The sequence below is a fragment of the Dermochelys coriacea genome, chromosome 1 (assembly GCF_009764565.3).
Source record: "Dermochelys coriacea isolate rDerCor1 chromosome 1, rDerCor1.pri.v4, whole genome shotgun sequence".
Classification (NCBI taxonomy): Eukaryota; Metazoa; Chordata; order Testudines; family Dermochelyidae; genus Dermochelys; species Dermochelys coriacea.
Genome location: NC_050068.2, coordinates 249,885,761 through 249,948,150, shown reverse-complemented (window position 1 = coordinate 249,948,150; position 62,390 = coordinate 249,885,761). Strand labels below are relative to the sequence as shown.

At 48.6% G+C, this 62,390-nt stretch overlaps 1 long non-coding RNA gene across 1 annotated transcript; it reads right to left on the bottom strand.

Moving 5' to 3' along the window:
• Positions 1-5,102: 5,102 nt before the first annotated feature.
• Positions 5,103-33,580, bottom strand: LOC122457797. Its single transcript, XR_006277471.1, has 3 exons — positions 33,131-33,580; positions 5,588-5,598; positions 5,103-5,113 (listed from the first exon to the last, which is right to left on the bottom strand). It is a non-coding gene; the product is annotated as an uncharacterized LOC122457797 (long non-coding RNA).
• Positions 33,581-62,390: the final 28,810 nt, after the last annotated feature.

Below are 62,390 nucleotides of genomic sequence, written 5' to 3'. Positions count from 1 at the left end.
ACATCCCGGCGGGCCTTGGACAAGGTGGAATATAGGCTGGCCCACCGGGGCTCCTCCCCTCCAAAGGTGGCAGGAGGTCCCGACATTTTTATCGGGGCGGGGATACTAGGGTTCGGTGCGGCGAAGGGTTGGTGCACGAGCGTGTAGAGATGTTTTCTTGGCGCGGTTTGAAAGCAGACCGCCTGCATCTCGTGCAGCCGGTTCTAATGAAGGGGTGAAGGGGTTTGGTTGGGTCCATGGGCAGGGGTCAAATTAAAAAGTCCGGCGGGCCTGGGGTAACGGGTGGGCGGGAGCGTGCCCGTGCAGGACCTGGTTGAGATGAACCCGAGCAGCGGGCAGCAAAACGGCCTTCACCTCCTGAAGTATGCTCCGGGAGTACAAGGTCTGGAAAGCCCCATGCGCTGAGCGAGCGTCAGGGGATCCAGCCAGTCTCCCCGTCATATCTAGGAGGTCTCCGACTCTTGTGACCTCTGCCAGGACCAACCTCTGGCGCACCGAGCGGGACTCCGCACCTGCACACGCTGGGGGTTGTGTAGCAGGGGCTCCGCGAGGAGATCTGCCCCCTCGGTGGCCGCCACGGACCTGGTCGTTGTAAAGAGTTTCCAGGTCCGGAGGAGATCCTGGTAGAAGACCGGCAGCCCGGAGAGGTCGCGGAAGACCTCTCATGGAGATAAAGGAGCTGCCGGTTGTATCGTAGCCCTCGAAGCAGTGCAGGAAGGCGTGTGCCAGTATGCTCCACGCCGGCTACCTGCACCATGAAGGAGCCTCTGCAGGGTCTGAGGCGGAAGACATGGACCTGAGTGAGCAGACATTTTAGGCCTCCCTCTCCCTCCTCCAGAGGTAGATGAAGAACCCCTGCAGGGACCCAGGTGCAGTCCTGACGAAAAGAACTCCAGAATCGATGTGCGGAGGTTGGCCAGGAAACCCAGGGCCGGGACCAGGATGTTGAGCCGGTACCAGAGCATGGACAGGACTAGTTGATTAAGCACTAGCGCTCTCCCTCGAAGGAGAGGCACGGAGTAGTCCTGTACATTTCCGGAGCCGCTCTATCACCCCGCCCTCTAAATTCTGCCAGTTCTCCGGCGGAGAGGGATGCGTGGTAGAAAGGTAAAGGCCCAGATAGAGCAGCGGACCCGTGCTCCACCAGATTGCCTGAAGCACGGGTGGGAGGGAGCTCGCCTGCCGCCAGTCCCCTACCACCAAGCCAGAGCTCTTGACCCAGTTGACCCGCACGGAGGAGGCTGCTGAATAGATGGCCTGGCAAGCCTCCACCCGCGCCAAGTCGCCCGGGTCCTGGATCACGAGGAGTACGTCATCAGCGTACGCCGACAGGACCAGCCGCAGCTCCGGCTCCCGCAGCACCAACCCTGTTAACCTCCTTAGGAGAAGACAGAGGTTGACTACCAGCCCCTCCATGTGGACCCGGATGTGCAGTGTGGGAAATGCTGAGTATCAGATGTTTTAGAAATGTGTACCAAGTAATGGAAAAGAACAGAACAAGAGGCGGGGCTGTGGGTAACAAGTTGAAGGACAAGGCCAGAAAACTTTGGCTGAACTGAGGACTAAATTTGGCTGAACTAAGGACTAATGACATAAGCAGCACCTGAGAGTCTTTACCACCACAAGATAATGGAACCCAAAGATAAGAATGATGAGAACATTGGGTGATAAACAACAGAAAAGGAATAAACGAGTGCTGTATATATATGGCTGTGGTAAGGGAAATAAAGTGCTTTTTACCAGCAACTGTTTCAGTTGTTCTGTGAGCCAGCCTGCTAGCAGCAACAAATGGTGACCCCGACGTGATAGAATTCTGTGAATTTGGTACCATGGACAGAGGAAGAAATAGCAGGGACCGCTGCTGCCGGTGTCCTCCGTTCGGGTGAGGAACCGGGACGCCCAACTGAGGCGGGGGAGCTCCCACTGAAAGGTGAGCGGTGGGGAATATCTCTCATAATGGGAGCGGCAGCATCGGCAGATGAGCAGGCTGTGTTTAAGGTCTTAAGCAATCTGCTTAATAACCAGGGAGAAAAATTTTCCCCAGAAGCTCTGCAAAAATTGCTTCGGTGGGGAAAGCGACAGGGTTTCCTGGTTAATGCAAAGAATGTGTTTGACTTTTCGGTATGGAAAGCATTGGGGAAAGATCTGTGGGACTCTGTGGGGGTCGGAAATAAAGAAGCTACTACCTTGAGCCCTATCTGGCGGACTGTTCATCGAGTCGTTACCACCGCAGCGGCGCGTATTGCATTATGCGAAGCATTAGAATCATCAGCGAAAGGGGCCTTCACGGTCGGAGCGAAAGACTGTTTTGGTAAAACAACGCCTATGATTCCTTTGGCGCCGTTGGACCCCAGTGAGGTACCGTTGCCCTTGGAGGATGACGACTCAGATCGGGGCGAACCGATGGCCGTGGATCAGCCAGTGTCGGGGGAATCGTCATCGGGCAATCCAAGGAACCCGTTACAAGGGGAGTCAGGATTGCCGCCCGCAGTTGTGCCATCAGCCCCTCCCCGACAAGTTCGGATTACTGACTTACCTAAAACTGGAGAGATTGATAACTTGACGCAGGACCAGATAATTCGGTGGTTATATAAGGAAGGTATTGCAGCTCAACAGATGATGGATGAGCTGGATAGAAAGGAAAACAGACCGCAAGGATCGTCATGATCGCATTTGCTGCAACAGCTTCAAGAGCACGGCATACCTAACCTCTCACGTTTGCCCATATTTGTAGGTTGTGTGGGTATTATGATTGTACGGAGCACCTCACTCCCGAGGGAGAGTTGCGACCGACAGCAGAGGAAGAATATCGTAAAATTCGTGCCCCCGCTACGCAACCGGTTCGACCAAAAGTGAAACCTCCGCCACCTATGTGATCTTCAATTGGACGAGGGTAAGAAGAACGGGGGACGGGGGTGATTTGGAGGGATGGGGGGGAGGAGCGGGATCTCCTGACCCAATTAAGCGCTGGCATGGATTGATAAAGGATGCTATAATTGAAGGGGAACTTTTGGATGCCATGCCGGCTACTTTCCCGGTATCGGTATCAAGGGAGGGGGTTAAATCTTGGGTGCCGTTAGACTGGAAATTGATGAGGGAGGCTCAGAAAGCTATTGTGGTGTACGGCTTGAAAAATCCGTATGTACAAGGGTTATTAGAACAAATATTCTCGGGGCAAGCGATGTGTCCCTTTGATGCCCAGAAATTAGCAGATATGTTGTTAACACCCACACAGAGATTATTATAGAAGGATTCATGGAGAAAAAAGGCTGAGCACGCGGCAGTGCTTAATTTAGATAGACCCCGGGATGACCCTCTCCAGGTAGCAACAATAGACATGTTGTTGGGACAGGGGCGATTTGAAGAGCCTCAGCTACAGGCGCGATTGGTACCCCAAATATTACAACAGTCTCAGCTTCTAGCATTGGAGGCATTCAAAGAGCTCCCTGATTTGGGCGCCCCGTGACCTCCCTATTTAAAAGTCACGCAGGGAGTGGGCGAATCTTTTGCCCTCTTTTTGGACCGCCTAAGGACGGCATTGGATAGGGCCCCTAATTTAACACCAGACGCCAGATCAGCATTGGGGGTAGATTTAGCCCTTCAAAATGCTAACCCCACGTGTAAGAAGATTTTGGTGACTTTACCAAAATCGGCCTCTCTAGTCGATATGATTGAAGCCTGCACTCGTGCTCCCTTGGTGGAGGAGGAGGATAAGGCAAAGATTCATGCACGCGCCTTGGCGGTAGCCTTGAATACCTCCAAGTCAAATTGGCGTAGAGGAAGGGAGGGGGCGTGTTATCAGTGTGGAAAGATGGGTCATTTAAAACGGGATTGCCCCAAGAAAAGAGGTCAGCCACAAAACAATGCACTTCCTTCCCCATTTCCTGGGACATGTAATCGATGTGAAAAATTCGGTCATAAAGCTACTGAGTGTCACTCCCAGTTTAAAAAAGATGGGACCCCTTTGTCGGGGCCGAGAAACGCCCCGCGGAGCGCCAGCCGGCAGGGCGTGAGGACAAACAATACACCGGCTGCTTGGACAGCCTCCGCGGGGCAACTTCCGGCAGTGCCGGAGTTGATTTGGCCACCGCCGCCGCCGTCTCCCTAGAGAATGATAGGGTGACGCTCGTTCCATCGGTAGCATCTGGACCGTTGGGGTATGGGTTAAGCGCATTGTTAATAGGTAGATCATCCGCCTCCTTACAGGGGCTTTTTTAGCTTCCAGGGCTAATTGATGCTGATTATAGAGGGAACATTGGGATTATGGTTCGAGCTATATGCCCGCCTATTACAATAATGGCCGGAACCAAAATTGCACAATTAATACCCTTTCGTGCGAATGTTCCTGTGAAGTCATCCCAGATAAGAGGAACTGGGGGCTTCGGGTCATCCAGTCAGGTAGACCCAACACCACTAACAACGGCATTTGTTTTGTCAGTGGGACAAGATCGTCCCACTAGATTAGTTCAATTTAAGGGCCCAGATGGTGATTCTTTCGAGCATCAGGTCCTTATCGATACTGGGGAAGATGTGACGGTGTTGCCCCTGCAGGGTTGGCCAGTGACATGGCCACTTCGACCGGTAACCACACCACTTCAGGGCATTGGCGGACAGCGTGAGCCCATGCTAAGTGAATTTTTATTGACATTATTGATGCTGCCGATAATGCATTGAAGGGGTCAGTCCGCCCTTACCTTGTCGATACAACTATTTGGCTGTTGGGGAGGGATTGCTTGAGTCAATGGGGGGTGGTGATCAGCTCCCCCCTTTCTAGTAGCCGCCACTGAGGAGGGGCCAACCCTGGCATTGGAATGGAAATCCGATGAGCCGATTTGGGTTGCTCAGTGGCCACTGCCAACAGAAAAACTTGCCGCATTAACAAACTAGTAGAGGAGAAGGTACGTCTTGACCATCTAGAACCCTCAGTTAGTCCATGGAATACACCTGTATTTACTATCCTAAAGAAATCAGGAAAATGGCGTTTGCTCCAAGATCTGCGTGCCATTAATGCTATTATGGTCGACATGGGTGCTTTACAGCTCGGTTTACCTGCCCCATCCATGCTCCCATTGGGTGGCCATTACTAATCATTGACCTGAAGGATTGTTATTTACTATTCCATTACACCCGAGAGACAGAGAGCGCTTTGCTTTCTCTATTCCGATGGTAAATCGTGAGGCACCCTCCGTACGGTATCAGTGGAAGGTTTTGCCCCAAGGAATGAAAATTCCCCTACCATCTGCCAGCTCTTCGTTGCATGGGCAATACGCCCAATCCGAGTGAAATATCCCCAATGGAAATATATCATTACATGGATGATCTTTATTTGCGGCACCCGTAGCTTTTGAACCCATGGTTATAACACAGATCACCTCCACGTTAGCAGAAGCTGGTCTGTTTGTGGCCCCAGAAAAGGTTTAGACTAAGCCCCTTTTTTGTATTTGGGACTTCGGGTCACTGACTGCACCGTACGCCCCCAGCAGTTGAAAATTTCTCCTCATGTTCGCACACTGTATGATGCACAGAAACTGCTAGGTGAACTGCAATGGCTTCGCCCCCTTTGTGGCATCACAAATCAGGATATAACTCCTCTTCTTCCTTTATTAGAAGGGGGGAGAGCCCTGGAGATAAACGACAACTGTCAGTACTACACAGAAGCAGCATTACAACGAATAGGACAGAAGGTGGGGGAGGGTTATTCCGGGAGATATCGGGAAAACTTACCCTTCGTGGTAGCAGTCTTTAGCCTAGATGCAGTATTGGAAGCACTATTATTTCAGTGGGATACAAGGGATAAAGACTCCCTCGTCGGTTTGGAATGGATATTTCCACCGTGTAAAAATGTGTGTACGGTAACTTCCAGAATTGAAGCAATAGCCATGCTAATAGTGCAAGCTCGGAAAAGAGTAACCATAATGACAGGAATTGATCCGCATCAGATTTTGTTGCCATTTTCAAAAACAATGATTACACATCTGTTGATGTATAACACTGTGTTTGCTGTTGCCCTAACAAATTATCAGGGACAATTGAGTTGTCATTACCCTCCCCACCGCCTGTTTTCTTCCCCGTTGCAGTTGGAAAAACACCTTATGAGACAGGAGAATCCAGTGACAGGAATAACAGTATTTACCGATGCGGCGGGGCGAACAGGGAAAGCAGGGGTAGTCTGGTGGGATGGACATACTTGGGCCCATAAGAAGGTTATTAGTGAGGGGTCAGTACAGATATTAGAACTCCTAGCTATACTTTTGGCATTTGATCACTGGAACCAAGAATTGCTCAACGTGATGAGCGATTCTAAGTATGCCGTGGGGTTAGTAAACAGGTTGGAGAGAGCTATGCTGGGAAAGGTTCATAATCCAGCATTGCAACAGATACTCTTGCGCCTTTGGCATCGGCTCAATGAAAGAAGGTATCCATATTTTGTAGGCCATACAAGGAGCTATACTGGCCTGCCTGGATACTTAAGCACGGGCAACGATCAGGCAGATGCACTGGTGGGATCCGTGGTAGTACCCAATCAGTTTGAGCAAGCTCGCCTGTCTCATGGATTTTTCCATCAATCTGCGAAAGCCCTAACACGACAATTCTCTCTACCTATATCCCAGACCCGAAGTATTGTAGCCTCTTGCTCAGAATGTAATAGGTTGACACCCACCTTTCCCGCCGGGTTAATCCCCGAGGTCTAGAGGCTTTAACATTATGGCAGTCAGATGTCACCCAATATAACCAATTCGGAAAGCAAAAATACATCCATGTGTCAGTAGACACCTTCTCTGGAGTTATCTGGGCTACACCCCACGTGTCCACGGGCAGTAAGGAAGTGATAAAACATTGGCAGGCATGTTTTGCTGCGTTAGGGGTGCCCCGATCGATAAAAACAGACAATGGAGCTGGGTATGTGGCCAGGCGCACCGCAACCTTTTTGCAAATGTGGGGGATAACACACAAAACAGGAGTGCCAGGCAATTCGACAGGCCAGGCCATTATTGAGCGATCTCATGGTACTTTGAAAGGAATGTTGGATAAGCAGGCACAAACTGGACAGGATGCAGTAGTTCAGACACCAGCTGGGCGTTTAGCTAAGGCAGTATATGTCCTTAATTGGTTACAACCTAGTAGTGCGGATAATAATCATGTTCCAATGCAAAGACATCTAGGAAGTATTGGGATAGAACATGAGCAGAAGAAGCCTAAGGTGAAATGGTTTGACTATGCCTCTCAACAATGGAAGGGGTCAGCACAATTGCTAACCTGGGGACGGGGTTATGCTTGTGTCTCCCTTGATGTAGGTCCTCGGTGGATACCTGCGAAGTGGGTGCGGCCCTGGATAGAGATCCTGGGAAAAGATGAAACTGCTGTTCCTGTTGATAGCCCTATGGCTGCTTTGGCCGCCCTCTTCTCTCCCTACTCAAATTGATCCACGCCAGAATGTGTGGGTAACATGGGCAAATCAGACGGGGCAGTCGTCATTTTGTTTGTCAATGGCAACACCAACAGACCCCTTTAGCACATGCTTTATTGGTTACCCTAGTATAAATCTGGAAAGGTTCTGAGGTTATGTAAATAATAATACTCTTTTACAATCAAGTAATTATAATCATACTAACATTAACGATACGTGTTATAAAATGTATAATGGAGCACCAGGAGCACTATGCCCGGGAGTAGCTTGGGAACTCCTACAGGGAACTATTATAAACTCATTAAACCGATCTTTGTACAATCCCCCGCAAGAGTTAACCTTATTGGGGTCCCTACCAGCTACGATTAATAATACTAATAATTATTCGATGGGTTGCATTGAGTTTGGAGGGCAATTTCCTGTATTATATTACAAGTATGGATGGAAGATGGATATGTCAATGTATCATAATATGCAAAATCTCACTCCTGTGGCTTCGTTTGTGGCAGGCAATTATTGTCACGCTGGTGGGGCTAATATAGGTCTTCAACTACCCCCAAGGGAATTTGGAATAATGGGTCTGCAAAGGCCTTACCGCCGGGTACCTTCCTTATTTGCGGGAATCGTTCCTGGCAAGGTGTTCCTAGATACCCTTTTGGCGGACCATGTTATTTGGGCAGGCTTACACTTTATGCCCCTAGTCGTAGAATACTTAGTCAACAATCAAATCGTACAAAGAGGGCACTGGAAGATTTTACCCCAGATTGTAAGGATATGGTGACTTTTTGGGACACTCCTTCAAAGGTATTTGAAGCGTTTCTTGCCCCTGGTGTTGCTACTATGGAAAATGCTTTTAATTTAGAAAAATTAGCGTGTTGGAGTATTAAACAGTTTAATTTAACTTCTGAAATATTAACTGCATTATACCGATGTAGATAGGCATTCGCCACGCAGTGTTTACAAAATCGTGCTGCAATTGATTTTTGTTATTAGCACATGGACACGGATGTGAAGATTTTGAGGGTATGTGTTGTTTTAATTTGTCAGATCACTCTCACTCTGTTCATGAATTACTTGCAAAATTAGAACAAAATATTCATAAGCTGACAAAGGAGACCAACCCTATTTGGGATTGGTTGTCGGGATTTGGATGGCCTGTTGGATACATCGTGTTGCACACCCTTTTATAATTGGTATGTGTATTTGTATAATTTGTTTGTGTGGTCCATGTATAATTCAATGTATGCGTTGGGGAATGTCACGGATGATTCAGCTGCTTTTAAACAAAAAGGGGGAGATGTGGGAAATGCTGAGTATCAGATGTTTTAGAAATGTGTACCAAGTAATGGAAAAGAACAGAACAAGAGGCGGGGCTTGCGGGTAACAAGTTGAAGGACAAGGCCAGAAAACTTTGGCTGAACTGAGGACTAAACTTTGGCTGAACTAAGGACTAATGATATAAGAAGAACCTGAGAGTCTTTACCACCACAAGATAATGGAACCCAAAGATAAGAATGATGAGAACATTGGGTGATAAACAACAGAAAAGGAATAAACAAGTGCTGTATATATATGGCTGTGGTAAGGGAAATAAAGTGCTTTTTACCAGCAACTGTTTCAGTTGTTCTGTGAGCCAGCCTGCTAGCAGCAACAGTGCAGCAGGCGGCCCGGCACAGCCTCGGCGACTCCCAGCACCTCGGGCTGTAGGTCGGGGGAGAACAGGGTCGCCACTCCAGCCGTACGAACTGTGAGGTGGGCTAAAGTAGACCCTGTCCCCCCCAATCCAGCCACCAGCTGTCTTCGCGGTCGGATCCGTATGGGTCTCCTGCAGGAAAACCACAGAGTACCTCCCCTCCCGAAGGAAGGAGAGCACCTGGGACCTGCAGAGACCCATCCTACAGCCACGGGTGTTCAATGTTGCGATGGTAAAGGGTGCCATGAGGAGGGCTGGGGGGGATCCTCGCTGGCAGGGATGCTCGTGGCTCCCGGTGGGCCGCGCAGCAGTCCGTGACCCACCCCATAGGTGAGTAAGGAGTCACGGAAGAGGCGGACCCGCTGGTAGGCCGCGGCGCCCTACCTCCCGGTCCTTTTACCCTCCCCCATGAGGGCCCTTGCGGCCCGGAGGATTTGATTAAAGTCCCCTCATCGCTGGGCGGGCAAGCTGGACTTTGTTGCGGGAGCCACAGACGTCTTCTAGGAACTCCCGCAACTCCTCTCACAGCGCATGGGGGGGCTGGGGTTACGGTCTCCTGATTACTCCCTGACAGGGCCCTTGGTACAGCCCCGTGGACCACCGACAGGGTGCGGACCCCCGACAGGGCTCCTGATAAGTTGGCTTAAATGCTGGGGTGATAGGTGGCAGTGGAGGGAAGATAGCAGCCCTTGGTAGGTCGGGACAGGGAAACACAAAGGCCGCTCCCTGGGGGTCATCTGTTGGCAAGGGGAAGGAGACAGCCCCAGGGGCGGCAATAACATCTCAGGATGTGGATGGGATAGGGACAGGTGCAGGGGCAAGGTTAGAGATGAGATTCTGGGCGGGTACAGGGCTCTCAGTGATACCGGGCGCAGGCTCTATGGTGGATTTGGCAGCCATGGCATCAGGGGGTGGACTCTTTCCTGTAGGGCCCTCTCCCGGGAAGGAGGTCGAATGCTCCTCACCAACGACGGGTGCCTCTGGTAGCTCAGGTCCCGGCCGCGTGGCACTGCCCATCACCTCAACAGGTTCGGCGGCCCTCAGTAGGGTGCCATCTGCAGCCGGGTTGATGGAGGAGTCCAGGGGCCCCTCGGAGGTGGGAGCGGAAGCAACGGTTAGGGGGAGGGAGCATGGGGAAAGGGGGGCAGGAGTGAAGTCGCCTATATCGAGGCCTGCTGGCATAGGGTCGTCCTCCCCCTGGGTGACCGGGGTCAGACCCAGGGCCTCGATCTCCTCGTATATTGATGGGAGATCAGTTTTCGCCACCCCGGGATTCTCCCCACTGCCACCTGACGCGACTGTTGCCTCGGGGCACACTGAGGTTTCAGATGGCGCCTCGGGAGTCTTGGAGGGGAGGGACTCCCGTGGAGGGGAGATACCACCTTCCAGTGCTGCCACGTCTTCCCCAGCCGGCTCTGGTGGATGGAACACACCCGTGGGTAGAGCGGAAGGCTCGGTATCGGTGCCCCCCTTCCTGGTCTTCCGGGGGGCCTCTGCATCAGATGGGAGAAGCGAGCTCGAGCCTTCTGCTTGCCCCCGCTTCCCCTGGACTAGGGGCCCAGCCCTCCATGGCATCATCTGGGGGCTGGCTAACAGGGGTTGTGTCAGGGGGCAGAAGTGATGGCTCAGGGACTCGAGAGAGTAACGTTGGGGAAGCACAAGAGAGGGAAGATTCCCCTTCGGGTGGGCCCTCTCCCATGCCCGGCAGTGTCCCTGCCGCACCCTCCTCCACAGGCCCCGCCAGATTGCAAGCAGCGTCTGGGCATAGTTGGGGAGGTGACTCTTGGGCCCGAGCAGGAGCAATGGTGGACTGGGAAGGAGGAGGGGTTGTTTCCTGTGCCGGGCAGCCAGGGGTGCCGGCGATGATGGGGCCGGTGCCCTGCCGGGGCTCGGGGTCCCGGATGCCCTTCCTTGCCAGGCCAGGGGGCAGTCCCTCCGGACGTGGAAGGAAGGACCCCTCCAGCGCCTCTCTGTCACGTGCCGTCGGCGGCAGTTGAAGCTGCACTTGCCGGCGGAACGAGAGGACGTGACGGATGGCGGGGTCTTTGCAGCCCAATGGGAGAGGGCTGATGACAGAGATGGGCTTCCCCAGGGTATAGAGGGCAGGTAACAGGGCGGCATTGGGGAGAAAGGGAGGGACGGAGGTCAGGACCAGACGGACGCCCAGGTCCTCTAGCGGCTCTAAGGGGACAAACACGCCCCCCCACCGCTAGGCCCTTCTCCACCGCCTCCTGGGCGGCGGCCTCCGATGTTAAGAAGAAGACGACCTTGCCATACATTTTGGAGGCCGCCACAATGGCCGTGGGCCCCACCACCCTCGCCAACGCCCGCACATAGGACTCCACATGGGGTGAGGCGGGCACCAGGAGGCAACGAACGCCATGCTTCCTGGTCATGGTGGGAAAGGGGCCCCGGCCGCTATAGATGGGAGCGGAGGCGGTGGGCTGGAGAAACGACGTAGCGGTAGGCGGGGGGGCTGCCACCACCTGGGCGTATGCTCTGGTGGCTGGAGGAGGGACACCTGCAGAGCTGGTGGAGAGAACAGCGGGGAGGGGCGCCCCAGCTGGAGATGGGGCCGGGGCATTGGGGGCAGCCCCTGCCATTGAGGGCCTGGTCTTTTTAGTGGGGCCCTTCCCCTTCTTCTTCCCCTGGCCCTTCCTGCCAGCTGGGGGGTGTCCCCCCGAATCTGAGGGGGTGAGAGACGTGGCAGCAGTGGAGGTCACCCCGGTGCCCGTCGCTGCTGGTGCCCCAGCGGGGACGGTGGTAGATGGTTCGGCAGCGGAGGTAGAGGCTTGGGGGGGTGGCAGAGGGGCAGGTGGGGGAGGGGTAGCTGGGGCTGCTGGAGGAGCCCCACCCATCTCATCCCCCTCCATCATGAGCAGGGAGGGAAGGAGAGACACCAGAAGAAGGAGGGGAGAGGGGAAGCTGGTCGACCACTCCTCCCCGCTAGGCTGCAGGCAGGGGAGGAGGGCGCCAAAAGGGGTGGGCTGGATGGGGGGCAATCAGGGGTTAGGGGTCAGTCACCGACACAAGGTGGAATTCCGGCTCCTCTTGGTGCACTAGGGGAGGGAGGGATACAACAACATTTGGGGTGCAGTGAAAAGGGTTGAAACTAAAATGGGGAGTTGCACAAGCGCATGGGAAGGGGGCATGGGCACACGGAGCAAGGGGCTAAGCGGTCTGGAGTTAGGGCAGGGAAACCAAGGGGCTAGCTTCAGAGGCTGGGGCGGGGCAAACAAACAAAGGCTGCAGAAGGAAATGGGCGGGGCAGGCAAACAAACTGAAGCTAGTAAGGGGGGCTGGGGCAAAAGAGGGGGCAAAGCTACAAGTGGCAAATGGGGCAGGTAGTAAAGGGCAAAGCTGGGGTGTAGGCAGTCCGGGGGAGGGGGGCATGTGCACCCACGTGCTCTTGCACCAGTCTTTTTAGGCTGGCTGCTGCTTCTGGCCCAAAGGGTGGAAATAGGGCATGGCAAGCCAAGCAAGCAGCTGAGTCCAGAGGCAGGAGCTGAGGCAGATGGTATACAGCCATTGGGGGTGGTGGAGGGGGCAGCAGTGGTGGTAGTAGTGGTGGGCGTTGGGGGGGACACACAGATGGATCGGGGGCAGCTCCACGCCACACCCCCTGTGTCCCTACAAACACAGTCAAACCCCCCACCACAAGAGCACAGTTTGAAAATTACTCAGTCTTAGGCCCCCTCCACGGTGGTCTGCAAAGTCTCTAGGTGCTGCCCCACTGGCAGATGGTCTTCTTCTCCTCCTCAGGGCTTCAGCAGCTCCAGGCAACAGACTCCACAGAGGACAGCAGCTCCAGGAACTCCAGGTGGTGGTCCAGGCAGGCAGAAAGGACCCCTCTCAGGTGGTGGTGGTGGTGGTATCCACAACAGCAGGGGCTGGGCTCCCTCACTCTTCCTCTCTGGGGAGTGGGCTAGCAGCACCCCTTCCCCCCGGGGCTGCAGTTGGAGCAATAGCAGCACCCGAGAGTGAGGGGTCCAGCAACCAGGTAGCAGAGAACAGGGGCGGGGTGTCTGGCCCAGCCAGGGGAGCAGCTGGAGCAGCAGGGAGAGTTTAGGGCCCAGCAGCAGGAGTAGCAGTTTCCCACCTCCCTCCAAGCTAGAAGGCTATGGAAGAGTAGTCTTATTGGGATCCGGGAAGTGGGCGGGCAAAGCCCGTCCACTGCTAAAGGATCCCCCCCAGCCTAAAAGGGGGATCCACCGGACCTAGATGCCCAAAAAATTCCAGGGGACAACTAATAAAATAACAGGGACAGGAGTGCGGTCAAAGGGTCAAATGAAGGGAACCGGACGGGGACACTGAGCAGAGAACCCCGGACAGCGCCCACTGCTCCTCAAAGGCGTCAAGGGAGTCAGAGGACGCTGCCCAGAGGAACTCTGCCCGGATACGTGAACGGACCGAGGATCGGAAATAGGCCCCACACTCACAGGAGACTCCATCGGCCAACCTTCTCACTCTGGTTTTGTAGATGGCCATTTTAGCTAGGGCCAGGAGGTGGTTGACCAGGAGATCCCGTGACTTTGTGGGGCCACGGATAGGGAGTGCATAAATGAGAAGGTGAGGGGAGAAGTGCAACCAAAAACGTAATCAAATATTGGTGAGGATCCGGAATAAGAGCTGCAGCCTGGCACACTCCAGGTCTACATGTGCCAGGGTATCCCTCACGCCGCAAAAGGGGCAGGTGTCTGGGATTGAAGTGAACCACGCCAAGTACACGCCCGTGCTCACAGCTCCGTGAAGAAGCCGCCGACTGACATCCCCGGCGGGCCTTGGGACTAAGGTGGAATATAGGCTAGCCCACCGGGGCTCCTCACCCTCCAAAGGTGGCAGGAGGTCCCGACATTTTGTATTGGGGCAGGACACGAGGGTGTGGGCGTGAAGGGTGTGGAGCACGAGCGTGTAGAGATGTTTTCTTGGCGCGGTTTGAAAGCAGACAGCCTGCATCTCGTGCAGCCGGCTTCCGGTGAAGGGGTCGGTTGGGTCCACGGGGCAGGGGTCCAATTCAAAGGTCCGGCGGGCCTGGGGTAGCGGGTGGGCGGGGCGTGCCCTCGTGCAGGACCCGGTCGAGCTAAACCCGAGCAGCGGGCGGCATAGCGGCCTTCACCTCCTCAAGTATGCACCGGGGAGTACAAGGTCTGGAAAGCCCCATGCGCTGAGCGAAGGTGAGGGGATCCAGCCAGTCTCCCCGGTCATAGTCCAGGAGATCTCCGACTCTTGTGACCTCTGCCAGGACCAACCTCTGGCGCACCGAGCGGGACTCCGCCACCTGCACACGGAGCTGGGGGTTGTGTAGCAGGGGCTCCGCGAGGAGATCTGCCCCCTCGGTGGCCGCCACGGACCTACTCGTTGTAAAGAGTTTCCAGGTCCGGAGGAGATCCTGGTAGAAGACCGGCAGCCCGGAGAGGTCTCGCGGAAGACCTCTCGGATGCAGATAAAGGAGCTGCCTGTCGTATCGGAGCCCTCGGAAGCGGCGCAGGAAGGCGTGCGCCAGTATGCTCCACGCCGGACTACCTGCACCATAAAGGAGCCTCTGCAGGGTCTGGAGGCGGAAGATATGGACCTGAGTAAGCAGACATTTTAGGCCCTGCCGTCCCTCCTCCAGAGGTAGATGGAGAACCCCTGCAGGGACCCAGTGCAGTCCTGACCAAAAGAACTCCAGAATCGATGTGCGGAGGTTGGCCAGGAAACCCGGGGCTGGGACCAGGATGTTGAGCCGGTACCACAGCATGGACAGGACTAGTTGATTAAGCATTAGCGCTCTCCCTCGAGGGAGAGGCACCGGAGTAGTCCTGTCCATTTCCGGAGCCGCTCTATCACCCCACCCTCTAAATTCTGCCAATTCTCTGGCGGAGAGGGATGTATGGCAGAAAGGTAAACGCCCAGATAGAGCAGCAGACCCGTGCTCTACCGGATGGCCTGAAGTGCGGGTGGGAGGGAGCTCGCCTGCCGCCAGTCCCCTACCATTAAGCCAGAGCTCTTGACCCAGTTGACCCGCGCAGAGGAGGCTGCTGAATAGATGGCCTGGCAAGTCTCCACCCACACCAAGTCGTCCGAGTCCTGGACCACGAGGAGCACGTCATCAGCGTACGCCGACAGGACCAGCCGCAGCTCCGGCTCCCGCAGCACCAACCCTGTCAGCCTCCTTCGGAGGAGACAGAGGAAGGGCTCGATCGCCAGAGCGTACAGCTGGCCTGAGAGGGGGCACCCCTGCCGTACTCCTTGCCCGAAGCTGACCGGGTCGGTCAGGGTCCAGTTGAGCCTGACCAGACACTCTGCGGAGGCGTACAGCACCTGGAGAAAATTCACAAACCTGGGTCCGAAGCCAAACGCCTGCAGAGTGCTCAGGAGATACCTGTGATCCACCCTGTTAAACGCCTTCTCCTGATCTAAGGACAGGAGGGCGAACGACAGACCATCCCTACACCCAAGTTCCAATAGGTCCCGGACCAGATATGGGTTGTCGAAGATGCTGTGGCCCGGGACGGTGTAGGTCTGGTCTGGGTGGAGCATGTCCACCAGCACGGACCCTAGCCGCAGCGAGATGGCTTTTGCCACGACTTTATAGTCCGTGTTGAGGAGCGAGACGGGACGCCAATTTCGTAAATCGCGGAGGTCCCCCTTCTTCGGCAATAAGGCCAGCACGGCTCACCTGCACGAAAAAGGGAGGACCCCGCTCTGCAAAGACTCGGCCCATACGGTGACTAGGTCTGGGCCCAGGACATCCCAGAACACGCGGTAGAACTCCAGCCCGTCTATGCCCGGAGATTTATTGGTGGGCATGCGACGGAGGGCTTCTGAGAACTCGGCCAGAGTGAGAGGCAGCTCTAGTTGGTCTCGGTCGACCACGCTGACCGTCGGGAGCTCCTCCCAAAGCACTCTGCAAGCGTTAGGATCGGTCGGATCCGGGGAGAAAAGGCTTGCGTAGAAGACTCTCGCCCTCCCGCACATCTCCACCGGATCCATGAGGGGGGTGCCATCTTCTGCCAGTAGGCAGATGATATGTTTCTTAGCCCCCCTCTTTTTCTCCATGGCGTAGAAGAAGCGGGAGCCGCAATCCATCTCCCGAAGGAGACGGATGCGGGATCAAACAAAGGCACCCTGGGCCCGATGGTCCTCGAGGGTCCGGAGCTCCTCCCGCTTCTCCTGGCACGTTCCGCAGAGGGGTGGATCCTCGGGGCTGGCGGCCAGACGCCTCTCCAGCTCTAAGACCTCCTGTTCCAACTGCTCTATCGCCGCATCCCTCCATCGGCTGGCGCCCCGGGTGTAGTCATGGCAGAAGAGCCGGGCGCACACCTTCCCTAGGTCCCACCACCGCCGCGCCAAGGGAAAGGCACACCGCTGCCCTCGCCAGGCCAGCCAGAACTCCCGGAAGGACGCCACGGAGCCTTCATCCTCCAGCAAGCTGTTGTTAAAATGCCAAAAGACGGGCCCGGCCTCTCCGCGCATAGGGAGGCTCTCATGGTGGCTATATGATGGTCAGAAAATGGGGCCGGCCAGATGCTGGAGGAGTGGGCTCGTGAAAGATGAAAGCGTGATAAATAAATGCGTCCAACCGGGAGTGGCGCGACCGATGGGCCTCCACCCAGACAAAGGTGAACGTGGAAGTGTCATCCAGGTGGTGGTTGCGCCAGACGTCCACCAGGGAGTGGTGTTCAACTAGCTCCTGGAGGACGGCGACAGCGGCCGGGGTCTGCTCAGTCCCCGAGCGGTCCCGCTCCTCAAGGGTGATGTTAAAGTCCCCTCCCAGGACCAGTCACTCATGAGGATCCAAGGTGCCGAGGAAGGCGGACGCCTGCTGATAGAATTGCAGCTGCTCCGGGCTCGCTGCTGGGGCATAGATGTTGACAAGGTTGACTACGAGATCCTCCATGCGGACCCGGAGGTGCAGCAGGTGACCCGGCACAGCCTCGGCGACCCCCAGCACCTCGGGCCATAGGTCGGGGGAGAACAGGGTCGCCACTCCAGCCGTATGAACTTTGAGGTGGCTAAAGTAGACCCTGTCCCCCCAATCCAGCCACCAGCTGTCTTCGGCGGTCGGATCCGTATGGGTCTCCTGCAGGAAAACCACAGAGTACCTCCTCTCCCGAAGGAAGGAGAGCACCTGGGACCTGCAGAGACCCATCCTACAGCCACGGGTGTTCAATGTTGCGATGGTAAAGGGTGCCATGAGGAGGGCTGGGGGGATCCTCGCCGGCAGGGATGCTCGTGGCTCCCGGCGGGCCGCGCAGCAGTCCGTGACCCACCCCATAGGTGAGTAAGGAGTCACGGAAGAGGTGGACCCGCTGGTAGGCCGCGGCGCCCTGCCTCCCGGTCCTTTTACCCTCCCCCATGAGGGCCCTTGCGGCCCGGAGGATTTGATTAAAGTCCCCTCATCGCTGGAGGGCAAGCTGGACTTTGTTGCGGGAGCCACGGACGTCTTCTAGGAACTCCCACAACTCCTCTCGCAGCGCATGGGGGTCTGGGGTTACAGTTTCTTGATTACTCCCCGACGAGGCGCTTGCTACAGCCCCGTGGCCCACCAAGATGGGCAGACAGGGTGCGGACCCCCGACGGGGCTCCTGATGGGTTGACCTGAACGCTGGGGCGATAGGGGGCGACGGAGGGAGGATAGCAGCCCCTGGTGGGTCGGGACGGGTAAACACAAAGGCCGCTCCCTGGGAGTCATCTGTTGGAAAAGGGAAGGAGACAGCCCCAGGGCCGGCAATAACATCTCGGGAGGTGGACGGGATAGGGGCAGGGGCAGGGTTAGAGGTGAGATTTTGGGCGGGGAGAGGGCTCTCAGTGATGCCGGGCGCAAGCTCTATGCTGGATTTGGCAGCCACGGCATCAGTAGGTGGACTCTCTTCTGTAGGGCCCTCTCCCGGGAAGGAGGTTGAATGCTCCTCGCCAAAGAGGGGTGCCCCTGGTGGCTCAGGTCCCGGCTGCGTGGCACTGACCGTCGCCTCATCAGGCTCGGCGGCTCTCAGTGGGGTGCGCTCTGCAGCCGGGTTGATGGAGGAGTCCAGGGGCTCATCGGAGGTGGGAGCGGAAGCAACGGTTAGCGGGAGGGAACATGGGGAAAGGGGGGCTGGAGTGAAGTCGCTCTGATTGAGGCCCACTGGCATAGGATCGTCCTCCCCCTGGGTGACCGGGGTCAGACCCAGGGCCTCGATCTCCTCGTATATGGACGGGAAATCCTTTTCCGCCACCCCGGGATGCTCCCCACTGGCACCTGATGCGACGATTGTTTTGGGGCACACTGGGGTTTCAGATGGTGCCTCGGGAGTCTTGGAGGGGAGGGACTCCCGTGGAGGGGAGATACTGCCTTCCAGTGCTGCCATGTCATCCCCAGCCGGCTCTGGTGGGTGGAACACACCCGTGGGTAGAGCGGAAGGCTCGGCATCGGTGCCCCCCTTCCAGGTCTTCCAGGGGGCCTCCGCGTCAGATGAAAGGAGCGGAGCTCGAGCCTTCTGCTTGCCCCGCTTCCCCTGGACTAGGGCCCAGCCCTCCATGGCATCATTCGGGGGCTGGCTAGCAGGGATTGAGTCAGGGGGCAGAGGCGATGGGTCAGGGATTCGAGGGGGTAATGGTGGGGCAGCACAAGGGAGGGAAGATTCCCCTTGGGGCGGGCCCTCTCCCATGCCCGGCAGTGTCCCTGTCACACCCTCCTCCACAGGCCCCGCCAGATTGCAAGCAGCGGGGGCGGGGCTCTCCCGCTCGTCTGGGCATAGTTGGGGAGGTGCCCCTTGGGCCCGAGCAGGAGCAATGGTGGACTGGGAAGGAGGAGGGGTGGTTTCGTGCGCCGGGCAGCCAGGGGTGCCGGCGATGATGGGGTCAGTGCCCTGCCAGGGCTCGGGGGTCCCGGATGCCCCTCCTTGCCGGGCCAAAGGGCAGTCCCTCCGGACGTGCCCCATCGCCTGGCAGAGGTAGCACCGGACCTCCCCCGTGGAATAATGCACCCGGTAACGGGCCCCCTGGTGGGGGACTAAGAAGGACCCCTCCAGCGCCTCTCCGTCACACGCTGCCGGCGGCAATTGAAGCTGCACTTGCCGGCGGAACGAGAGGACGTGACAGAGGGCAGGGTCTTTGCAGCCCAACGAGAGAGGGCTGATGACAGAGATGGGCTTCCTCAAGGTAGAGAGGGCGGGTAACAGGGCGGCATTGGGGAGAAAGGGAGGGACGGAGGTCAGGACCAGGCGGACGCCCAGGTCCTCTAGCGGCTCCAAGGGGACAAACACGCCCCCCACCACCAGGCCCTTCTCCACCGCCTCCTGGGCGGCGGCCTCCGATGTTAAGAAGAAGACGACCTTGCCATACATTTTGGAGGCCGCCACAATGGCCGTGGGCCCCACCACCCTCGCCAACGCCCGCACATAGGTCTCCATGTGGGGCGAGGCGGGCACCAGGAAGCAACTGACGCCGTGCTTCCTGGTTATGGTGGGAAAGGGGCCCCGGACCCTATAGATGGTAGTGGAGGCCGTAGGCAGGAGAGATGACGTAGCAGCAGGCGGGAGGGCTGCCGCCACCTGGGCTTACGCCCTGGGGGCCGGGGGAGGGACACCCGCAGAGCTGGTGGAGGGAACAGCGGGGAGGGATGCCCCAGCCGGCTGTGGGGCCGGAGTATTGGGTGCAGCCCCTGCCATGGAGGGCCTGGTCTTCTTAGCAGGGCCCTTCTCTTTCTTCTTCCCCTGGCCCTTCCCGCCGGCTGGGGGGTGTCCCCCCGAATCTGAGGGGGTGAGAGACGTGGCAGCAGTGGAAGTCACCCCGGTGCCTGTCGCTGCTGGTGCCCCAGCGGGGGCGGTGGTAGATGGTTCGGCAGCGGAGGTAGAGGCTTGGGGGGGTGACAGAGGGGCAGGTGGGGGAGGGGTACCTGGGGCTGCTGGAGGAGCCCCACCCATCTCATCCCCCTCCATCATGAGCAGGGAGGGAAGGAGAGACACCAGAAGGAGGAGGGGAGAGGGGAAGCTGGTCGACCACTCCTCCCCGCTAGGCTGCAGGCAGGGGAGGAGGGCGCCAAAAGGGGTGGGCTGGATGGGGGGCAATCAGGGGTTAGGGGTCAGTCACCGACACAAGGTGGAATTCCGGCTCCTCTTGGTGCACTAGGGGAGGGAGGGATACAACAACATTTGGGGTGCAGTGAAAAGGGTTGAAACTAAAATGGGGAGTTGCACAAGCACATGGGAGGGGGCATGGGCACACAGAGCAAAGGGCTAAGCGGTCTGGAGGTAGAACAGGGAAACCAAGGGGCTAGCTTCAGAGGCTGGGGTGGGGCAAACAAATAAAGGCTGCAGAAGGAAATGGGCGGGGCAGGCAAACAAACTGAAGCTAGTAAGGGGGGCTGGGGCAAAAGAGGGGGCAAAGCTATGAGTGGCAAATGGGGCAGGTAGTAAAGGGCAAAGCTGGGGGGTAGGCAGTCTGGGGGGGGGCACATGTGCCCACGTGCACTTGCACCAGTCTTTTTAGGCTGGCTGCTGCTTCTGGCCCAAAGGGTGGAAATAGGGCACGGCAAGCCAAGCAAGCAGCTGAGTCCAGAGGCAGGAGCTGAGGCAGATGGTATACAGCCAGTGGGGGTGGTGGAGGGAGTAGTGAGGGTGGTAGTAGTGGTGGGGATTGGGGGGACACACAGATGGATTGGGGGGCAGCTCCACGCCACACCCCCTGTGTCCCTACAAACACAGTCAAAACCCCCACCACAAGAGCACAGTTTGAAAATTACTCAGTCTTAGGCCCCCTCCACGGTGGTCTGCAAAGTCTCTAGGTGCTGCCCCACTGGCAGATGGTCCTCTTCTTCTCCTCCTCAGGCTTCAGCAGCTGCAGGCAACAGATTCCACAGCAGCAGCAGCTCCAGGAACTCCAGGAGGTGGTCCAGGCACGCAGAAAGGACCCCTCTCAGGTGGTGGTGATGGTGGTGGTGTCCACAACAGCAGTGGTAGGGGTCCCTCACTCCTCCTCTCTGGCTAGCAGCCCCCTCCACTCCGGGGCTGCAGTTGGAGCAGTAGTAGCACCCAAGCGTGGGGGGGTCCAGCAGCCAAGTAGCAGAGAATGGGGGCTGTCTGGCCCAGCCAGGGGAGCAGCTGGAGCAGCAGGGAGAGCTCAGCGCCCAGCAGCAGGAGTAGCAGCTTCCCACCTCCCTCCAAGCTAGAAGGCTATGGGAGAGCAGTGGGGGAGAGAGAGAGAGAGAGATTCGCTCCAGGCTAAACAAATCGCTGGTACTAAGATAAGTGAAATGGCAGCTGCTCCAGGTCAATTAAGACACCTAGGGTCAATTAAGAACTTTCCAGAAGGCAGGGAGAAGGCTATGTTGATGGGGACACCTGAAGCCAATCAGGGGCTGGCTGAAACTAGTTAAAAGCCTCCCAGTCAGTCAGGTGGGTGTGCATGTCAGGAGCTGTGGGAAGAAATTGCGCGGTTGGAGAGGCTGAGTAGTACACACCACATCAGGCACAAGTAAGGAGGCCCTGAGATAAGGGTGAAGTGGAGCTTGAGGAAGTGAGGGCTGCTGTTGGGGGGGGGGAGTAGCCCAGGGAATTGTATAGGTCATGTTTCTAAAAGGTCAGCTACCATAGCTGATACTATTAGGGTCCCTGGGCTGGAGCCTGGAGTAGAGGATGGGCCTGGGCTTTCCCCCCCACCCCCTCCACTTTGCCCCTGATTAATCACTGAGACTGGGAGATAACAGAGACTGTGCAAGGAAGGATAACTTCTCCTCACCTCCCTCGCTGGCTTATGATGAAATGGCTCAGTAGACTGTGACCCTTTTCTCTAGAGAAAGAAGGGTTATGTGGAGGGTCACTGTGAGCCTCTGAGGCTAGTGAAATCTGTCAGGAAATGTGGGACCCACAGAGGCAAGGACAGAGCTTTGTCACAATGGTTATCACCTCTATGAGTTTTATGTATTACCTTCACCAAAACACCATCACACTCCTGGGCAGCAAGTCTATTTACAGCTTTCCCTAATCCTCAGAAGGAAGAGCTCTCACCACCCTGAGACGTATCTTTCTCTGGGGTCTGCTAATCTTCCCTCCTTTACACTTCCTTCCTGTGTTTTTAATTAGTCTCCCCAGATGGTGGGATAATTAACTGCTTAGTTTATCAGCCCCCACTCTGTGTAGGCAATTATATACTTCCCTTCCCCATCAGACCTTTACTGGTGGAGTTAATTAATGCTTAAATGATCAGAGTGCTGGGTCGACTACTGGCTCTCAGCACTCTGTCACACATGTTCACCAGAAGACAAACTACTGTATTATTGCACTGAATTGGATACCACTTTCAGAAGAAGAGAGTTTAAGCACAGGAGGTTTCTTAATAGTTGTTGCTGCTAGCAGGCTGGCTCACAGGACAACTGAAACAGTTGCTGGTAAAAAGCACTTTATTTCCCTTCCCACAGCAATATATATACAGCACTTGTTTATTCCTTTTCTGTTGTTTATCACCCAAAGTTCTCATCATTCTTATCTTTGGGTTCCATTATCTTGTGGTAGTAAAGACTCTCAGGTGCTGCTTATATCATTAGTCCTTAGTTCAGCCAAAGTTTAGTCCTCAGTCCAGCCAAAATCTTCTGGCCTTGTTCTTTATCTCTTGTTACCCGCAGCCCCGCCTCTTGTACTGTTCCTTTCCATTACTTGGCACACATTTCTAAAACATCTGATACTCAGTATTTCCCACATCTCCCCCTTTTTGTTTAAAAGCAGCTTGAATCATCCGTGACATTCCCCAATGCATACATTGAACTATATATGGACCACACAAACAAATTATACCAATACAGATACCAATTAATAAAAGAGTGTGCTGTAATGATGTTATCCATATTGTGTTCTAACTTTGCAAATAATTCATGAACAGAGTGAGAATGATCTGACAAATTAACACAACACATACCCTCAAAATCTTCACATCCGTGTCCATGTGCTAATAACAAAAATTCACCCGCAGCACTATTATACAAAACTGCATGGCAAATGCTATCTACGTCAATTAATAACTCAGTTAATATTTCAAAAATTAGATTAAACTGTTTAATACTCCAACACACTAATTTCTCTAAATTAAAAGCATTTTCCATAATAGCAACACCAGGGATACTTAAGCAATAGAAAATCAATCGCAGCTCGATTATCTAAAATGGCATCTCTTAATTCCTGTTGTTCCATACTTAAAAGAGCAATTGCCTGTGATGTAGCATTAAGCGCTTTAACAGCAAACAAGCTAATGCATTCAAAGTTTGCACCGTGTAATAAGTTGCAAAGCCAGGAATGCCTGCAACGGCATTCATCAAAGCCAAATATTCTGAGTGACTATATAAGGTAACATCAGCGGAACACGTATTTTGCAGGGCCGTGCTTCGCCGATTTCGCTGCTGATTCTTTCCAGGCAACAAAAGGGTCATTCGGCTAAGACAGCACAAGGTATTATGACTTAGATTGGCAGGAATATAACTAAAGGTTCGTTCGCCGCAGGTAAAAAACCAACCATACGGCAAAATAATATGTCCATAATTAAAAAAAACATTAACCGCATTAGTACAATTCAAAAGGGGGGCACTTACGGTTTGGCAGCCCATGGGTACTTTTGCGCGTGTGCAATTAACCACTCGCGCACACGTTACATTATTTGCCCCCGGCTGGGTACGGGGTATGTAAAGATAGGGTCCCAGGGGGCAAGGAGTAATTGGCGGGGCCCCAATTTGCCATATTCGAATACTGTAAAGACAAATTGGCATAAGCTGCAAGCATGGTGTGACTGCCAGTTTCTTCGGGATGATGACATATGGGCACAAGACAAGTGCCCAGTAGTTCCCCGGCTGCCACAGAATCAGACATACAAAAGTGTGTGACATTGGCTATTAATGCTAGGCGTTCCATAGGTTATACGTCATTCGCACGCGTAGGGGTACAAGGAGTCCCCCCTGTAACCCAAGCAATAACACTATAACAATATCGATAACCCACATCCTCACTCTGGAAATAAACAGGATATGGCCACAAGCACAACCTCCTCTGATGCTTCCCCTCCAAGCGCGGGATCTTGTTCTCCAGGCGCTGGGTTCAAGGCCGAGCGAGGTTGCTGTAGCCACGGCTGCACCCACTTAGCCACCGAGGACCCTCATCAAGGGAGACACAAGCATAACCCCGTCCCCAGGTTAGCAATTGTGCTGGCCCCTTCTATTGTTGAGAGGCATAATCAAACCATTTCACCTTAGGTTTCTTCTGCTCATGTTCTATCCCAATACTTCCTAGATGTCTTTGCATTGGAACATGATTGTTATCAGCACTACTAGGTTGCAACCAATTAAGGACATATACCGCTTTAGCTAATCGCCCAGCTGGTGTCTGAACTACTGCATCCTGTCCAGTTTGTGCCTGCTTATCCAACATTCCTTTCAAAGTACCATGAGATCGTTCAATAATAGCCTGGCCTGTCGAATTGCCTGGCACCCCTGTTTTGTGTGTTATCCCCCACATTTGCAAAAAGGTTGCGGTGCGCCTGGCCACATACCCAGCTCCATTATCTGTTTTTATTGATCGGGGCACCCCTAATGCAGCAAAACATGCCTGCCAATGTTTTATCACTTCCTTACTGCCCGTGGACACGTGGGGTGTAGCCCAGATAACTCCAGAGAAGATGTCTACTGACACATGGATGTATTTCTGCTTTCCGAATTGGTTATATTGGGTGACATCTGACTGCCATAATGTTAAAGCCTCTAGACCTCGGGGATTAACCCCGGCGGGAAAGGTGGGTGTCAACCTATTACATTCTGAGCAAGAGGCTACAATACTTCGGGTTTGGGATATAGGTAGAGAGAATTGTCGCGCTAGGGCTTTCGCTGATTGATGGAAAAATCCATGAGACAGGCGAGCTTGCTCAAACCGATTGGGTACTACCACGGATCCCACCAGTGCATCCACCTGATCGTTGCCCGTGCTTAAGTATCCAGGCAGGCCAGTATGGCTCCTTATATGGCCTACAAAGTATGGATACCTTCTTTCATTGAGTCGATGCCAAAGGCGCAAGAGTATCTGTTGCAATGCTGGATTATGAACCTTTCCCAGCATAGCTCTCTCCAACCTGTTTACTAACCCCACGGCATACTTAGAATCGCTCATCACGTTGAGCAATTCTTGGTTCCAGTGATCAAATGCCAAAAGTATAGCTAGGAGTTCTAATATCTGTACCGACCCCTCACTAATAACCTTCTTATGGGCCCAAGTATGTCCATCCCACCAGACTACCCCTGCTCTCCCTGTTCACCCCGCCGCATCGGTAAATACTGTTATTCCTGTCACTGGATTCTCCTGTCTCATAAGGTGTTTTTCCAACTGCAACGGGGAAGAAAACAGGCGGTGGGGAGGATAATGACAACTCAATTGTCCCTGATAATTTGCTAGGGCAACAGCAAAACAGTGTCATACATCAACAGATGTGTAATCATCGTTTTTGAAAATGGCAACAAAATCTGATGCGGATCATTTCCTGTCATTACGGATACTCTTTTCCGCGCTTGCACTATTAGCATGGCTATTGCTTCAATTCTGGAAGTTACCATACACACATTTTTATACGGTGGAAATATCCATTCCAAACCGACTAGGGGGTCTTTATCCCTTGTATCCCACTGAAATAATAGCGCTTCCAATACTGCATCTAGGCTAAAGACTGCTACCACAAAGGGTAAGTTTTCCCGATATCTCCCGGAATAACCCTCCCCCACCTTCTGTCCTATTCGTTGTAATGCTTGCTTCTGTAGAACCGACAGTTGTCGTTTATCTCCAGGGGCTCTCCCCCCTTCTAATAAGGGAAGAAGAGGAATTATATCCTGATTAGTGATGCCACAAAGGGGGCGAAGCCATTGCAGTTCACCTAGCAGTTTCTGTGCATCATACAGTGTGCGAACATGAGGAGAGATTTTCAACTGCTGGGGGCGTACGGTGCAGTCAGTGATCCGAAGTCCCAAATACAAAAAAGGGGCTTCAGTCTGAACCTTTTCTGGGGCCACAAACAGACCAGCTTCTGCTAACGTGGAGGTGATCTGTGTTATAATCATGGGTTCAAAAGCTACGGGTGCCGCAAATAAAAGATCATCCATGTAATGATATATTTTCCACTGGGGATATTTCACTCGGATTGGGCGTATTGCCCATGCAACGAAGAGCTGGCAGATGGTAGGGGAATTTTTCATTCCTTGGGGCAAAACCTTCCACTGATACCGTACGGAGGGTGCTTCACGATTTACCATCGGAATAGAGAAAGCAAAGCGCTCTCTGTCTCTCGGGTGTAATGGAATAGTAAAATAACAATCCTTCAGGTCAATGATTAGTAATGGCCACCCCGATGGGAGCATGGATGGGGCAGGTAAACCGGGCTGTAAAGCACCCATGTCGACCATAATAGCATTAATGGCACGCAGATCTTGGAGCAAACGCCATTTTCCTGATTTCTTTAGGATAGTAAATACAGGTGTATTCCATGGACTAACTGAGGGTTCTAGATGGTCAAGACGTACTTGCTCCTCTACTAGTTTTGTTAATGCGGCAAGTTTTTCTGTTGGCAGCGGCCACTGAGCAACCCAAATCGGCTCATCGGATTTCCATTCCAATGCCAGGGTTGGCCGCTCCTCAGTGGCCGCTAGTAGAAAGGGGGGGAGCTGATCACCACCCCCCATTGACTCCAGCAATCCCTCCCCAACAGCCAAATAGTTGTATCAACAAGGTAAGGGCGGACTGACCCCTTCAATGCATTATCAGCAGCGTCAATAATGTCAATAAAAAATTCACTTAGCATGGGCTCACGCTGTCCGCCAATGCCCTGAAGAGGTGTGGTTACCGGTCGAAGTGGCCATGTAACTGGCCAACCCTGCAGGGGCAACACCGTCACATCTGCCCCAGTATCGATAAGGACCTGATGCTCGAAAGAATCACCATCTGGGCCCTTAAACTGAACTAATCTAGTGGGACGATCTTGTCCCACTGACAAAACAAATGCCGTTGTTAGTGGTGTTGGGTCTACCTGACTGGACGACCCGAAGTCCCCAGTTCCTCTTATCTGGGATGACTTCACAGGAACATTCGCACGAAAGGGTATTAATTGTGCAATTTTGGTTCCGGCCATTATTGTAATAGGCGGGCATATAGCTCGTACCATAATCCCAATGTTCCTTCTATAATCAGCATCAATTAGCCCTGGAAGCACAAAAAGCCCCTGTAAGGAGGCGGATGATCTACCTATTAACAATGCGCTTAACCCATGCCCCAACGGTCCAGATGCCACCGATGGAACGAGCGTCACCCTATCATTCTCTAGGGAGACGTCGGCGGCGGTGGCCAAATCAACTCCGGCACTGCCGGAAGTTGCCCCGCGGAGGCTGTCCAAGCAGCCAGCGTATTGTTTGTCCTCATGCCCTGCCGGCTGGCGCTCCGCAAGGCGTTTCCCGACCCCGACAAAGGGGTCCCATCTTTTTTAAACTGGGAGTGACACTCAGTAGCTTTATGACCAAATTTTTCACATCGATTACATGTCCCAGGAAATGGGGAGGGAAGTGCATTGTTTTGTGGCTGACCTCTTTTCTTGGGGCAATCCCATTTTAAATGACCCATCTTTCCACACTGATAACACGCCCCCTCCCTTCCTCTACGCCAATTCGACTTGGAGGTATCCAAGGCTACCGCCAAGGCGCGTGCATGAATCTTTGCCTTCTCCTCCTCCTCCACCAAAGGAGCACGAGTGCAGGCTTCAAATCATGTCGACTAGGGAGGCCGATTTTGGTAAGGTCACCAAAATCTTCTTACACGTGGGGTTAGCATTTTGAAGGGCTAAATCTACCCCCAATGCTGATCTGGCGTCTGGTGTTAAATTAGGGGCCCTATCCAATGCCGTCCTCAGGTGGTCCAAAAAAAGGGCAAAAGATTCGCCCGCTCCCTGTGTGACCTTTAAATAAGGGGGTGAAGGGGTGCCCAAATCAGGGAGCTCTTTGAATACCTCCAATGCTAGAAGTTGAGACTGTTGTAATATTTGGGGTACCAATCGCACCTGTAGCTGAGGCTCTTCAAATTGCCCCTGTCCCAACAACATGTCTATATTTGCTACATTGAGAGGGTCATCCTGGGGTCTATCTAAATTAAGCACTGCCACGTGCTCAGCCTTCTTTCTCCATGAATCCTTCCATAATAATCTCTGTGTGGGTGTTAACAACATATCTGCAAATTTCTGGGCGTCAAAGGGACACATCGCTTGCCCCGAGAATATTTGTTCTAATAACCCTTGTACATACGGATTTTTCAAGCCGTACGCCACAATAGCTTTTTGAGCCTCCCTCATCAATTTCCAGTCTAACAGGACCCAACATTTAACCACCTCCCTTGATACCGATACCGGGAAAGTAGCCGGCATGGCATCCAAAAATTCCCCTTCAATTATAGCATCCTTTATCAATCCATGCCAGCGCTTAATTGGGTCAGGAGATCCCGCTCCCCCCCCCATCCCTCCAAATCACCCCCGTCCCCCGTTCTTCTTGCCCTCGTCCAATTGAAGAACACGTAGGTGGCGGAGGTTTCACTTTTGGTTGAACCGGTTGCGTAGCGGGGGCATAAATTTTGCAATATTCTTCCTCTGCTGTCGGTCGCAACTCTCCCTCGGGAGTGAGGTGCTCTGTACAACCATAATACCCACACAACCTACAAATATGGGGCAAACGTGAGGGGTCAGGTATGCCGTGCTCTTGAAGCTGTTGTAGCAGATGCGATCGTGACGATCCTTGCAGTCTGTTTTCCTTTCTATCCAGCTCATCCATCATCTGTTGGGCTGCAATACCTTCCTTATATAACCACCGAATTATCTGGTCCTGCGTCAAGTTATCAAACTCTCCAGTTTTAGGCAAGTCAGTAATCCGAACGTGTCGGGGAGGGGCTGGTGGCACAACCGCGGGCGGCAATCCTGACCCCCCTTGTAACGGGTTCTTTGGATTGCCCGATGACGATTCCCCTGACACTGGCTGATCCACGGCCATCGGTTCGCCATGATCTGAGTCGTCATCCTCCAAGGGCAACGGTACCTCACTGGGGTCCAACGGCGCCAAAGAAATCATAGGCGTTGTTTTACCAAAAAAGTCTTTCGCTCCTACCGTGAAGGCCCCTTTCGCTGATGATTCTAATGCCTTGCGTAATGCAATACGCGCCCCTGCCTGAGCCGCTGCGGTGGTAACGGCTCGATGAACAGTCCGCCAGATAGGGCTCAAGGCAGCAGCTTCTTTATTTCCGACCCCCACAAAGTCCCACAGGTCTTCCCCCACTGTTTTCCACACCGAGGAGTCAAACACATTCTTTGCATTAACCAGGAAACCCCGTCGCTTTCCCCACCGAAGCAATTTTTGCAGAGCTTCTGGGGAAAATTTTTCTCCCTGGTTATTAAGCAGATTGCTTAAGACCTTAAACACGGCCTGCTCATCTGCTGATGCTGCTGCTCCCATTATGAGAGATATTCCCCGCCGCTCACCTTTCAGTGGGAGCTCCCCCGCCTCTTGGGCGTCCCGGTCCCTCACCTGAACGGAGGACACCGGCAGCGGTGGTCCCTGCTATTTCTTCCTCTGTCCGTGGTACCAAATTCACAGAATTCTATCACGTCGGGGTCACCATTTGTTGCTGCTAGCAGGCTGGCTCACAGGACAACTGAAACAGTTGCTGGTAAAAAGCACTTTATTTCCCTTCCCACAGCAATATATATACAGCACTTGTTTATTCCTTTTCTGTTGTTTATCACCCAATGTTCTCATCATTCTTATCTTTGGGTTCCATTATCTTGTGGTAGTAAAGACTCTCAGGTGCTGCTTATATCATTAGTCCTTAGTTCAGCCAAAGTTTAGTCCTCAGTCCAGCCAAAATCTTCTGGTCTTGTTCTTTATCTCTTGTTACCCGCAGCCCCGCCTCTTGTACTGTTCCTTTCCATTACTTGGCACACATTTCTAAAACATGGGATACTCAGCATTTCCCACAAATAGTGTCTCACTATATTTTACCCTCCTTTTGTATACCCATTCATTATGTCCCAGCATTAGTCATTCATTGTTGCAGAAGATCTATATCCAGAAGAATAAAGTTTAAATGAGTTAGCTCTTATCCTCTGGACAGACCAGGATCCTACATGAAGAATTTTAACTAGCAAAACTTTTCCCCAGCTCCCTCTGTTTCCTCCAGCCCTGCTACCTGATTCTGAAAGTGTGAAGTGATTGCTCCTGCATCCCCCTATATCTGCTCCCATTGTGCAGGCGGGGAGGGGAAGGAGGAAACCAAAGGGGGAAATAGGTCCCATTTCAGCAAAGCACTTCAGCTCAAACTTAATTTTAAGCACATGCCTAAAGTTAAGCATGTGAGTAGTTCCACTAAAGTCAAAGGAATACTCAAATGCTTCAAGGAAAGCATGGGCTGAAGTGCTTTGCTCAACTGGGACCAAAGTGGTTTGTTCTCACTCGTGAGAAATATCACAAATGAAACTGCACAGAACGTGACAGCTATGAGTCTCACTATTTATTATCAAACATAAGTAAGAGAGGAAGGCTGGTCCAATGGTTAGGGCACCAGCCTGGGACTCAGGATACACACAGCTTCAGCTCACAGCTTCAATTCCCTGCTGTGACATGGGCTTTCTGGGTGACCTTGGAGGAGTCATGAAGTCTCTCTCTGGGCCTTGGGTCACCATCTCCAAGTTGGGGGTATTAACACTGTCCTATGGCACAGGGTGTTGTGAGGATAAATGCCATTCCAATTGTGAAGTGCTCAGATATGGTGCGGGCGGGAGGGGGGACACATAATAACTGAGAACATATGTAGTATTCAGCATCCTCCACCATTCTGAACTTACGATGACATCTGAGCTTAAGTGGAAGTAAAAGAGTAGCTTGAATCTCTCTCTCACAGGATATTTACCACTTCTCTTACTGATCTCAAAACTCATCTTTGGGAAGATGTAGAAGGAATTTTTCCCTCTTGGGTGAATTTTCCATGATGCCTACCATGTGCTAAAAAGTTACTTTTGTTTCTCATAACTCACCATTTCCCTGACGACAGTATGGGGTCTGTCTTCGTGTTTTCAGAGAAAGGTGTTTATGTGCTCTCACCACTGTCTAGATGTACATAAAAGCATTTTCCCCCCATTATCTTAGTAATTAGCTTGGTTACAAATCCAATTGTCCTTTGGAAAGCCTGTTTTACAGTGAGAAACTGAAGAAGTTCAGGGTATGTCTACCCAGCAAAAAACCAAAAAACAAAACCAAAAAAACCCACCACCTGTGGTGGCAAGTCTCAGAGCTTGGGACAACTGACTCGGGCTCTAGCTTACAGGCTCACATTACAGGGCTAAGAATAGCAGCGTAGACATTTGGTTTGGGCAGAAGCACAGGCTCTGTAACCTAGAGAGGGGGAAGGGTCTCAGAGCCTGGGCTGCAATCCAATCCCAGATGTCTTCATTGCTATTTTTAGCCCTTCGAGCCTGAATCAGTTGACCCAAGCTCTGAGACTCATTGCGGTGGGTCTTTTTTTCCCCTTTTTTTAATTTCAGTTTAGACATACCCTCAGTCTAGTTGACTTAACAAGAGAAAGTTAAGAGGGGATTGATAAGGGTTTGTAAGTACCTCCATGACGAGAAGATTTCTGACAGTAGAAGGCTCTTTATCCCCCCCCAAAACAGGCACACTGGTATCTAGTGGTTGAAAGCTACAGCTAGACAAATTCAGATTAGAAATAAAACACACATTTTTAACTCTGAGGATAATTAGTAGAGCTGGTTTACTGCATCACACAATTTACCTAGTGGTATGGTAGATTCCCCATCAATTGCAGTCTTTAACTGAAGATTGAATATCGTTATAAGATGTGCCCTGGCTCAACCGTCTTGTTGCAGGAACCACTGTGTAAAATTCTACAGCCTGTGTTATGCATAAAGCGAGACTGGTTCCTTTTGGCTTAAATAGCTAGGACTTTTTGCCTTGATGTTCCTCTGCAGCACCTATTATTTTTAAGCCCAAGCATTTTCAAGATTTTTAATTTTATTATCTGCTTATTTTAATCTTTTCCAGATCATTTGATAGGCTCCTCAATCTTTGTCATTTTAGCAGTGCAGTTTTCTAATTTATAGCCTTAAATTTTAACAGACGGATGCAACTCTGGCCTGATCTGTGGTGTTCTCACATGGATTACTACAAACAACATAGGAGTCCCTGGAGAGCTCTCTGAGGTCAAGTCAGCAGCAGCCATTACTGATTTCTGTATGTTCAGAGGGGAGCTCATAGTCTTGTGGAAATAAATTATTTTCTGTCTCGGAGTCTTGTTTTTCGTTTCTTCCTTTGCTGGCAAAGTCTCTGGTCTTCCTTAGGGACATGTAAATGAAACATCTTGGAGGTCTGGAGGTGTTTTGTTTTTTTTTAAAAGCATAAATGAAGAAGTGTGAAGTGAGTCCCTGACAGCACATCTCTTGACATGTCAGGGGCCCCTTTATCCCCCCTACAGTCCTGCCCCCAGAAAAACAGATTTTTGAATGTGAATCAAAAGACACAATAACAGCTGCAGTTAAGTTACTCTACTGTATAGACAGATGTTAACAATGAATTCAGTGGAGCAAACCTATTTAAAAAGTTGTGGTGTTGGGGATGGGGGACCAGGAGTGAAAAATCATTAGTCTTACAGTCACATTCAGTAGGACATAAAAGTTGGGGTGGGTGTGAGTGGGGGGGAGATGCAAGGAAATATGTTCCCCAGTCTCCCCTAGAAGTTCCCCCTTTGCATTAATGGCATTATTTCCACTATTTAGAATCTAGATCAGTGCAATGGGATACTCGCAGAGAGCTCTTTGACATTCTCTTGCACTGCTTTAAAATATTTTGTAGTATTTACAGTGTTGACCAAACTGAGTCAGTGTCCCATAATGCTCTATGGCTTGACCAAGTTTTACTGTAGTGGAGCTATTGTAATCTTTGTGTAACCTCTGTTCTGTGTATGTGGGGAATCTGTCAGGGGGTAAGACACAGTTGCGGTTTGTGAAAGTAGCACATCATAATGTTCCTATTACACCTCTGGCGTTTAGAGCAGTGACGAAGCTCCTCCGCTCCTGTCTGTTTCTGGCAAGTCTTTCAATGGTTCCCCAGCTGTGCCCCAGGTTTTTCAGCTCGGCTTCCACAGCTCTACACCATGTTGTTTTTGGGCGGCCTTGTTTTCGCTTGCCTTCAGGTGTCCATCTTATTGCTACTCTGGTGATGGAATGAGTTTCCATCCAAAGCACATGACAGATACATCTCCAACGCCTCCTGGCAATGATGGTGCTCAGATCCTCTTGGCTGCACAGTGTCAATAGATTTTGGTTTGAAATTGTTCTGGGACAAAAGATATGGAGGATTTTTCTGAGGCAGGTTGTATGGAATGTAGACAGTTTGGACATGTCATACTTTCTCATCCCCCAGCATTCTGCACTATAAAGTAGTGTTGAAAGTATGCACCTCTGAAAAATCTTGAGTTTGGTTTTGGTGTTGTATTTTGATGATCTCCAGACTGTATTTAAGCTCCTGAATATGTTCCTGGCTTTATTGATTTTGTTCCCGATGTCCTGGCTTGTTCCACCATCCTAGCTGCAAAGTATGTGAATGTTTCCACTTTGGTGACAACATAATCCTCTATCTGTACTAGTGATGGTAAGGCAATACACCAGGCACAAGATAATTGTTTTTGACTGAATTTGATATAAAATGCCTGTCTTGCAAAACATGTGTGGAGAAAGTCTGTAAGGTCTGTGTTAGCCAATATCGCGTACAATATTAATATTATACACAAATATCAATATTGTATATCGTATTGGGGGCAATCGTGTTAGTCTGTATCCATAAAAAAACAAGGAGTCCAGTGGTGCCTTAAAGACTAACAGTATTTAATATTGTATATAATATTACATCTGTTATTATAACTATAAATTGTGTTCATCTAAGCTCCTCTCAGGATGCTTTTTACTTATGTTAAGCTGTTTAACCATAGGGAAAAGTGAAGCGTTGTAATTTCAGTGTTAGTTACAGACATACCAAAAAGACCAGATAAGATAAATGATCTTGTTGATGCTTAACCCACACGCACTCTGTGCCAAGCTCCCTCGAGAAGATGTCTCTAAGTTTGCTGACTTCTGAGATGTCATATTCAAAACAAGATAAGACACATAACATTGCTGTGTAAATCTTGGGTAATTCATGTAGCCTCCTATTTTGTTGTAAACAACTAGGATATGTAAACAGGTGATTTTTGCAATCACTTTGAAACTGAAGTGAAGATGCAAATCTGCTCCCCAGACAGTGACCTTTACCTTTCTGTGGTGTTCTGTCTTGAATGACTAATAAAACTGATTGATCCTGGGTTAACCGATGTCTCATCAATAAAATGTGACTAACAGCAGTTTAGGCCTTATCTGCCATTTTCACATGGATGGCAGGAAATTTCAGCATCTAAAGATGCCTCTGCTCTCTCCCCCCCCCCACTTAAAATCCTGTATATCTTTTCCTGAGGCAACATAAAGACCCTACCACAGAAAGTTTTGTGACTATACCTTGATACAAGAAGTCATGCCTACTTCTTATTGCTTCAGGTAGTAGTTCTAATGACAAACTAAATAGTAACGGACACATTGAGCATCTCTGCTTGTTCCTCAAGCAACTTGTTCGTGCTACAGCCTCTGGCCAACTATAGATTATGGATGTAAATTTTTGATAATTAGAACATATTAAACATGGGTGTGTGTTATAGAGTGTATAGAGACATTTCACACTATCAAACACTTTTTCTGACTCAAATGCTATAGATGCTACAGTTCCATCTTCTGTCTTGGTTCCCATCACTTATGCAGCAATTGCCTCAGTTTATCAGAAGCTGACCTCTGTGGGAAAGTCTAACCTAGTCCTTATCACTTAAATTTCTAGAGGGAGATTTTCAGTTAGGTGTCTAAATCCCATGAAAAGTCTTATTTAGCTTGTTAAAGAAGCATTTTCATAACAATCAGAGTTTAATAATGAAACTGGTTAATAATGCTGACACAAGGAAGACTTTCTTGAGCTTCTAGATAAAAGACAATAAATTCTTCTTATTCTACAATAAAAAGAAAAGGAGTACTTGTGGCACCTTAGAGACTAACAAATTTATTTGAGCAGAAGCTTTTGTGGGCTACAGCTCACCTCATCGGATGCTCACAAAAGCTTATGCCCAAATAAATTTGTTAGTCTCTAAGGTGCCACAAGTACTCCTTTTCTTTTTGCGAATACAGACCAACACGGCTGCTACTCTGAAACCTATTTTACAGTGTGACAGACCCAGACTGGTTGGGTGCAGGAGTTTGGTAGAAGGAAAACACACTGGATGAATAAAAACAATGAAGAGTCCTTGTGGCACCATAGACACTAACAAATTTATTTGGGCATAAGCTTTCATGGGCTGAAACCCACTTCATCAGATGCATGGAGTGAAAAAATACAGTAAGCAGCGCACGCGCACACACATCCCACATGAAAAGATGGGCGTTGCCTTACCAAGTATGGGGGGTCAGTGCTAACGAGGCCAATTCAGTTAAGGTGGAAGTGGCCTGTTCTCAACAGTTGACAAGAAGGGGTGAATATCAAGAGAGGGAAAATTGCTTTTGTAGTGCTAACAAGGCCAATACAATCAAGGTGGATGTCAGCCATTTCCAATAGTTGACAAGAAGGTGTGAGTATCAGCAGAGGAAAAATTACTTTTTGTAGTGACCTATACACTCTCAGTGTTTATTCAGGCCCAATTTGATGGTGTCCTGTTTGCAAATTAATTCTAGTTCTGCAGTTTTTGGATGAAGTCTGTTTTTGAAGTTTTTTTGGTTGAAGAATTGCCACTTTTAAGACTGATATTGAGTGTCCAGGGAGACTGAAGTGCTCTCCTACTGGTTTTTGAATGTTACAATTCTTGATGTCTGATTTGTGTCCATTTATTCTTTTGCATAGAGACTGTCCGGTTTGGCCAATGTACATGGCAGAATGGCATTGCTGGCACATGATGGCATATATCACATTGGTAGATGTGCAGGTGAACGAGCCCCTGATGGTGTGGCTGATGTGGCTAGGTCCAATGATGGTGTCCCTTGAATAGATATATGGACAGAATTGGCAATGGGGTTTGTTGCAGGGGTTAGTTCCTGGGTTAGTGTTTTTGTTGTGTGGTGTGTAGTTGCTGGTGAGTATTTGCTTTAGGTTGGGGGGGCTGTCTGTAAGCAAGGACTGGCCTGTCTTCCAAGGTCTGTGAGAGTTAGGGATCATCCTTCAGGATAAGTTGTAGATCCTTGATGATGCGTTGGAGAGGTTTTAGTTGGGGGCTGAAGGTGATGGCTACTGGCGTTCTTTTACTGTTTTTGTTGAGCCTGTTCTGTAGTGGGTGACTTCTGGGTACCCTTCCTGCTCTGCCAATCTGTTTCTTTACTTCACCAGGTGGGTTTTTTAGTTTTAAGAATGCTTGATAGAGATCCTGTAGGTGTTTGTCTCTGTCTGAGGGGTTGGAGCAAATGCGGTTGTATCATAGAGCTTGGCTATAGACAATGGATCATGTGGTGTGGTCTGGATGAAAGCTGGAGGCATGTAGGTAAGTATAGCAGTCAGAAGGTTTCTGGTATAGGGTGGTGGTTATGTGACCATCGTTTATTAGCACCGTAGTGTCCAGGAAGTGGATCTCTTGTGTGGACTGGTCCAGGCTGAGGTTGATGGTGGGATGGAAATTGTTGAAATCATGGTGGAATTCCTCAAGGTCTTCTTTTCCATGGGTCCAGATGATGAAGATGTCATCAATGTAGCGCAAGTAGAGTAGGGGCATTAGGGGACGAGAGCTGAGGAAGCGTTGTTCTAAGTCAGCCATAAAAATGTTGGCATACAGTGAGGCCATGCGCATACCCATAGCAGTGCCGCTGACTAGTTTTCAGTTTCCTGAGTGACCAGGGCAGGGGCTACCCCAGAGTAGTCAGGAAGGTGCTGGAAGCAATTAAGTCAGGCAGACTCCATAAGACACCTGAAACCAATTAACTGATTAGAAGCAATCAAGGGAAACAGGCTAATCAGATCACTTGAAGCCCATTTAGAACCGTCTGGGACTAGTTTAAAAGGAAGCCCCTTCAGAGATGCCGGCTGGCAGGAGCTGGGAATAGGAAGGTGTGTTGTGGGAAGACTGGGAGAAAGACAGTACGCAGTAAAAGAGCTGGGAGAATACACATGGTCAGGTACCATGGAGGGTGCTAGGAGGGCTGTTTGGGGAAGTAGCCCAGGGATGGGCTATAGCTCCGGTAGTATAGGAAAACTACCTGTTTCCACTGCCAGTTAGGGTCCCTGTGTGCTGGAACCTGGAGAAGAGGGCAGACCTGGGTCTCTCCCCCCGCCCCAAACTCTCCCTGAGAAGGAAGACGGGGACTAAAAGTTCTTACACCAAACCCGTTGACTGGCCGATGATGAAGGCAACTCGATAAGCTGTAACCCTTGCCTCTAGGAGGGGAGAGAGGCTACACTGAGTGTCACAGTAAACCTCTGAGGCAAACCCTAACCGCCTAGAAGCGCAGGACCCCCAGAGACAAAGCCGGTGCTCTGCCATAACAGCAAAACATCACTATTCATAATTTGGTTAAATGAACCCAGTAATTAAGGGGAAATGATTTCATTATATTCCATATATAGTTCTTCTGAGAAGTCATCCTCTTCAATTAATATTTCCATTCTAACTTTTAATAATCACTAATATCTTCCTAGCAGAAAAAATTAAAATTATTTTTCTCTATTTCAAAAGGTTTTGGAAGCTTCAAAGCAGGAATGAAGATATTAAAGAGATACTTCTCTCCTGCGTGTCTCAGAGATAAAACAGAGTTTTATAGTTGACAAATTCCACATTAGTGTTTCAATACTGTAGGACCCACTAATTCCAACCCAAGGCCCTAATCCATTCAATAGATAAACAGGTGTATAAAGTAACCCACCTGAGTGGTCCTATTGAAGTGGATCACTCAGATGAATCAAGTTACACACCAGTGTAAGTCTCTGAAGGACTGGGGCTTAATTTTGATTTCTGTTGTTTTTGAGCTAAAATCAACTCAGTTATACTAGTGCAGTGCCCTTGTTTTCAATGGTGTTATACTCATGTAACACAGCAAAAGGTATCACTTTGTCATTTTTATCATGTGTGGCTCAGCACTTTTTAAAATCAAATCACTTATTTAGGTGCCTAAATATGGACTTAAGAGCCTCATGTTTAGCACTCAGCTTTGATGTTCTTGGCCTTGATTTCTCCTTTATTCATCTCATGCCCAGCCATACTCATTTTGTTCTTAAAAAAAAAAAATATTTAAAAAAAACCTGTCATATCACAGTCTCTAGACTGACTTGTAATACAGAAATAAAGCAGGCAAAAAGTGATTGAATAATGTAATTCCCTTTCAAAGAGGCTTCAAAGAGTATTACCAGTTCCTCAAATACAGTCTGTTTTTTAGCACTTTAGCTAGGCAGCATGGTATGTTTCTTTATCTATACACATTAGAATATGGGTGGGAGTGATTCGGTCATTATAAAACCTAAACCTAATTTCTCCAATTTGTTAGTCTCTAAGGTGCTACAAGGACTCCCCGTTGTTTTTTTTTCTAATCAATTAGTTTGCTGGCAAGAATAGTTAGGAAGCAGAGAATGTTAGCAAATATCGGAAAATATTTGTAAATGTGATTATTTACATCAGAAATCTGCTCCAGGAATTATTAGTAAGTCTTTTGCTCAATCAGAGTCACTGTCAGGGAATAAAAACATATCCCGTGGGTTGTTTGTACAACCCAAACTAAGATTTTGAATGTTCAGTACAAACTGCTTGGGAAAGAAACTATAGCCGAAGAACAATTAAATTCAAGAATATTGTGATCTTCTCACAGACAATTCAGTAAGAGAAAATGAGGCAAAATTCAGTTAAAGAAAAAAAATGAGGAGTACTTGTGGCACCTTAGAGACTAACAAATTTATTTGGGCATAAGCTTTCATGAACTACAGCTCACTTCATTGGATACATGCAGTGAAAAATACAGTAGGAAGATATATATATACACACACAGAGAACATGAAAAAAATGGGTGTTTCCATACCAACAATTAAGATGGGCTATTATTAGATGAAGTGGGTTTTAGCCCACAAGCTTATGCCCAAATAAATTTGTTAGTCTCTAAGGTGCCACAAGTACACCTCGGGTTTTTTTGCTGATACAGACTAACAGGGCTACCACTCTGAAATCAGCTAAAGAAGTTATTCTTATGCATTATTCACTCATCTCTGTTTGACAGTATATTAATATAGCTGCATTCAGAGCAAGGATATTTTTTTACACAACTCTTTCCCTATGATATACTAGATAACATGCATTATGTTGTGAATAGATGCTCATACTCTCCTAAATAGATAATGGATCAGAAGGGTCCATAGTTCTGAACTATTCTTATCCAGGTTGACTGAAGCTTCTTGATGTCTTATGTAGAATTTCTTCTTTGTAGGTGGAAGCAACGGCATATGAGGAGGTGCTATTGTATAAATGTGAGTGTAAGATTTAGAGAACAAGGCAGATTTCTGTATTATATTGTAGGAAAATTGTGTAACTCAGTTTACCTGCTTATTATTCTGGCTCACTGCATGGAGTTAAATCAAAGGCTGTAAGGAGTGGGGGTAAGGGAATAAGAAGGAAATGAGAAGCAAGCCGGAGGTAAGTATCTTCTGGGAGCATATCAAGCAACCTTAAGTGAACAATGGGTGACCTAGTCATTGGGAAATACCTACCTGCCAGTCAGGTTAACAGGCCTATTTTTCCAAGGCCAGAACCTAAGATCAAAAGAACACTAATCCATTAAAAAAAACAGCCTAGAAAGGGAAAGGGGTGGGGAGTGAGGGCCACTTGGGGACAGATGCTGTGATAGAGAGAGAGAAGGAAATGTCAAGAGCAGAGTCAGTCTCTTTCTGCCCAGATATTGGCAAAGCCTGCAGCAAGCTGTGGAACAAAGGCAGGGCCTCTGATGTGTTTGATGCAGCTGGGCTCATTGGTTGTATTAATTTAGATGGAATAAATGGCTCAAAGGTGTTAACAGAACCCAATCACTGGCCAATATTAAACAGTGTTAAACAAGGTTCACAGTTTGGTATGCAGAGACCTCAGCCTGCTTAGTATCATGGCAAACCCGCCATTAAACATCCTTTTAACCTTTTCTTGGAGAAGGAAAAACAGTTAAAGCTTTTGACATGTGAAGAATTAAATAAGGCTTTCATTGTAACAACATCCCTTGTTCCCTTTCCCAGGGGAGAGTTTTTTAGAAGGAATCCCCTCCTCCCATTGTTTGACAGTCTCTCAGATAGTATCAAAGATGGCAATAACTGTCCTTTTTGGGGGGGAAAGAGACATTAGTTGAGATGGGCTGAAGATGTTCTCAATTGCTGTTGTTAAAGTCATTTCATCCCAGGTGGTGTTTGAGATTCAGCTGGAGCTCACAGAGGTGGAGGTGTTATTTGGGCCCCTCTCTCTGGCCCAGTCTGGTCAGGGCATCTTTCAGGATAAGGATGACAAAGGCCTGGGGCTACAGAATATAGTGCAGGTGACAGCCCTGATGGTGAAGTTCGCCCCAATAGTCAATTTTGCTCCTCAAAGTCTCCTTCTTTAAGGACCCACAAAGGGAATTGTGGGGAGAATACCCTAGATACTTATTATTTTGTCCACCAATTAGGCCTAGTTTCTGACATACCAATTTGGGTTTACTGATTTCTGATTCCACACTCTTCTTGTTTACCAGGAATGATCTTAACACATTCTTTGAGTTATATCAGTGGTCCTGTTTGTTTGGACTCTAATTCATGCTTTCGGCCTCCCTTTTGTACCTTTTCCATCAGTGTTTCCTATTATAGATTATTGTAACATCTTATGAACTTTCACATATGTTTTGTAGTTGACTTCACTATTACAGTAAATGTGTAAACCCAATTATTACAACACACCTAAGCTTTGAGAAAGACAGTGATTAGCAGGAGGAAGACCCAGATGTACAGACTTTGGGTGGCTTTTAACCCTTTATTCTGCTTTGGGCAAATGGATATGTCTGTTTAGAAGGCACTGCTTTGAGTCATTTTAACCAGCCACTGGTCACAGGACCCAGAGGGGAATGTCTTGAAGGTACCAGTTGCAGCTGAACTTCTCTTTTTAAAGGTTGGAAATGGGGGGGCTGCCATCCCAGGATTCTGGTCTAAGACTGCGAGAGCCATGGTGTTCCACCTGGAAGAGGGGAATGTAGCAGAATCAGTCACGTGAGGGGTGCACTCATGAGGGACTTCAAGGGGATATAATGCACCACTCAAATCTAGGGGGGCATGATGGGAACAGGTATAGCCTGGTAATCCAGTCTAAAGTGGGGTGAACCATGCAGTTCCACTTTAGGAAGAATGCAGGTTAAGGGCTGTCATTGGAAACAGGCTGAGGGAGAGATCACAGATACAGCTCCCCCCGGAGCCATCACATAAGACATAATGAATGATGTGCAACGTATTAACTGCATGGAATCTTTGAGCCCACAAGGTATTGTTCTTCTGGAAAGCACTCTGGTTGAACAGCACATATCGTATTTTATTCATGTCCAGGGTGTTAAATGAAGGAGGGATATTTGAAGTGAAAGGCATAAGAAAGCTGATATTTTGTCTGTGCGAAGTAGTGAGAAGGACATGAATTTCTTTTTTAAAATTATGTACATGTGGTGAGAAATTAATCTCAGTTGACCTTGGTTTCTGCTATCATGAGAATTAAGAAGTTGGGAGTGGGAGGAAAGATGTTAGGGATTAATAGGAGCTATTCCAAAAAGTGGATAGTACCTCTGACATAGGGAAGAGCATGAAAAGAAGATGGATCACTGAAGATGATGAATAATGAGGAGGTACACGGGACAAATGTGTATGTATGGAGGGGATGAGGGGAGGCTTCATGAAAAGCTTTGTGAAAATGTGAAGAGAATATGAAGAAAGACGAACGCAAATCCTGCAGAGGACATCTCCTAAATTCATTTCTAGATACTATTTCTCATGGATGACTGACCAGATAACAGTTAATGTGGAAGCCACAGGTGAGGAGAAGAGGCTGTAACATGGAATGTGACAAGTGAAGATATTTTTACCTGGAGTGGTGGGAGATTTTCAGGGAGTAGTAGGGCAGTTTCTGATTTGGAGCAGAATAGAGTGACATGGAGCTAGGTATTTTCTCAAGGTAGTCTGCCATTTGTTACAATCCCTGCTTCAAAACACAGGACTAATGGCCATTTTGTAAAAAAAAAAAAAAAAAAAATCAGGCAAACCCCTCTGGGAGAAACATCAGGCCCAGCACCTCTGCCTTGCCCTAAGAGACTGACAGCTCTGTTGTCTCAGTCTGTCCCAGGGACCCATCCAGACCCACAGCCAAAAACTGACTGCTTATAGCATAACAGTGTCTCTGTTCCACCTGCAGCACCCTACAGTTTTTTCACCAGGGGAAGACACATAATGCAAGGCTCTGTTTTTACCCAGGATCCAGTGAATTTAAGCAAACGTTGGAAATTACTTGTGAAAAGCAAATTTTTAACTTGTAAATGTGATTATTTGCACCACCCCCTCAGTCTTAGTTATGTTTAGGTGCTGAACGCTTCTTGGTCCCATTATGTCCTCTCCATTATTCTCACTCTACTCCTAGCAACTCTCAGGGTGCAGTTACCAGCATTGTATTGTTAAGTCTTCTATGGGGACTTACACTCACAATAACTTTGTCAGGTTTCAGAGTAGCAGCCGTGTTAGTCTGTATTCGCAAAAAGAAAAGGCGTACTTGTGGCACCTTAGAGACTAGCAAATTTATTAGAGCATAAGCTTTCGTGAGCTACAGCTCACTTCATCAGATGCATTTGGTGGAAAAAACAGAGGAGAGATTTATATACACACACAGAGAACATGAAACAATGGGTTTATCATACACACTGTAAGGAGAGTGATCACTTAAGATAAGCCATCACCAGCAGCATGGGGGGGAAAGGAAGAAAACCTTTCATGGTGACAAGCAAGGTAGGCTAATTCCAGCAGTTAACAAGAATATCAGAGGAACAGTGGGGGGTGGGGGAGGAGAAATACCATGGGGAAATAGATTTACTTTGTGTAATGACTCATCCATTCCCAGTCTCTATTCAAGCCTAAGTTAATTGTATCCAGTTTGCAAATTAATTCCAATTCAGCTGTCTCTCGTTATTGTCTGTTTTTGAAGCTTTTTTGTTGAAGGATAGCCACTCTCAGGTCTGTAATCGAGTGACCAGAGAGATTGAAGTGTTCTCCAACTGGTTTTTGAATGTTATAATTCTTGATGTCTGATTTGTGTCCGTTCATTCTTTTACGTAGAGACTGTCCAATTTGGCCAATGTACATGGCAGAGGGGCATTGCTGGCACATGATGGCATATATCACATTGGTAGATGCACAGGTGAATGAGCCTCTGATAGTGTGGCTGATGTGATTAGGCCCTATGATGGTATCCCCTGAATAGATATGTGGACAGAGTTGGCAACGGGCTTTGTTGCAAGGATAGGTTCCTGGGTTAGTGGTTCTGTTGTGTGGTGTGTGGTTGCTGGTGAGTATTTGCTTCAGATTGGGGGGCTGTCTGTAAGCAAGGACTGGCCTGTCTCCCAAGATCTGAGAGAGTGATGGGTCGTCCTTCAGGATAGGTTGTAGATCCATTGTCTACAGCCAAGCTCTACGATATAACCGCATTTGCTCCAACCCCTCAGACAGAGACAAACACCTACAAGATCTCTATCATGCATTCCTACAACTACAATACCCACCTGCTGAAGTGAAGAAACAGATTGACAGAGCCAGAAGAGTACCCAGAAGTCACCTACTACAGGACAGGCCCAACAAAGAAAGTAACAGAACGCCACTAGCCATCACCTTCAGCCCCCAACTAAAACCTCTCCAACGCATCATCAAGGATCTACAACCTATCCTGAAGGACGCATTGTAATGAATGAGGAAGAAGCAGAACCCTGCATGCCCCTAGGGCTTACCATGGCTGTCTGCAAGCTGAATGTTGTTGTCCAGCCGCGTGTGATGCAGTCACACCAAACTGGCAGACACTCAGTATAAAAGGCAAAATGCGACCTTGTACAGAAATAACACGTGCTAGGTACTATGAATTGCTTGTTTCACTGAGAAACAGTCTCCCCTTTGTTCTCTAAAATGTAACTTTTAAACTTCTACCCTCCCTTTTTCTCCTCCCACAGGTGCAAATGTTTCAATGCGCCCCCTATCAACTCCGTCCTAGAGGCTGGCCCAGATTAGAAGGCAGAAAAAATGCACTGGGACAACATGTTTGCAGAGCTTATGCAGTCCTCCTGTACTGATAAAGCACAGCTGAATGTGTGGCGGGAAACAATGGCAGAGTCCCGGAAAGCATTCAATGACCGCTATGAGAGGAGAGAGGCGCATGATGAGAGCAGGCAGGATGCCATGCTCAAGCTGATGGGGGAGCAAACTGACATGCTCCACTGTCTGTCTGGTGGATCTTATGAGGGAAAGGCAGCAAGAGCACAGACAGCTGCTGTGGTCCCTGTATAACCGCCCTCCTTCCTTCCCAAGTTCAATAGCCTCCTCACCCAGACTCCCAAGAACTCCGGGGACCCACCCACTCCACCCCAGAGGATTGCCCAAGTAGCAGAAGGTTGGCATATCCTAAATTTTAATTTGCAGTGTGGCCTTGTCCTTCCCTCCTCCCCTCCCATCCCCACCCCACCCAGGCTTCCTTGTGATTTATCTCCCTATGTTTTTAATGAACTAATAAAGAATGCATGGTTTTGAAATAATAGTGACTTTATTTCCTCTGCAAGCTGTGATCGAAGCGGGGGAGAGCGGTTGGCTTACAGGCAATTAGAGTCAAGAAAGGGGGCAGGTAACATCAAGGAGAAACAAACAACTGTCACACTGTAGCCTGGCCTGTCATTAAACTGGTTTTCAAAGCTTCTCTGATGCACAGCATGCCCTGCTGTGCTCTTCTAATCGCACTGGTGTCTGACTGCACGAAACTGGCCACCAGCCAATTTGCCTCAACCTCCCACCCTGCCATAAACATCTCCCCCTTACTCTCACAGATATTGTGGAGCACACAGCAAGCAACAATTACAATTGGAATATTGGTTTTGCTGAGATCTAACCTAGTCAATAAACTGCACCAGCGCGCTTTTAAACGGCCAAATGCACACTCTACCACCATTCTGTACTTGCTCAGCTTATAGTTGAACTGTTCCTTACTACTGTCCAGGCTGCCTGTGTACAGCTTTATGAGCCATGGCATTAAGGGTAGCGGGGTCCCGGAGGATAACTATAGGCATTTCAACATCCCCAACAGTAATTTTCTGGTTTGGGAAGTAAGTCCCTTTCTGCAGCTGTTCAAACAGACCAGAGTTCCTAAAGACACGAGCGTCATGCATCTTTCCCGGCCATCCCATGTTGATGTTGGTGAAACGTCCCTTGTGATCCACCAGTACTTGCAGCACCATCGACAAGTATCCCTTGTGGTTTATGAACTGGCCCCCCTGGTGGTCTGGTACCAAGATAGGGATACAAGTTCCATCTATCGCCCCACCACAGTTAGGGAACCCATTGCAGCAAAGCAATTCACAATGGCCTGCACATTTCCCAGCATCACTACCCTTCATAGCAGCTGGTCAATGATTGCATTGGCTACTTGGATCACAGCAGCCCCCACAGTAGATTTGCCCTCCCCAAATTGATTTGCACTGACCGGTAGCTGTCTGGCATTGCAAGCCTCCAGAGGGCTATCGCCACTTGCTTCTCAACTGTGAGGGCTGCTCTCATTTTGGTATCTTTGTGCTTCAGGGCAGGGGACAGTGAGTCACAAAGTTCCATGTAAGTGGTCTTACACATGCGAAAATTTCACAGCCACTGGGAATCATCCCATACCCGCAACACTATGCGGTCCCACCAGTCTGTGCTTTTTTCCTGGGCCCAGAATTGGTGTTCCATGGCATGAACCTGGCCCAACGCCACCATGATGTCCCAATCGCCACATGCTGTGCTTCTAGGAAGTTCTGTGTCCATGTCCTCATCACTATTGTAATCGCACTGTCATTGCTTCCTTGCCCGGTTTTTCAGGTTCTGCACATACTGCTGGATAATGCGCCAGGTATTTAAAATGGTCACAACTGCAGCAGTGAGCTGAACGGGCTCTATGCTTTCCATGCTATGGCTCCTGCACGGGTAATCCAGGAAAAAAAGTGTGAAATGAAGGAGAGCAAAGTTGTAGCGGAAGCGGCGGTGTATGGTTTACAATGGCAGAAAAAGGGCGCGAAACAATTGTCTGCTGTAGCTTGCACGGAGGGAGGGACGACTGACTACATGCACCCAGAAACACCCACGAGACTGTTTTTGCCCCATCATGCACTGGGAGCTTAACCGAGAATTCCAGTGGGTGGCAGAGACTTCAGGAAATGTGGGACAGCTTCCCACAGTGCACTTCTCCAAGAATCGATGCTAGCCTCGGTACTGTGGACACACTCCGCCGACTTCACGCGCTTAGTGGGGACACACACAATCAACTGTATAAAATCTCTTCCAAAAAATCAACTTATATAATTTGGTACATTTGACATACCGTTACACTCATACAGCTTATTTCCCAAAATTTACAGGAATAAGCTATACCAGAATAAGCCCTGCTATACTGGTATAACTGCATCCATACTGAGGAAGTTGTACTGCTTTAACTCTACTAGTATTGTTAAAGATGTACAATTTTTGTGTGTAGACAAGCCCGAGCGTAGGAGTAGGTACTAGCACATTTCTTAAGGTATTAGCCCTGGCACTGCTGGAGCAGATCTGAATTGGGGAGGCACAAGAACATGCTAAAAGCAACTTTCAAAGAAACCGGAGTATTGTTCTGTGAGATTCACAGATTGTACTGACAAGTGTCCAACTTTCCTGCTGTTAGTCATGTCCAGTGACATTATCAAGCACAAACTGGCAAGCAGAGCTCAGCTCAAGGATAGAAAAGATGCTAACATGGACATTTGAAACATGCAGGAAATTATTTTACTCTGGGGGAAAATGAAAAGCCATGTTAATATTTTCCAGCATTTCAAATGTGCAAATTAATTGAAAATTTGTTTCCTCAAGGTGAAAATCTCAGGATGGCATTTATTTGACCAGACATTGTTGGGACTCATAAGTAAGAGGCCTCTGGGACATATTTTGAGTAATACATATTCTGACATTAAATCATTTAATCAAGAAAACAAAATCATCACTAACAATAATTCAGATGGTGACTGATTATTATTTTAATGAACTGATTTGGAACTAAAATCCCCAACAGAGCTTGCTAAGTCTTTACAGGGTGGAAGTTTTCCTTTCAGACCATCTGACTTGGGAAGCTCATGGTTTCATGTTATGAGTAGAATGTAGAAAGTGAATTAACCAGATTATTCCTTATTGGTGATATTTAGCCTAGTGCAGAACACATGTGTAAGGTATATATATATACACATATACACACACATATATACACACCCACACACATACACACACTTCAAAGGGTATGTCTATGCTGCAATTAAAAACAATGACTGACCCATTCTACAGCGAGGGCTGCCTGTGGCGATGTTTAGCTGCAGTGTAGACTTCTGGGCTCAGGCTGGATCCTGGGCTCTAGGACCCTGCAAGGTGGGAGGATCCCAGCACTTGGACTGCAGCCAGAACTGGAATATCTACACCACAAGCAAACAGCCCCACAGCCTGAGTCCCATGAGACCAAGTCAGCTGCTACAGGCCAGTCACAGGTATCTAATTGTAGTGCAGACGTACCCAAAATACATGATTTACATGATACTAAAGTGGTACAGAGACCTTGCGCTGGCCCTCAGCACAAGAGGGAATGTCACCCTATTGAAGAATTCTCTTAACATTTTGTTTACAGTTGGTACCAGACTCCTTCCAGTGATGGTGATACTCTGAGATACCATGGCATCATGAATAGGTTATTACTTGGAGCTCGTCAGTCATTATAACTGATATGAAACTATTTCTGCCAGCCAAACCTGCAAGAATCCACCCAAGACAAAACAATGATATTGTTGTCCCTTTGGCCTGAGTGGTTAGCCAAAATTTGGGGCCTTGCAGGGTTCTTTCCGGTAGGAGAAGAAATCAGGGTTATGCATCAGCTATATCTTTGTGTAACTTTATTTACAAAGAACATACACAAAATCCTGGTTCCCCAATCACAATGGGAACAAATAGCAGGCAGTTTTCTTGCTCAGAAGTCCCCAAGTGCCACTCCAAGAATCTGTCTCTGCTTCTTCTCAATTCATCACAATTCATCTCTCACTTTCTGCTTCTAACACCCACAGTCTATAACCCAAACCAGTTTTCATTCAGCGAATCCCTCAACCCTCACAATTTAGCTGTGATCAGGCCTAGCCTTATGGCCCAATACTTTAGGCAGGAGTCTCTACTGACTCACTACAAAGAAGCTTAATTGTTCCTTCCATTGAGCATGAAAGAGAGCTTGGCATACCCATTAGCTTTAAAATGATATGCATTTGTCTTTCAATCAGACTCATCTGATGGTGAACATAGCACCTTCTAGCATAATATATTATATTTGCTAACAAACCTATCTTTATAAATCTGTGATTTGTACCATTTTCATCAACACAATTAAAAAAATTTAAAAAAAAAATACCCCCACCCAGTGGGTTTCTACTGGACACTTCATCCATATGTGGGGCAAATTGCAGATAAATAGGGCTAGGATGAGACTAAACTCATTTTCCTTATAACTTAACACCAGCCATTGACCCCAAGGCTCCAGAGGTCAAAGGCCAACATGATAATAATCCACCCAGTCCCACAACAATGGAGGGATTTCTAGATCTGCTCCAATTAATAACCTCAAAGGGAAGAGAATGAGCCCCGTTCCCAGACAGCTGCAGCAGCACAGAAGCTAGCAAACAGAGCTGTAAACAGGGGAGTTTGAGTGGGAATTCTGTTGGAAGAGAAGGTATTTGTACTTGGTTTTGTATTTTTAGTATTTGTGTGTGTGTAGAGGCTTGTAGGGGCTTTGTGCTGGGAGTGAAGCTGAGTCCTGATTAGGGGGCGGGGCTTTGTGCTGGGAGAGAAGCTGAGCCCTGATTAGGGGGCAGGGCTTTTCTGACTAGAGGCCCTATAAAGGTAGCCAGCCAGTGGCACAGACAGTTAGCAAACAGAGCTGTAAACAGGGGAGTTTAGTGGGAGTTTGTATTGTGGTGCTTGTTTGGGGTTTGCTTTTGCTGCGGGTGGTGGTCTTTTTGGGGTGGCTTGTGTTTCCCAGATTAACAGGACTTAGGTGGGAAGGCGATGACAGATACAGAGGCAGCTGTGGGAGTGACTCCTGTAGTGGAAGACACATTGAGGATGACTGGATGTGGAAGCTGTGGTATGTACGTGATCCTGGAGGGGGGACCTGGTAAGAGTTTTTCTGCATGAAATGCCATCTGATAGAGCTGATGGAGCAAAAGATCCGAGGTCTGGAGATGCAGGTGGAAAGTCTGGTTGAGTTTAGGAAGGGGTTTGAGCAGATGATGGAGCAAGGATATGAGGTATCTGAAGGGAAAAGCTCAGACTTACAGATGGAAGCAGGGCTGGGGAATTTTGAGGGGAGAAAGGGTGAAGAAAGTGGTCAGTGGAAGCATGTGACTAAAAGAACCAGGCAGAGGAAAAGACGGGCTAGTGAAGGAGAAATAGAGCTTAGGAACAGGTTTGCAGAGTTGGAAAATGAAGAAGAGGCTCGGCAGGTACTTGTTGAAGATGGAAGGGTAAGGAAGAAAAGAGAGGCTAGTCCTATAGGAAAAGCGGAAGAGTCAAGGGAGACTACACCAAATATGAGCCCCAGGAGGATACAGGATGGGTTGAAGAGGATTATAAGGGATAATAGGAATGGAAAGAACCTGCATCCAGAGGGAACAGGGGAGAGACTGGAGAATAGCACTGTCACCAGGAAAAGGCAGGTCTATGTGATCGGGGACTCTTTATTGAGAAGAATAGACAGGCCTGTAACTAGAGCTGATCCAGAGAATAGAAGGGTGTGCTGTCTTCTGGGTGCTAAGATACGGGATGTAGACCTGAGGTTGAAAAGGATCCTAAAGGGAGCGGGAAAGAATCCCCTAATTATCCTTCATGTGGGAACAAATGATACGGCTAGATTCTTGCTGGAAAGTATTAAGGGAGACTATGCTAGGCTGGGGAAGACGCTTAAGGAAATTGAGGCTCAGGTGATCTTTAGTGGGATCCTTCCTGTTCCTAGAGAAGGGCAACAAAGGTGTGTCAAGATTATGACTGTCACCAGATGGCTTAGGCAGTGGTGCTATAAGGAGGGCTCTGGGATGTATGGCCACTGGGAGGCATTCATGGACAGAGGACAGTTCTCTCGGGATGGACTTCATCTGAGTAGGGAAGGAAATAGACTTCTAGGATCAAGGCTGGCACAACTGATAAAGAGAGCTTTAAACTAGGAATTTGGGGGAGATGGTTGGGAGATGTCCAGGTAATCTCCATGCCAGATTTTAGCATTGAGAGGGAAGAAGACGAAGTAAGAAAGGATACAGCCTTGGGTAGGAGAATGTATATAAGGAGCAAGGGCAGTGTGGATACCAGTCTAATAGGTTATACTGGCTGTAGAATGACTGTGCCTAATAGGGTACAAAATGTGAGCGAGGCCAAACAGCAAAAATTAAGATGTTTGTACACCAATGCGAGGAGCCTAGGTAACAAAATGGAGGAACTAGAGCTACTGGTGCAGGAAGTGAAACCAGATATTATAGGAATAACAGAAACATGGTGGAACAGTAGTCATGACTGGACTACAGATATTGAAGGGTATGTGCTGTTTAGGAAAGACAGAAACAAAGGTAAAGATGGCGGAGTAGCATTGTATATCAATGATGAGGTAGAATGTAAAGAAATAAGAAGCGATGCAATGGATAAGACAGTCTGTCTGGGCAAAAATTACATTGGGGAAGATAACCAGTAAAACCTCTCCTACGATAGTGCTTGGGGTGTGCTATAGACCTCCGGGATCTAATTTGGATATGGATAGAGCCCTTTTTAATGTTTGTAATAAAGTAAATACTAATGGAAACTGCGTGATCATGGGAGACTTTAACTCCCAGATATAGACTGGAGGACCAGTGCTAGTAATAATAATAGGGCTCAGATTTTCCTAGATGCGATAGCTGATGGATTCCTTCATCAAGTAATTGCTGAACCGACTAGAGGGGATGCCATTTTAGATTTAATTTTGGTGAGTAGCGAGGATCTCATAGAAGAAATGGTCGTAGGGGATAATCTTGGCTCAAGTGATCATGAGCTAATTCAGTTCAAACTGAACGGAAGGATTAACAAAAATAAATCTGCAACTAGAGTTTTTGATTTCAAAAGGGCTGACTTTCAAAAATTAAGGAAATTAGTTAGGGAAGTGGATTGGATTGAAGAACTTATGAATCTAAAGGTAGAGGAGGCCAGAGATTACTTTAAATCAAAGCTGCAGAAGCTATCGGAAGCCTGTATCCCAAGAAAGGGGAAAAAATTCATAGGAAGGAGTTGTAGACCAAGCTGGATGAGCAAGCATCTTAGAGAGGTGATTATGAAGAAGCAGAAAGCATACAGGGAGTGGAAGATGGGAGGGATCAGCAAGGAAAGCTACCTAATTGAGGTCAGAACATGTAGGGATAAAGTGAGACAGGCTAAAAGTTGAGTAGAGTTGGACCTTGCAAAGGGAATTAAAACCAGTAGTAAAAGGTTCTATAGCCATATAAATAAGAAGAAAACTAAGACAGAAGAAGTGGGGCCGCTAAACACTGAGGATGGAGTGGAGGTTAAAGATAATCTAGGCATGGCCCAATATCGAAACAAATACTTTGCCTCAGTCTTTAATAAGGCTAAAGAGGATCTTAGGGATAATGTTAGCATGACAAATGGGAAGGAGGATATGGAGGTAGATATTACCATATCTGAGGTAGAAGCGAAACTCAAATATCTTAATGGGACTAAATCGGGGGGCCCAAATAATCTTCATCCAAGAATATTAAAGTAATTGGCACCTGAAATTGCAAGCCCATTAGCAAGAATTTTTAATGAATCTGTAAACTCAGGAGTTGTACCGAATGATTGGAGAATTGCTAATATAGTTCCTATTTTTAAGAAAAGAGGAAAAAAAAAGTGATCCGGGTAACTATAGGCCAGTTAGTTTGACATCTGTAGTATGCAAGGTCCTGGAAAAAATTTTGAAGGAGAAATTAGTTAAGGACAATGAAGTCAATGGTAAATGGGACAAAATACAACATGGTTTTACAAAAGGTAGATTGTGCCAAACTAACCTAATCTTCCTTTTTTGAAAAAGTAACAGATTTTTTAGATAAAGGAAACGCAGTGGATCTAATTTACCTAGATTTCAGTAAGGCATTTGATACCGTGCCACATGGGGAATTATTAGTTAAATTGGAGAAGATGGGGATCAATATGAACATCAAAAGGTGGATAAGGAATTGGTTAAAGGGGAGACTGCAACGGGTCCTACTGAAAGGCGAACTGTCAGGCTGGAGGGAGGTTACCAGTGGAGTTCCTCAGGGATCGGTTTTGGGACCAATCTTATTTATTCTTTTTATTACTGACCTTGGCACAAAAAGTGGGAGTGTGCTAATAAAGTTTGCAGATGATACAAAGCTGGGAGGTATTGCCAATTCGGAGAAGGGTCGGGATATTATACAGGAGGATCTGGATGACCTTGTAAACTGGAGTAATAGTAATAGGATGAAATTTAATAGTGAGAAGTGTAAGGTTATGCATTTAGGGATTAATAACAAGAATTTTAGTTATAAGTTGGGGACGCATCAATTAGAAGTAACGGAAGAGGAGAAGGACCTTGGAGTATTGGTTGATCATAGGATGACTATGAGCTGCCAATGTGATATGGCTGTGAAAAAAGCTAATGCGGTTTTGGGATGCATCAGGAGAGGCATTTCCAGTAGGGATAAGGAGGTTTTAGTACCATTATACAAGGCACTGGTGAGACTTCACCTAGAATACTGTGTGCAGTTCTGGTCTCCCATGTTTAAAAAGGATGAATTCAAACTGGAGCAGGTACAGAGAAGGGCTACTAGGATGATCCGAGGAATGGAAAACTTGTCTTAAGAAAGGAGACTTAAGGAGCTTGGCTTGTTTAGCCTAACTAAAAGAAGGTTGAGGGGAGATATGATTGCTCTCTATAAATATATCAGAGGGATAAATACAGGAGAGGGAGAGGAATTATTTCAGCTCAGCACCAATGCGGACACAAGAACAAATGGGTATAAACTGGCCATCAGGAAGTTTAGACTTGAAATTAGACGAAGGTTTCTAACCATCAGAGGAGTGAAGTTTTGGAATAGCCTTCCAAGGGAAGCAGTGGGGGCAAAAGATCTACCTGGTTTTAAGATTCTACTCAATAAGTTTATGGAGGAGATGGTATGATGGGATAATGTGATTTTTGTAAGTAATTGATCTTTAAATATTCAGGGTAAATAGGCCTAATCCCCTGAGATGGGATATTAGATGGATGGGATCTGAGTTACCCGGGAAAGAATTTTCTGTAGTATCTGGCTGGTGAATCTTGCCCATATGCTCAGTGTTTAGCTGATTGCCATATTTGGGGTCGGGAAGGAATTTTCCTCCAGGGCAGATTGGAGAGGCCCGGGAAGTTTTTCGCCTTCCTCTGTAGCATGGGGCACGGGTCACTTGAGGGAGGATTCTCTGCTCCTTGAAGTCTTAAACCACGATTTGAGGACTTCAATAGCTCAGACATAGGTGAGGTTTTTCGTAGGAGTGGGTGGGTGAGATTCTGTGGCCTGCGCTGTGCAGGAGGTCGGACTAGATGATCAGAATGGTCCCTTCTGACCTTAGTATCTATGAATCAATTACTATAAAGCATAGAACCTTGGCAGACAACTGTGCCAACAACTCTAAGCCCATTTTGTGCAAAAGGGGGTTAAGGATCTGGCTGTGTGTATTCTAATGGCTAAGCAACATTCTCCTTGTGCCAGAGCACCACTTTGCTACAAGGAGGTACCCTGAATTCAGCTGGTGACCTCAAGAATGGAACATTTTGGGGCAGGGGACCGCAAGTGGCAAATACAAATGGCATGAGAGAGAAACTCACCACAAGTCACTTCTGCATTAAAAACAAACATTTTTTGCTCTTATCTGAGTTGCTTTGCAAAGCCTTATTTTAGCAGGGAGAAACCAAAAATATTTTACCCTGGTTCACAGACCTTGACTATTACTGGAGTAGATATTTGCTTTATTTCACAGTTCAAACCTGCATGCCACAACAAACAAAGATATCTATCTTGGTGATACTTTATTTTTCCACAGCACCAATCAGGTAGTACCTAGTTATAAAGCAACTTTTGACCCAGGTCAAACTTTATTACAGCAGGAAATCAGGGGAGCACAAATTATTCACATATGCTTAGATTTCATTAGTTTTCAGAAGTTTATGGAGATGGATTTAATTTTCACCATGCAAATTATACAGTGGGTTTCCCTTTGTACTTTCCCCTAAACTCCACACCCATAACATTTCTGTTTCTTCCTAGAAATGCTGATCCAAAAAGAATCCTTTCAATAAACAAAGGATTCATCATCAGAAGATCTGGTTTCTTATTCCTTCTTGTGCCATAGACTTCCTGCCTGATTTTAGCCAAGTCACTTAATCTCATTATTTTCTAATGGGGATATTAATACTAATTTACCTCACAGAAATGCTAGAAATGAGGCTAAATGAATGCTTAAAGCAGGGGTGGGCAAACTTTTTGGCCTGAGGGCCACATCAGGCTGAAAAACTGTATGGAGGGCTGCGTAGGGAAGGCTGTGCCCCCAAACAGACTGGCCCCCACCCACTTCCCACCCCCTGACTGCTCCCTCAGAACCTCTGACCCATCCAATCCCCCCTGCTCCTTGTCCCCTGGCCACCTCCTGCCAGCACCCCCTGCCCCTAACCCCCATCCAACCCCCCCGTCCCCTGACTGCCCAGACCCCTATCCACACCCCCTGCCAGGCCTCCTGGGACCCGGCCCCCTATCCAACCCCCCCTGCTCCCTGTCCCTGGATTGCCCTGACCCCCTCCGCACCCCTCCGCCCCCGACAGGTCCCCTGGGACTCCCACGCCCTATCCAACATGCCCTGTTCCCCAACCCCTGACTGCCCCACCCCAGAACCTCTGCCCCCTCCAACCACCCCCTGCTCCCTGTCCTCTGACTGCCCCACGAGACTCCTCACCCAACCCCCCGCTGCCATGCTTGCTGCTGCCACTCCCTTACCAAGCCGCTCAGAGCAGCAGAAGCTTGCAGCCCCGCTGCCCGGAGTGAGCCAGCCACGCTGCCCACGTGGCGGCGTGCCTGCAGGGGAGGGGGAACAGCCAGGGAGGGGCCAGGGCTAGCCTCCCCAGCCAGGAGCTCAAGAGCCAGGCAGGACAGTCCCGCGGGCTGGATGTGGCCTGAGGACGCTAGTTTGCCCACCTCTTTTTTTATATATATATATATATATATACACACACACACACAAGAAAGAAAAAAGAATCAAGTACGTATAACTCAGAAGAATATATCAATAATAAAACAAATTTATTGCAATACATGACAGGATCTGATTTCCTCACATTATTTCGATCTACATTACGAGGACACTCCCCTGTTTAGGTGCGGATAAGTAATAAAAAGAGAACAGAAAAAGGGGAAGAGTGTGTAATGGAGTGTAAGGAAGTCTAACAAAGTTCTGATTTTTCCCATGATGGCTACTTTGATGCTTTTTTTGAAATGTCAAATATTTTCCAAAAAAAATTTTTATTTTTTTTTGTGCCCCCTGCTTTGCTGGTGCCCTAAGCTCGTGCTTAGTCTGCCTGTTGGGTAATCCAGCCCTGTCTGGACCCATGGAAAAGAAGCCCTTGAGGAATTCCACCAGGATTTCAACAATTTCCATCCCACCATCAACCTCAGCCTGGACCAGTCCACACAAGAGATCCACTTCCTGGACACTACAGTGCTAATAAGGGATGGTCACATAAACACCACCCTATACCGGAAACCTACTGACCGCTATACTTACCTACAGGCCTCCAGCTTTCATCCAAACTACATCACATGCTCCATTGTCTGCAGCCAAGCTCCAAGATACAACCGCATTTGCTCCAATCCTCAGACAGAGACAAACACCTACAGGATCTCTATCAAGCATTCTTAAAGCTACAATACCCACCTACTGAAGTGAAGAAACAGATTGACAGAGCCAGAAGAGTACCCAGAAGTCACCTACTACCGGATAGGCCCAACAAAGAAAATAACAGAACGCCACTAGCCATCACCTTCAGCCCCCAACTAAAACCCCTCCAGTGCATCATCAAAGATCTACAACCTATCCTGAAGGACGATCCCTCACTCTCACAGATCTTGGGAGACAGGCCAGTCCTCACTTACAGACAGCCCCCCAACCTGAAGCAAATACTCACCAGCAACCAACCACACACACACACACACAAACCCAGGAACCTATCCTTGCAACAGAGCCCGTTGCCAACTCTGTCCACATATCTATTCAAGGGACACCATCATAGGCCCTAATCACATCAGCCACACATTGGGGGCTCGTTTACCTGCACATCTACCAATGTGATATATGTGATAATGTGCCAGCAATGTCCCTCTGCCACGTAGATTGGCCAAACCGGACAGTCTCTGTGCAAAAGAATATATGGACACAAATCAGACGTCAAGAATTAGAACATTCAAAAACCAGTCAGAGAACACTTCAACCCCCTGGACACTCAATTACAGACCTAAAAGTTGCAATCCTTTAACAAAAAAATCTTCAAAAACAGACTCCAACGAGAAACTGCAGAACTGGAATTAATTTGCAAACTGGACACCATTAAATTAGGCTTGAATAAAGACTGGGAGTGGATGAGTCATTATACAAACTAAAAAACTATTTCCCCATGCTAATTTTCCCCCTACTCTTAATCACGCCTTCTTGTTAACTGTTTGAAATGGGCCATCCTGATTAATGACACTACAAAAGTTTTTTCTCCCGCTGATAATAGCCCACCTTAATTGAGGAGTCTCGTTAGAGTTGGTATGGCAAAACCCATTTTCTCATGTGGTGTGTGTGTGTGTGTGTGTGTATAAAACGCACTTCAAAGTGGGTTTTAGCCCATGAAAGCTTATGCCCTAATAAATGTTAGTCTCGAAGGTGCCACAGGTACTCCTCGTTCTTTTTGCTGATACAGACTAACAGAGCTACCACTCTGAACACTAAATCTTGTAATAGAAGTGGGTGGCTCTGGAGATTATACTGAGATTACTTTCAACTGTAAATTATTGTTTGAATATATGAGATTATAGGCAAGGATGGTAACCCCACCTATTAGGGTTGCCCAACATGTCCTATTATAATACCTTGTTTTCAATTGCTTATAACTTTGCCAAACTTTACCCTTTCAGGTTGAAATTTTCTATGCTAGGTGTCTGCCTCACATCTTCTTTAATTTCAGCCACAATAGTTCAGCCATTTCCAAGAATGAGGCTTGGAAAGAATATATTTTGCCCATGTTAAACAATTCTAGTGCACTTTTTAGCACTCCCATGCTTTGAAGTAGGGACCTGAAATTTGGCAGGCATGTGCCTTTTGCTGTCCCCATGAAAACCTGCCCAAATTTGGTTATAAATCTGAAAAAATTAGTTTGCACATGTTCAATAGAGACTTCTTTGATTTTAGCAACTAAAATCTCCAAAGAGTCTTTCCTCACCGAACGTGCTCCATCCACTCACAGCTCCCATGTATGACCAGACTGCACGTGCCATCTCCTCAGAGCAACTGAATGTGCTCAAGCCAGGGCTAAAGGGTTAACCCAGATTTTCCCCTGTAACATCTGCTCTGGACTAGGCCAAGGTCCTGGCTCTCCTGTGCTCAGTGACCCTCTCCCCCTCCTCCTGGCATCCAGGAGTATGGAGGAGGAAGCCATATAATTTGAATGCAAAGGGAACCATAGTTGGACCGGGGAAGGGAGTAGATTGGGATAAGTGGTTTGGGACTGGGATAGGATGGGCAAGACGGCTGAGTTGAAAGATATGGAGGAAGGAAGGTTGGAACTGAGAGGGGAATTGGATGATGGGACTGCTTTGGCAAGGAGACTGGGAGCAAGTGAGGAAAACAGGGGTAGTGGACTCAGAACAAGTTGCTGGTGGTGGGGGGGGGGACCCTAAGGCTTTGTCTACACTACAGTTTTTTTGTGTTTTTTTGGTTTTTTTTTTTTGACAAAACAGTGTAGGTATATGCACTGAAACGTGACTTTTGGTGACAAAACTATCCTGTTCTGCTGACAAAAAACAAAACCAAACTCAACAAGAGACATAGGGCTTTTTGTGGCAAAGTTTTAGTGTCAGTGTACACTCTGCTTGGTTTTGTCACTGAAAATGGCCTCCGGGCGGTGTCCCACAATGCCCATCCTGACTGCTCTCGTCAGCAGTTCGAACTCCGCTACCCTGCAGCCAGGTCAACCACCATCCAGCCATCCTCCTTTAAAGGCCCAGAAATTTTTTAAATTCCACTTATTTGCTCGGTGTGGAGAGCATCTTCCCATCTGACCATGGCGGTTCCACATGGCAAACGCTCTCCCGCCTGGACCAATGTGGAGGTGTTGGATCTGCTCAGTATATGGGGAGAGGAGGTTGCCCAGTCCCAGCTGTGCTCCAGCATAGAAATTTTGATACCTATGGGCAGATTTCTTGTGCTTTGTGTGAAAAGGGCTATGATCGGGATATGGTATAGTGCAGAGTGGAGATAAAAGACCTGAAGCAGGTGTACCAGAAGGCAAGGGAGACAAACCATCACTCTGGTGCTGCACTGAAGACATGCTGCTTCTGTAAGGAGCTGGATGCCATCCTCAGCAGAGACCCCACCTCCACTGCCAAGAGCACTGTGGATAATTTGACGAGACTGGAGGTGGCAGAAAGTGGACCTAACCAGGAGGATGAAGTTGTGTACAAGAAGGTAGAGTGGGAGGACGAACTGGTGCCCACGGCTGGGTTTCCAGGTGGGGCAGTGAGTCAGGAACTCTTCTCCACTCCGGAGGTGTCTAGCCAGTGCTAGCAGTCCCTCTCTGGCGATCAAGAAACAGGAGAGGAGACCCCGATAAGTGATTCTTTTGAGTTGATGCTGCTCAGTTATATGATGTCCAGCTTTCCTTTGCTTTGTGCAGTGCAGAAGTGGGTGAAGGGATAGAAATGTACAAGGCTAGCTGTGTTTGTGTGTGCGGCACATTCTTCACAGAGATCTCTAGGAAACTTTCCTGGAGGTACTTGGCAATCACTTGTGCTGGGACCAAAGCAGCATACAGGCGAGCAGCGTAGGGACTGGGTCTGAAGCCACACTTATGCAGTAGATGCACCCTTGCATCCTTGTTTACCCTCAGGAGTGAGCTTTCTGCTTCAATGACTCCCGCCTGTGGAAAATAGTGGGAGAATTTACAATATTGTCCCTAATCGCCTGCACTACAACCCTTGAATCACCACCATCACTCTTTACCCCAGCTTGAACGCTCTCCACCCCCAGCCAGGGCTGAATGCTCCATGCTTAGAGTGTTTGCCAAAATGTGTGCTTGCCAAGGGTCAATGAGAAAGTGCTTGGTATGTTACAAGAGGTGTATTTTACTGTAATGATTCAGTGCTGTGTGTGAACTCACAATCATGCTTCTGTTAATTGTTTCTTGTGCTTCTGCAGCTTTCAGGGGGAACCCCCTACTCACCGGAGGAGTGCCTCTGCCAGATAAGAAAGTGACCCAGATGGAACAAGGAGGATGTGTTCCAGGAGGTGCTGCAATCCTCTGATGCAGAAAAAAGGGAACTCAGGGACTGGAGAGAAAAGGAAAGGGAAAGGCAGGACAGTAAAGGAAAATCAGGAGATTGTTCAAAAGGCCACAGAGTGTATGATAAAAGTAATAGAGGAGAAAACAGAGATGCTGAAGTCCCTAATCACCCTGCAATCAGAATAGGTGTGTGCTTGCACACCCGCCCATCCACAGCCCATATAGAACAGTTTTATGTGCCCTCCCCAAACTCCTCCCACACATTCCTTTCAACTTTCCGGAACTTCTTGGTTTCCGGTTCACTCCACCCCTTTGGACAGCTTCCAAAATGATAGCTGGATTTACGTACAGCTATGACAATCTGCCCTTCACTGATACCTTCCTTCCCACAAAGCCTTTGCTTGTGTGTTAATTGGTGTTTAATAAAACCAAAGTAACTGAACGATAATTAATATTTGTGTCCAACAAATTGTGATAGCAGCTGGCAGGAAAAATATACACAGACAGTTTAATCATTTGATTACTGACAACCTAGTCCAGGAATCACCACAAGTGCTTCCAAAAAAACCTCAATTTAATGAAGCATGGCAGATTGTTGCATAGAAATATACATCACTGGTTCTCATTCTCAAAATGTTGCCTTAAAAGTTCCCCGATTTACATTGCCTCCCATTGTGCCCTTCTAATAGCCTTGATATCAGGATGCTCAGAATCAGCAGCTGGGCAGTCTGCCTGAGCACTCCACCCCTGAGCAAATCTTTCACCCTTAGCTTCACAAATATTATGCAATGAACACCACACTATTGGTGTGGGAATATTTTCCCACCATGGGAATGGGAATATTTTCCTCATTGAGGTCTCACCTGCCATAAAGGCATCACCAGAGCACTTTTAATCTGCCAAATGCATATTCAGCAGTCATCCTACACGTACTCAGCAGATTGTTGAAACACTCCTTACTGCTGTCCAGGTTTCCTGTGTAAGGCTTCGTAAGTCATGGGAGTAAGGGGTACACTGGGTCTCCCAGGATCACTTCCTGGGATTTCAACATCCCCCACTGGAATCTTTTGGTCTGGAAGGGAAGTCCACACTTGCAGCTTTCTGTATAGGCTGGGGTTCCTGAAGATGTGTGCATCAGGCACCTTCCCAGACCACCCTGTGTTGATGTCAGTGAAATGACTTCGATGAGCCACAAGTCCCTGCAACACCATGGAGAAGTACTCCTTCCTATTGATGTACTCTGTTGCAAGGTGGTCTGATGCCAAAATTGGGATATGGAGTGCCATCTATTGCCCTCCGCAGTTAGGGAAACCCATTTCCGCAAAGCCATCCAAACATTGCCAAAGAGTTACAGTCCTTCACAGAAGAATGCAAATAATGGTCCTGCACACTTGTGTTAATGCAGCCCCAACAGTTGACTTCCTGACTCTGAACTGATCTGTGACCGACCAGTAGCAGTCAGGAGTTGCCAGCTTCCACACAGTGATTGCCACACACTTCTCTACCAAGAGGGCAGCTCTCATTTTGGTGTCCATGTGCTGCAGAGCTGGGGCGAGCTCTGCACAAAATTCCAGAAAGGTGGCTTTACACATCCAAAAGTTCTGCAGCCACTGGTCATCATCTCAGATGTGCATAATGATGCAACACCACCATTCTGTTTCATGAGCCCAAAAGTAATGTTCCACTGTGTGCAGCTGCTCTGTGAATGTCAAACGTAATCTGGTGTTGCTTCTATCCATGGCTCACAGCAGGTCCAGCAACTCTGACTCCTGTTCAGATAGGAACCTCATGATTACCTGCACTGCCATCCATGATTTGTTAATGACAGTTAACAGAATGTTAGAGAGCCATGCAGGATCCATCTTTTCACACAGAGATGGCACATGGTAAACGGGCCGTTGAAAAAATGCCACAAACTGCAGTCAGAAGTCCATAGAACGCTGAGACTTCAAAACAATGCATCATGGGACATTGAGCCTGCACTCATGATGTGCTGTGATTCACTCTGCCAACCCACAAGTCTGAGCGGCAGAAGGTGATGAGTAGCACTGTGGGATAGCTACCCACAGTGCACTGCTCTTACTGTTAATACTAGAGCTCTGCCGACAGAAGGAGTACAGTGTGAACATCCAAACCAGACAGTCTCTATGCAAAATAATAAATGGACACAAATCTGACATCAGGAATTATAACATTCAAAAACCAGTAGGAGAACACTTCAATCTCCCTGGTCACTCAATAACAGACCTAAAAGTGGCAATTCTTCAACAACAACAAAAAACCTTCAAAAACAGACTCCAATGTGAAACTGCAGAACTGGAATTAATTTGCAAACTGGACA